Raw genomic sequence first — 72,089 nt, 5'->3', positions numbered from 1 at the left:
GATCAGAATGAAAATTATCATAACTATTAGTTCAACCTCCACAACATTTAGTCATTTGTGCACATCATAGTAGCAAATTCTCCTTCCTCTGAACAAATTGCAAATGCTTTTGGACATGTATCAGTTGCTTTCATACAATTCTCTGCTGTTTTTTAACATTATCATTTGCTTATGTCATGTCAGTCAAAATGAACTATACTTAATAGTCGTTCCCTATAAAACTAATAGTCTTCATTTCATTGCTTGAGTCATTACATACAAAATTGTTGAACTAGTTATCAAATTCTGTCACAATGCTGTAGAATTGCAAAGGGCATACAGTAAAAATGTACATATTCAGTGTCTTGTACTCACTTACTCCCCTAACTACAGCAATCTGTAACTTTACTGTAGTTTTCAAATGGCTGTACAAGTACTGTATAGTGCTGTCTTGAGCATGTTCAGCTAGTGTCACCGAGTTCTGCCCTTTTTTGCATTGGAAAACACTGAGAGAACTGTCATAATGAAAACATGACTGCTAGTGAATGCACTAACTGCTGTGCAAATGTTAATAGTGATGTGAAAATAGCACCAAAGCGACTGAGAAAAACTGTAACATTTGCACAGCAGTTAGTGCATTTCTCAAAACAATTAGTGCAAACTGCAAAACCTAGTGGATGACCTGCAAAAGCACGTCACTTGCTCAAAATGGATAGTCCATTCCTCAAAAGCACGTATTCATGTCAATGAAACTGTCAGTGTCATCAAAATGAGAAGTCTTGACACCATCGTTTATGAACAAGATAGTCAAATGGCTTTGTCATGTTTTCATTATGACAGTTCTCTCAGTGTTTTCCAATGCAAATGCAATGATAATGTTAAAAAACAGCAGAGAATTGTATGAAAGCAACTGATACATGTCCAAAAGCATTTGCAATTTGTTCAGAGGAAGGAGAAATTGCTACTATGATGTGCACAAATGACTAAATGTTGTGGAGGTTGAACTAATAGTTATGAGAATTTTAATTCTGATCTGAAAAAAGCACCAAAGCGACTGAGAAAAACTGTAACTCTGTTGTAAAACCACTTAAAGGAACCATATGTAAGATTGTGGCCAAAACTGGTACTGCAACCACTTTCAAATTACTGTAGAGCGGTGTATGCCCTCCCCCTCCCCCCTGACTCGAGGTTGCCAACCTGGATGCAGAAACACTACTGACTTTGTGATTACAGTTTTTCTCAGTCGCTTTGGTGCTATTCTCACATCACTATTAACATTTGCACAGCAGTTAGTGCATTTCTCAAAACAATAAGTGCAAACTGCAAAACCTAGTGGTTGAACTACAAAAGCACGTCACTTGCTCAAAATGGATAGTCCATTCCTCAAAAGCACGTATTCATGTCAATGAAACTGTCTGTGTCATCAAAATGAGAAGTCTTGACATCATTGTTTATGAACAAGATAGTCAAATGGCTTTGTCATGTTTTCATTATGACAGTTCTCTCAGTGTTTTCCAATACAAAAAAAGGTCAGAACTCAGTGACACTACCTGAACATGCTCAAGACAGCACTATACAGTACTTGTACAGCCATTTGAAAACTACAAAGTTACACATTGCTGTAGTTAGGGGAGTAAGTGAGTACAAGACACTGAATACGTACATTTTTACTGTATGCTCTTTGCAATTCTACAGCATTGTGACAGAATTTGTTAACTAGTTCAACAATTTTGTATGTAATGACTCAAGCAATGAAATGAAGACTATTAGTTTTATAGGGAACGACTATTCAGTATCCATAAGTATAGTTCATTTTGACTGACATGACATATGCAAATGATAATGTTAAAAAACAGCAGAGAATTGTATGAAAGAGACTGATACATGTCCAAAAGTATTTGCAATTTGTTCAGAGGAAGGAGAATTTGCTACTATGATGTGCACAAATGACTAAATGTTGTGGAGGTTGAACTAATAGTTATGAGAATTTTCATTCTGATCTGCAAAAAGCACCAAAGCGACTGAGAAAAACTGTAGTAGATAGGTGGAGGGTGGCGCATCAGGCCAAAACACAACATGACATGACAAAACACAACATCAACATCAGTTGAGGGCTGCAACTTCACTTTTTAAATGGCAATATCCTGGCTGGACTACTGTTGTCAGTGATATAAGTATTTGAAATGAACATGATTTCTTAATGTCTAGTGACATATCAGGGCCATTTTATGATTAATTGAAATACATTTCTTACATATGGTTCCTTTAAAATTCACACAGACTGAATATGAAGCATGGCGCCTACACAGAGAGATGTCAATTCCTCTGACAGGAAACTTTGAAAAGGCAGTGAGATATGTTAAGCTTCTTCTCTCATTAATTTTAACAAAATATTGAGGATACACCAACAGTAGATTAATTATTCGTCAACTCTGTTATTGCGGAGTGAAACTCTCGTTCAATTTTTAGAGTTTTTCTCAGTCGCTTTGGTACATTTCTCGAATCCTCCTCGACATTTGCAAAACAGTAAGTGCATTTCTGAAAACAATTTGTACAAATAGCAAAACACTTAGCAATTTTAACTGCAAAAGCCACTTTCTTGCTCAAAATCCTTAGTTCATCTCTCAAAAGTAAATATCTGTGTCAATGAACATGTCCGTGCCGTCAGAATGACAGGCCCTTGTGTCATTGTGTACGGATAAGACAGTCAAATTGCTTAGTCATGTTGTCAATATAACCGTGTACTCTGGGGGGATGTTCTGATGTAAACTATGGCTAAAGTTTTGATGACAATTATTGTAAATTGTAGGTTACACCTTAGTGTATATGGGAGTTTGATTGCAAGAGACTGGATTCACATTTAAGCTTTTACTGTTTGTACTGTCATTTGTTGACAGTTGTACTGTCATTTGTTGACAGTTATCACGATACAGAAAGGAAAAGACAACACTGCATAGCACAAAGAAAAAAAACAGAAAACAAAAAGTAGACATGGACAATCTCCTTAGAGAAAACTGCACATGCAGTGTTGTAGGAATTACAATGCAGTCTTCCTAGACCTCCTGATGTTCCTGTCTGTTGGGCCACAAAATCAAGTTCAAGTAGTTTTATTATCATGTACTCATAAGATTAATTATAAGTAATGAAATTCTTATGCTCAAGAGCCAGCTCAACTTAAAAGTAGTAATTAAAAAGGTGTATTGTGTGTATGTGTGTGTGTGTGTGTGTGGGGGGGGGGGTAATGGGGTGTGTATGTGTGTGTGGGTGGGGGTAATGGGTTGTGTGTGTGTGTGTGGGGGGGGGGGGTAATGGGTTGTGTGTGTGTGGGGGGGGAGGGTAATGGGGTGTGTGTGTGTGGGGGGGGGGGGGGTAATGGATCCAACTGCACAAGGAGGAACTGATGTTCAGGTCTCCCAATTTCATGATCAGCTGTGGATGCAGGATGCAAACTGACCCTGCTTCTCGCAATGTCTGAGACTTTGTGAGACTGAAGGTCGGCGGGTCGGCGGCACTTAAGTCAGTCTACTTCAGTATCTAAAAAGAGATACGACGAGGGTAAGGAATTTGAAAAAGATAATTGAGTTTCTCAGCCTAGTTTGCTGGAGAAGTCCACAACATGTCGTCAACTCAATATCTGATGCAACTATGCCAAACTTTTGTTCTTGCTTTTCAAATTCCTTCTCGTATCTCTTTTTACCACGTTGAACGTTCACACCTCATGAAGACGTTCTTTTGTCTGCTTCTGACAGAAGAAGCACTTTTATCTGTGCTGGCAGCATTTGTTGCTGAACGACTCTGACTAGATCAGTAGTTCTCAAAGTGTGGGGCGGGCCCCACTAGTGAGCAATTTTTTGCAATTTTTTGCCTTTCTTTTTTGACAAGGAAGATCATAGACAGAAGACGGTCAAAACAGAAGACGGTCACAAACGTGATCTGCAGTCCATGTTCAAGCCCCAAACACTGCTGCTTTAAAAATGCATGCATGTTTGTGAATGGTGAATAAATTGGTGCCCCATCCCCAATTTTGTCTCAATTTGTATCACATTTAAGTATTATTTTTTTGACAATTCTGAGCATTTTAAGCATAATTTCTTGCTGAAGAGATCACTCATCACCCTAAGAATTGTTTTATAGTGTTATAGTGTGTATGTGGACCACTTTGGCACACTACCTTGTAGAATATCTGCTTTTTACCTATGCTACAGTAACAGAAATGTAAGGTTTACCGGTATGGACAAAACACCACATTTTACCTTTTGTGAATTTGACCTTTGATTAGGGTCACTAAAACCTTCAAGAAAAAATGGAGACATGTTTTGTTTTACTCTTAAGAACCCCTAGAACAGTGGTCCCCAAACTTTTTCTTCCGAGGGCCAGCTCACTATGCCTGGCTCTAAGAGAGGGCCAGAGACTCGGAGTATATCAGTAACCATAAATAGCTTAGTGCTGTGAACAACAGCAGTCTACCTTGAATATTCCATTACATTTAATCATAGGCTACTGCAATTTAATACCATTGTTAGCTGTGTTTATATTGCAATCATGCCATATCAGTGTAAAATGTAGCTCAAATGAAATAATACTAATACAAAAATAACCATTCCCAAAAGTATTAGCAGGGAGTCCCAAAAGTGTACTTTATTCAAAATGTGTGAACTCTGAACTCTGTCTTTGCATACACAGCTCAAGTTGTGAACAAGCAATATCCTAAGTTCTCAAACTATGAGAGTTTTATGAAGTGCTGGCAAAAACATCTGAAATGACCACTTTCACTCACCTGATGAGAACTTTGTGAATTTGTATGAACATTTGAACGAGTGAATAAAAAATAGAAACAATTATCCCAGAAAGTCCCAGAAATATGACTTGAATAGAAGTTAGTTAGTTATTAACAAATAATTGATAAACTTGTAGAATACTTTGAGCAATGATGCAGTCAGCATAGGCCTCTTACATTGTTTGCAGGTAGGCCTACATTTCATTCCGTTTTCGATGGCAAACGCGAAACAGCGCCAAAACAACCACCAGGGGACAAAAAGAGTTACAAAAAAAAAAATTACATGTGTACTGTTAAGACTCGCCATAGAGAATGAATGGGGGAATTATGGAGGTTATAGTTTGACGATGTTGTAGGCTACTCCCATGCGGGCCAGATGCTATATACCACGGACATGTTTTTGGGGGGGTGGGGCACCCAAAATTAGGTGGCGGGCCGTAGTTTGGGGACCACTGCCCTAGAACCAAGATATATAATACTATACAAACATTAACATGCAAATCCCACAAGCCCCCAAATTAGACACATAGAAATAGAAAATGGAAAATGTCAAATGGTGTAACCAGTTAGGCTACACCATTTGACTCTTTTCTGTTTGAGACCAGTTTGGTCAGATTCAGGGCCAAGAGCATGTACTTTTAGGTGCCAATTATATTATTTTTATAATTTAAATGGTGACTAACCGTTTAGCATGAACAATAGCTTTAAAATGGTTTAATTAGATTGCAATTTAAGCGATTTTTAAAATGTCAAAGCTTTTCATTTTAAATTTAAACTTCCATAATTATTTTTTTATATTTAATTATGATGTATGTAAACAGTATGTTAATTATAAATAAATAATATAAATACATTTATTATTATATATAAAATGTACCTCTTGTCCCCCAATGGATGCCCCTTACAAGCAAGGAAAACTTGTCTCACCACAGAGTGCAAGTGAACGCAGATCCTGCTGTTGGTTGGTTGTTAAGAAATGATCATACCCACTCTTTCACTCACTCTTATTCTCTCTCACACACACTTTGGGCCCTATTTTAGTAATCTAACATGCATGGTCACTAGCGAATAGCGTAAATACATTTAGGGGTTTGTCCAGTCCACATTTGGGGTGGTTTTATTATCAAACGTCAGGTGCCTGGCGCAAAAAGGTGGCTCTTATATTTCTTAATCAGTTATGGGTGTGTTTTGGGCTTAACATCCTTTAAACTAATGAGGAGGACATCTGTCATTCCCTTTAACAGCAAGCAGGGCAACATCAAACATCGCATCAGTATTTTGATAGTCAGCAGTGTATTTGTACTTGTACGCAAGACCGTATGGAACAGGTATTCCACTAAGCCATTCTTTACTAAAACCTAGCAGAGTATAAGCTACAAACATCTGCACATTAACTGAACTATAGGCAAAGTGAAACTAACTTCACCGTGGTGTCATAGTCAACGACAAAACAGTTATACACAGTTAATTACTTTCACTATTGACTGACAATGGGTTACCAGCAAAAGAAAAAGCAACACTTCCCCCTATAATGTTCGAATGACTGAATAAATAACTTAAGGACATTTATTCTGCAGAGGAATTGCTGCTTACATCTCATGACAGTGCATCTTCAGTTGTGTTTCATATGCGCCTTTCGCTATAGACCAGACTTTTCTTGGTCAGTGGCGTAATGATTTTTAGATGTAAGATAGCGATTTTTAGATCATGTGCCAGACCACACCTTATGTCGGTAATTTCCACACCCCTGGGCGCATTATTTAGTAAAGGTGAAGTGTAAGATAGGAAAAAACTTTGCGTCAGAATAATAATACGCTTTGTGCCATGTTTTTCATCGCGGAAATAGGGCCCTTTATCTCACTCTCTTTGAAAATAATGGGTATAGACTGAAATTGTATTTGAACTGATCTGAAATCAAATATAACACAAGTTTCTTCATTGATGTTATGAAATGATATTTGATATGGAATATGATGAATGACATGAATACATATCAAAATATCCAACTCAGTTTACCTTGATGCCTATTTTCTGTATCAATTTCTTGTCCTATTGCTATAAACGTTTTATGGTCAATTGGTGTAACCGATTTATGTCAATTGGTGTAACCAGTATTTTGTCTAAAAGACTAATAATGTACAAAAAAGTTAATATGGATAATGATTTAATACTCTACTTCACTGTAATAATGGTTGTTTAAACCATTTTTACTCAAATGGTCAAAGAATAGACATAAAACAAAATGTTTATAGCATATGGTCTTGCTCAGTACAATGAAAAACCCATATAATTTAAATTTAGAAATAAATATAATAAAACATATTTTCATAGGATATTACAAAATAAACTAATAATTTCATGAGAGCAATTGCATGAACTCTAGGAGGTGTTACATATTAGATAGTTGTCATTTTTGTGGTTACACCATTTGACAATTTAACAGGCTGTTAGTTCTATCTTTTGTTAAAAAATAGTATACACCAAGGCCATAGTCATGATGTCAACATTGGGAGGGACCAAATCTGTGGTGGGGTCTGAGGGACCCCCAAACAGAATCTCAATACATTTCCTAACATGAAAAAATATTATTAAAAATCACAAACAAGTCGTTAGTTAGGTCAGTCAATTAGGTTATTCCAAACTTTTGACGGACATAGGCATGGCATGGATGGATTATGAACCCCTGGACACAGATGCCCCCCCCCCCCTCTGGTGAGTTTTGTGAAAAGAGAAGGGTGGAGAAGAAGCAACTTCACTGGTCCATCCCTGGACCTGTGACTCCAAGTGGTTCTTTGACTTATTACTTACACCTGAAGATTTTTTTAAACTAAGGCTTAGACTCATAGGTTTGGAGCCTAATAAGATTGTGTCTTTTAATTTAGATTTTATTATGCTGGCGGCTAATCACACAATTTTAACGTAGTTTGAAAGGGACAGGATTCAGGAATAGGCTACTAAGACAGGCCCCTCTTCTGTCTGACTCACCTCATGTTACCCCTGTATGCATTATAGACTGGCTTCTGACAGAAATTACGTTTTGTGCCAACATGTAGAAACACTAGGCCTACTACAGCCTTTAATTGGTGAATGGAGGTGCAAATTCCTTTCTTTGGTTATTGTTCGCGATTCACATTAACTGTAGGCTATCACGTATTGTAAACGTCGCCACATTTGATCACGTTTTGCCTGCATGGATGCGCGATTGAGTGCGCATCTAAATAATATGCAAGATGCAACAATAATTTCTAAGAGGCCTATAAACGGTAATTTCTGGCATTACTACTAGCATATGAATGCATTATTTATGTTGAAAGACGTGAAAGAAATGACACAGGCTTGCACAAATTCATAATTTAAAATAAAACGTTTCACTTTCTCTATCATTGCGAGAATCGGCTACAATATGGAAAATGTTCCCTTTCAGTCTGATCGGCTCCAGACATGTATGGGATTTCCTCAGCCTGTGCTACACCTTTCCAAGAAGTTTTGTGGAAATTGTACCGGTAGCTTTTGCGATATTGTTGACAGCCCTACCTCACCGCAGTAGGGTGCAGTAAATGGAAGCTTTTTTTGATAGCGCACACGCCACTAACGAAAAACGGAAAATCACCAGGACAAACCACTCAGGTGTGTAGGCTACTCTGTCACTAATTTGTGCGTTATTTACGTTTGATTACATTTCAGATACGTGTTGGTTTCCTGTAGGCCTAGTATAGCGCTTTATTCTTTCTTTATTTTTCTATGTCCGAATATTGGGGGGGACATTTTGGTCATATTTGAATATTGGGGGGGACACGTCCCCCTCAATGTCTATGGTGACTACGGCCCTGGTATACACGTCATATTAAATAATATAATTACAACAGAAATACAAAGTATACACTATAGCAAATCTCAGGCATGTTTTGTTTTAAAGGTTTAAACATATTTTTAATTTTCTCATCTTACCAACCCTTATATGTCACTGACCCATTTATGGCCTGCAGGCCTCACTGACCTGAGCTCATGCAAGTCAACAAGGGGAAGATTCTATTGGTAAAAGGTTCCAGTGGGGGCTGGCATAGGGCAGGGCGCCTTAAAGGAATACGCCACCCCTAGGTGAAATTGGGTCTCTCCCCGCAGTCCCTAGAGTTGGATGAGTGAGCCAAAGCGTTTTATAGCCGACCCAGCCATTGTCCTAATCTAGAAACGGCCCGGTTAGCTTTAGCTTAGCGTAGTCGCTGTAATCCGGCGCTGCCAGCTAGCATGTCGTTGCAAAAGTGAATCAAATAACTCAAGATTTTTTATAATTATTTCTCGTAACCTGTACATTCACATCGAGTACAAATATCAATGCAAATTAACACGAAGGGATTTACAAGACCAATTTAGATTTGGAACTATTTTCGGGCATAGCACCGGCAAAGCACCGCTGCCAGGCGCAAAGACATCACGCAGCATCTGTAAACCCTCAACTTCCGGCAATACACCAGCGTGACTACCAAGTTCTCTGCTACTAGGCTGACACTGACAGGTGGGCTTTCTCTAAGAGTTCTAATGGCGATGAATATGGAAGATTACACGATAGACGAAGATGATGACTTCGACTACCAAGATCCAAGACCCTACCTTTTCGAACCTGAGTTCACTGAAGAGGAGTTGCGAGCTTTGGATCTGGGAAGAGAGGACGTTGCGACTGGTCAAGGCGAGTTGGATGAGCGAACGAGAGCAAACAAGAACTGGTGGTGTGAGTGTGGAGTGTGCCAACCCATGCCGACTGATAGGTAACGGTAAAAGGTAAAGTCGTCATATTGTCAATAGGGTGAAACGGCAGCCTAATGAAGTTATACAATGAAACTGGAAGCGACAATGTGAGTCGGACTAACGTTTCAGTTATAACGTTAGCAACGTATAACCAAAGATCCTTAATATACAATGCTTTATCAACCGTCTCTGGTATAACCTAAGGAAGGATAGAAATTATACTTACAGGCATGGATGATGAACACTGTTCTGCCTCTGTACTGAAAATGGATGGGACGGCCGTATCCTTCAGATGTAACAGCATTTTTCGACAATATTGCAAAAGCTACTGGTACAATTCTCACAAAACTGGGTGGAAAGGTGTAGTATAGGAAGGAAACCCCATTAAATGTTGGAGCCGATTCGAGGGAGCCTCAGGGAACTTCGAAGTATTTTCCATATTGTAGCCTATTTTCTCGCAGTGATAGCGAAAGTGAAACTTAGTGCCCTTTAGCCTAGTTTAAATAGATAGATAGATAGATAGATAGATAGATACTTTATTGATCCTCAAGGGGATATTCAAGGGTCTCAGTAGCATACAGACATAACACACAACATGCACTTACAACAGAAATGGTAAACATTAGTATAAGTATAAACATATAACTAAACTCCACTGTACAATAAAGACAGTAGAAGATAAGATAAGAAACTAACAAAACTAAATACTAAATACACTATATAAGTTAAATTAAGAAAGTCCAATGTGCTTGAGGGTGATCAAGCATAAGTGATAATAAATGATTCATTTGTGCCATTCATTTATTTCACGCTTAACATAAATAATGCATAGCCTACGGTATTCTAGTAGTAGGACTAATTTCAGAAATGAACCTGGGGCGCGTTTCTAGAAAAGTTAGCAACGACGTTGCTCAACAGCCGTGGTACGACGCAACTTGCGACCAAACAACGGCGTTGCAACACCTGTGTCCAGAAAGCATCGTATCTGTGTCGCAATTCGCTACCTCCGACATTCGAACACAGTAGTTCCAACAATGGTGTTGATATAGCGATACATATCACTGGTGGAAACAGTGGCAACGTGTAACACCCCAACCCCTAGAAATTCTCTGCCATGGCCTATGTCGACATTTTTCTAATTTAAACCAAGTGATTAATGCTGGCATTGTCATTGCCTTCAGCAACCGACCAATATGTGTCATTATTTGTGTTATCTAAGTTGGAAAAAATATATAGCCTAGACGAATTTCAGGGTATCGCAAGATTTCTTGTCTGTCTCGTGGCTTAACGGCAGCGCTGATGTCAATAACAATGCCAGCATTAATCACTTTTGGTTTAAATTACTGCAAACAAATCCAAGTCATTACTGAATAGCAGCGGCCCTAAAATTGACCCTTGTGGTACTCCCAGTGTGCATGCTTTAAATGGTGACATTCAGGGGTGTAGTGGTAAAATAAGAGGTGGGTAAACTATGAATCCTGTGATCACAATAAGGTAGACTGTGCCATGCGGTATCAGATTTTTAAAAAAAAGGCATTCAGAACATGATGATGATGGAGGTTACTGTCCAATGTTTATAGCAGTGGTATTTAATGGTTCCCAGACTGCTGATGAGTGTACATATTGTATTGAATGTTAAAAGCTGTGATTGGTGAATAAACTCTTTTGAGAAGTGGATAAACTCTAATAAGAGGCGGATAAACTATTTATACATTTTCAGAGGTGTATTATTGTCCGTCACACACTGTCGGCCACTCAGGTAAGATTTAGATCCAGTTTTGAGTGTATGGAGAGATAACTGGACTGTTTGCTAGTAGTATCTCATGACTGCTCCCACTACTCTTGATCTAAGTTTGTTTTAATTACTTCAATTTCGAGGTGTGAGTTTCGATTGCTATAAGGGGATTTCACCCAGTGACCAATCAACAACCAAGCCTATTTAGCGTCAAAACCAAAACTAGGTGGTCAGTGTGTAGAAGCCCTTAGTGTAAAGGTGGACTCATCCAGCGTTGTCTGGCAAAAACGCAGTGTAAGCAGTAACACAGTGGACAGTCAGTACAATCCAAGGTCACGGAAGTATAAGTGTAGAGGGAGGTGTGGAGGCAGATCGACTATGCAGATAAGTCTAACTCTCCTCTTCCTTTAAGTGAAGCATTGAAAAGTTGTATGGCCCTGGGTACAGATTACTTCCTCAGTCTGTCAGTTGCGCATGGCAGTGAGCATAGTCTCCAACTGGTCAGGCTCTTCTGCTTTATGATAGTGCTGTGGATTAGATGACAGTCATTGTCCAAGATGTTGATTAGTTTGTTCAGGGTTCTTTTGTCTGATATTGAAGTGACGCCAGTTCAGCTCCCACGACAGAGCCAGCCTTCCTTACCAGACTGTCTAGTCGTCCAGCATCCCTCTTCTTAGTGCTTCCGCACAGCATAGAAGAGGACGCTGGCAACAACAGACTGGTAAAACATCCAGAGGAGCTTGCAGCCTCCTCAGGAAGTACAGCCTGCTCTGCCCTTTCTTGTTGAGTGCTTCAGTATTGGCTGACCAGTCCCGTTTATTGTCCAGATGTATCCCCAGATAGGCTACTTGTAAGTGATTACCACCTCCACATTGACCCCCTCAATGGTGACTGGCAGCAGAGCAGCTTAGACCTCCGGAAATCCAGCACCATCTCCTTGGTATTCGCAGTGTTGAGTTGTAGGTGGTTGAGTTTGCACCATTGCACCAAAGTCCTCCACCAGGCTCCTGTATTCCTCCTCATGCCCATCCCTGATACACCCCACAATTGCAGTATTGTCTAGAAAAAACTTCTGCATGTGGACTCTGTTGTAGCAGAAGTCAGACGTGTACAGGGTGAACAGGACGGGAGAGAGCACTGTTCCCTGTGGAGCTCCGGTGCTGCTGATCACAGTGTCAGAGAGACAGTTCTTCAGTCTGACGAACTGTGGCCGCTCTGTCAGGTAGTCTGCAATCCAGGATACCAGGTGAGCATCCCCACCCATCTGCAGGAGCTTGTCACCCAGTCTGAGGGGTTGGATGGTGTTAAAAGCACTTGAGAAGTCAAAGAACATGATTCTCACAACACCTTTCCCCTTGTCTAGGTGAGAATGGGTCCTGTGTAGGAGATATGTGATGGCATCGTCCATGCCCACTATGCAAACTGTAGCGGGTCTAGTGCATGGCGTACCTGTGCTCTGAGTATCCCCAAAACCAGGCGCTCCATGGTCTTCATCACGTGTGATGTTAGAGCAACTGGCTTGAAGTCATTGAGCTCATTTGGGTGTGGCCTCTTGGGGAAGGGGATGAGACACAGGGACGAGCACAGACAGTTTGAGGGGTCATCACCCATTTTCCATTTTCAGAAATGAAACTGTCCGGCCACGCCTGAGCCCTGTAACATTACTCATGTTCTGTGTAGTGATAGTCACAATAGCCTACTCAGATAATGGTTTTCATATGATTATGCACTAGTAATAGTAGCCCAATGAACACGTTTATCCCAGCCAGGACCCTTTTAAAGCCATGTTACAGTTTTTCTCCATTGGTTTGGAAACAGAAATTACATTATCAAAACTATAAGATCTTTTGGCAAAACAGTCTTTCCGTTTATCACAACGCCATAGCTCATGTCTCTCCCAAAACTCTTCACTCATGAAACTAAATTCCCACATAAAGAGTCAGTTTACTTGTTTACTGTTCACTCATGCTTCAAAACTAAATTCCCACATAAAGAGTCAGTTTACTTGTTTACTGTTCACTCATGCTTCAAAACTAAATTCCCACATAAAGAGTCAGTTTACTTGTTTACTGTTCACTCATGCTTCAAAACTAAACTCCCACATAAAGAGTCAGTTTACTTGTTTACTGTTCACTCATGCTTCAAAACTAAATTCCCACATAAAGAGTCAGTTTACTTGTTTACTGTTCACTCATGCTTCAAAACTAAATTCCCACATAAAGAGTCAGTTTACTTGTTTACTGTTCACTCATGCTTCAAAACTAAACTCCCACATAAAGAGTCAGTTTACTTGTTTACTGTTCACTCATGCTTCAAAACTAAACTCCCACATAAAGAGTCAGTACCAGGCAAGTGCAAAGATCCTTCTCAATTGCTTTGCCTCATTTCATGAAACAGACCGGATGTCTCTTGGTGCTTTGGCGTAAATAACCTGGATGGTTCAGCACAACACATGGTTCATCTGCAAAATCTCAAATCTCTCCCAAAACAGTTCACTCATGTGTCAAAACTAAACTTCTTTCTCATATAAATAGCCAGTGCCCCAAAATGCATCATCTCTGTGTCATTGTGTAAGCACTGCAAGTCAAAATGTTTAGATGTTTTGTCACTGTGGCTGAAATATTCCTCATGTCCACTTCAGTCTTAGCCCAGTCCTTCACTGACAATGGTTACTGTACTACTTTGTCTAGCTAACGGAATACAATTGTGTTTAAAACTGAAAAAAAGGATTCTATGGTAAGAGTAGCCTCCAAGGTTTGACATCACACATTGCACAGAACATTTTTAACTATTATTACACACATAAAATAACTTCCATACATCAGAGTAAAAAGAAAATGTATACTGCATAATATACTGCTATATAAACACATAAACCAGTGTTTCCCACAGAATTGAATTCCATTTGTGGTGGGTAGGTTTGCAGAATTAATTTGAATACAACAGTTTTTAACAAATTAGCACAGCGTGGTTATGATGTGATGGTAATTTTGATACCATAGATTTAATAGAGACCCAGTCAGACCAATAGTATGAAAAATCAGGAACAGAGTTTATTTACAATGATGCGCATCAAGGGAGAGACAGCATGACTTTACCTAAAGATCCATCAGATGCTCTAACTAGACAAGAAAATAGTTATGGTTTAAGTATCCTTCCAGGCTGACGGGAGATGGCGTTGGTCATCCCATCTTACGTGGACTACACTGAATCAGACTCTGATTAGTGGCAACCTGGCAATCCGGAGCAGATAGCTACTGACGTAGCCATGCAGAACAGTGAAACACTGCAAAGTCATAATCAGGGCTGCCAACTTTTCAAAAACCCTTGTAGTGAGATTTGGTGCGTAGGCTACATAGGACATTTTTTTTGGCTCATTCAGCATTATTACCGTACAGCAAAAAAAAAAACATCAGTGGTTCTCAGGTGTAGGGACCAGGGTCCCAGAGTTGAATTAACATTGGTATCAAAGGGATCTATAGGACCTCGGCCTGAACCTGCGTTCATCTGATGCTGTGTCGTCCTAAGGGTGTTTTGTAAGAATTTAAGAAATGTTGGTATATTTTAACTTTTAAATCCATCAATCGGGAGCACTTTCAAAATAAATTCAGAGGTCAGACTTGCTTATTTGTATGGAAATATTTGTGCTGTAGCCTAAACTATTTTGCACTTCAGAATTATAACCATGCACACACAGGTGAAATAGTTATGGTGATATTGCAATAAGTTCACAACCACAAAACATATATGCTACATTTCACAGTTCAGAAATGGTCAAAAATGTGTGTACAGCACTCCATGAAATTATGCAGAAGTGGTCACCTGTGTTATTCAGCTAGTTCATTTAAGTAAGATATTGGTCATTGTAATGGCCATCTAGCCTATAGCCTACATGCTCTTCCTTTTACAGGATGTACCCATATCTGGGAACATATGATGTGTAAACATAACAAACAGTTCTTCACTGGTCGCTGTCCTCACCCTCCTGGCTGTCCTGTTCTTGACTAATTTTGACAATTGAATAGACTGCATGTGCATGTGATGACTTATACAATGAAATGATGCTGACATGTTTTGGAGAGAACAACCATTAGACTGAGAATCGACAATCAGTTTAGATCAACAAGATCTATTGTCACGATCTGGCTCAAGACCATGGCAAATAGGGAGACAACTCGAGGGGTTAGCGTAAATAAGACAATAATTTATTTACAAAAAAGATATTTACAAAAAAGAAAGTAACAAAACAAAAGCAGAAGACGCCTCAGCCATCAATTGGGCCTGCTGCAGTCAAGCCACCCAGACAGCCCTCACTGGCGAAGTGAGCGGGGAAGAGACAAGACACTCCCACAGGCTAGCCTATAAAGCATACATGGGCAACATACGGCCCGCGGGCCACATCCGGCCCGTGGGCTTTCCCTGACCGGCCCGCGTAAGGTCCGTGAAAGAACAAATAGAGCCTAGCATAGAGATAATGCACGCAAATCAATATCGTTGCTTTTATTTTGAAAGCGACTGCTATCTGTACGCCCATACATTTGTGCGTGGATGCATACGCTGTAAACACCCTCACTGAATTGTGCTGGTGAATAGAATTTATGCTTCTGCGTCGACACAATGCAGCACACAGGTCGAGTTGACCAATCACAGTTTTGTTTAGTTAAAGCAAAAACATAGCCTACATTTTTAAAATAGTTTTCTTTGTGCATGTTGATTAACTAATGACCGCCTACTATTGTCTGCTCCACATTTTCATAGTCTAATTCTGCATAGAGTTAATTTAATGATCGTAATGATTTAATGATGAAATATTGCTGAGTGTTGATGAAATGGTGGTACAACAGGGTTGTACTGACTCCTTCACATTTTCATGGCCTAGCCTAATTATATAGATATTGTAGTACTTTTTTTATATCAGTCTTTGAAAACTGAAAAAAAAAATGTAAATGTCAAAAAATCATTTTCGAGAATGAGGATTAAATACTGGACATAGATTAAATAGCCTATTGCTGTTTTTCCTTTGTCTCCCTCACATTTTCATCTGTTCTTACAAGTAGAAAACAAAACCATATGATTTACTTAATGTTATACAAGAACAGAATAGAATTGGACAGAATTGAGTTCAGACTTGAATTCGGTATTTTGGGTCCGGCCCTCCTCAACAGTCCCAGTTTGTCATGTGGCCCCTTGGGGAAATTAGTTGCCCACCCCTGCTATAAAGGTACACCCGGGCCCAGGTGTAACAATCAGGAAGCCTGTAAGACACAAGACGAGAGGGACACCTAGTGCCCCGGTGGACCCCTGCAGTAAAGCAGGGCAATGGCCATGGCACAGGCACCCATGGTAGAGGGGCCGTGACACTATTCACTTGGAAATTGTGCTAAATGTAGGCTACCTGTAGCCTACTTAATCATTTGCAAAGATGTATTGAGACTTTGAGACATGTATTAAAACATTTGCAATTTGATTAAATGAATGAAAAATTCAATTCTGTTGTCAACTGATTGTCAAGTGGTTTGGAGGTTTGTCCGTGTTATTTTGAGAATGCAATTTCTGTTTCAAGAAATTAACCAAACCAAAAAATGGAGTGAATGTCAGAAGCAGGAGAACCTCGAAGACAAGTTTCAAAATAAAAGTGATAGTTTGTTTTTTGTCATCAGAAGAACTACAATGATACGGAAATAAGTTGATGGATATCTGTCGTAGCAACGGATAACTTCAACAGAGTGTCTATTTACACCCCTAGTACGAATAGCCTTGGCCACACAGCTGAGCTATTCACACCCTGTGAGATAACAACAAAAAGACGTTGCTCACGTGTACAAAAAACATGACATTTGTTTTTTCGTCAGCAGAAAGTGAAAAATTCTGAAAGGTTCTGGCACTAATATCTGTTCAAGTTTTAGATTAAAAAGTTTGTTTTCATAATCTTGGTTCAGTGAACACATACAACCGTCAGTTTGTTAAGTACAGTTTTTCTCAGTCGCTTTGGTGCTTTTCTCACATCAACATTTGCATAGCAGTTAGTGCATTTCTCAAGACAATTAGTGCAAACTGTAACCTGCAAAAAAAACTGTAACCTGCGTCACTTGCTCAAAATGGATAGTCCATTCCTCAAAAGCAAGTATTTATGTCAATGAAACTGCCAGTGTCATCCAAATGAGAAGTCTTGACACCATTGTTTATGAACAAGATAGTCAAATGGCTTTATCATGTTTTCATTATGACAGTTTATGCTCTCAGTGTTTTCCCATGCAAAAAAAAGGTCAGAACTCGGTGACACTACCTGAAGATGCTCAAGACAGCACTATACAGTACTTGTACAGCCATTTGAAAACTACAGTAAAGTTACAAATTGCTGTAGTTAGGGGAGTAAGTGAGCACAAGACACTGAATATGTATGTTTCACAGTTTTACTGCATATGCTCTTTGCAATTCTACAGTATTGTAACAGAATTTGATAACTAGTTCACCAATTTTGTATGTAATGACTCAAGCAATGAAATGAAGACTATTAGTTTTATTGGGAACGACTATTCAGCATCCATAAGTATAGTTCATTTTGACTGACATGACAAAGTAACTGATACATGTTCAAAAGCATTTGCAATTTGTTCAGAGGAGGGAGAAATTGCTACAAATGATTAAATATTGTGGAGGTTGAACTAATAGCACCAAAGCGACTGAGAAAGACTAACAGAAATTTCGTGAATATGACGCTCAGACTTATAAACTATAAGTTTACCTGCAAACACCCTGTTGTTGTGGAAGTAGATAGTACAATGGTCACAGATGCAGTTAAGCATGAGGGAGACTGGGGTTCAATTCCTGCATGATGCATTTTGGCAGAGTGAGTGCGTATGTGTACCAACGACTCTGGAGAGAAGGCGCGCAATTTGAACAAGCAATCGGTTCTCAAACGGAAGTTTTGATTGCAACAATTAGCTAGTTCATGCACCAGGGTGTAAATAGCATACATTAGGCCTACTATACACACCAGGGTACAAATAGCATCCACTTCTAACTATACATTGATGCAAACAGCATACCTTATTCAGTGTCAATTACACAGCTGAGCTATTCACACCCTGTTACATAACAACAAAAACATGTTACTTGTTTTTTTAATTTTTTTATTATATCATTGTGTGATCAATATGCCAGAATAAATGCACAGGGGTGCAAATAGCATACACTGATATTTGTACCAGACGGGGTATTAATAGAACACATTGCTGTGTGCACCGGGGTACGAATAGAATTCACTTCTAATTGCACCAGGGTATGAATAGCATACACTACTAATTGTACCAGGGGTGCAAATAGCCTTACCCTAACTTTAATCACTAAAATTAAATCACTCAATCAAAGAGGGCAGACGGGCTGTTGCCAAGGCAACTTTAGGCCTGCCCTGTGCACGTCCCTGATGAGACATGATGTCTTCAACAGTGTTGGGACTCTTCCGAGAAGGAGACCCAGGTTGAAGATGTGCTTCAGTGGCTCCCCCCTGTTCAGCAGCACAGACCCTAAGCAGCCTTGGACACATTCTGTCAGGCCCGGCTGCCTTCCTAGGACAGAGTTTCTTCAGCTGTCCTCTAACTTGATCTGCCATGATGATGGGGGGGGGGGGGGGGGGTGAAGGGTGTCTGGTGGCTGTAGACTGGTGGTGTGAACCGGGCAGGCAAGCAAGCAAGAGCAGTGTCTGACGGCCTGTCTACACAACACTGGGTTTTTTTAAACCGTTGAATTTATGTTATTGGTTAGGCCTTGCGTGTACACAACGCCGGCATTTTAGGAGGCTGTAACCAGAAGTTTTTGTAAACGGGTTTCGAAGTGGGATTTTTTGAAACCACCGGCTAACTTTTGCTATGTAGACGGCAGAGCCGGCGATTTTACGACGACATAGCCCCACCCCTCAACTCAGCCACTGCACTCGACGTGACATGCTGCTTGTCAGAACAAACCAAACCATTTGTTTATCATATTAAAATGTTTTTTTTCTTTCCCCTGTCATGATTTATGTGCACAATGTATCAGCCTTTTGTGGCTAAGTTAGTACACTGTTAGCTTATCTTAGTTAAACATTAGCTTACTACAATCTATGACTAACACATGTTAATGTTTTCTCCAGTGGTGCTCAGACCTTATGCAATACGTAAGCATTTGACATTCCACATAGCTGTCACATACCTTGAAAATGAACTTTATTAGTTTAACAGTTGAATTGAAACCCGAATTGTCTGTAGTCTCCTTATTCCATGTTTCAACAATGTTTTGTCTTCTACGCAAATTAAATGTGAAGCCTGATTCTGGTCGACTGGTCTGGCATATGCACTACAGCACTTTTAGCCGCTTTCACCTCTGTGTGTACATGCAAGTTTTTTTATTTACCGGTATTGTTAAAGGTGTGAAAGAGGCTTTGTGTAGACGTGGAGTCAGCGGTGGGGGGGGGGGGGGGACTGCTGTTGGAGCTGGAGCAGGGCAGTCAAACCTGTCAGTGAAGGTTCATCCATTCTTGCATCCATTGAACTTGTGAGTTTCTGCTTTAATGTCTTTGCAGAATAGCCTCCCAGGAGCAGGGCAGTCAAACCTGTTGTAGAAGTGGTTCAACTGGTTTGCCCTGTCCAGATCTCCCTCCTCAGTGCTGCTGTACGCGCCTCAGCTCTGCCATGTCCCCCTCTCTGAACGCCATCTTTTTCCTGTTGAGAAGGGACTTGACATTGCTGGTTATCCAAGGCTTGTTGTTTGGAAAGCAGTGTACAGTTCTCATGGGAACAACAATGTCCATACAGAAGTTCAGGTAGTCAGTTGTGCAATGTGTGACCTCCAGTCTGTGGACTCAAAACAGTCTCTCAAAGCCTCATCTGCTTCTGGTGTCCACTTTCTCAAAGTGTGTGTGGCAACCGTAGCCTCTGTACTTTTGGCTTGCACAATGGCTGAAGATGAATGAGGTTGTGGTCTGACTTTCCTAGTGGGGTTATGATAAGTTATGATAAAATGTCCAGATAAAATGTCCAGATTGTGCGTTTTCATGAGTTTTCGATCCTCATCTATTTCAGTTCTATTCATCAAAGAGTTCCCAAAATCGCACATAAGGTGTGTTAGAGTGTCTATTTTCGTAATTTAAAAACAAATTTTTTGGCACTCAAAGTGTTAATACAGCCCTCAGAAACACTTGAGTGAAAAGTGCTTAAGTCAACAGCAGAATGCGTGCAACAGTTGTATACATAAGGAACACCCGGATTTTGGAGTAGGTCCTCCCTACGCACCCTTACGCACATGGGAATATTTGCCCCTTATTGCTCCATAATGAACCGTACTGGAACGTTCTTCATTATTAGCACCAGAGGGCAGCAAGGAGACAGCATGAGCTGTAGTTGTAAGAGTGGCATTACCTTCTATGACTTCTGTCTCCACGAGTTATGTCTAATCTTATCTCCTGGGTGCAATAACCATTGACCTACCGAACAGGATTCGGCTGGGTGACACAATGACCGTTGACATATGTCAAGATTGCAGGGAGTGTCTTCAGTGGAGTCAGTCCTCCGTAATGAACCTACCACACCTGTGAGACCTGTGTTCCCACGCAGGCGTACACCAGTGTGCATTACACCTGTGAGACCTGTGTTCCCACGCAGGCGTACACCAGTTTGCATTCCACTACAGAGCTTTAAACCAGTGATACACATACCAAGCCAAAGGGATAATGACAAATGACAAACCGGCTTGAAAGTGGGTTGGAATACTATTGAGAGGAACTGGTTTTCCTGCTTTTGCATATAGTCCATTACTCATCCATAAGTCTTTTGCACTTATATTTTCGGAAGAGTTGTATTATATCAGGGGTGGGCAATTATTTTGGCTGAAGGGCCACATTGGATTTAAGATATGGACTGACGGGATGGGTGGCACGGGCAACTTGTAGATGGGGGTTGCAATAACTAACAATCTTCTAATCTCAAACCAGTAGCCCCACATTCTTGAGTTTTTCATGTTAGCATGTAGGGTGAAGGAGGTGGGGGGTTATATTTCATGAATACGACTACATTTTAGGACAAATCAGACCTACAACTTAACACTTTGGCTTAAAGGTGCTCAAAGCGATGTCACTGAGGGGTAGATTTACTAACACTAGCGCAGTGTGCGCTGCGTCTGTTTATGAGAGTTCGGTATTAGCGCACATTGTGCTTCCTCGATGTGCGCAGTATTCAGACATCCCTAGTCTCCCGGAAGTTCCGGGAGTCCTCCGCATATTGATAGCGGCTCCCTGACGCCCGTAAATCTAGAGTGAGCAATCAAGAGTGCGCATGCGAGACCGCATGTGCATCTGAGTGTAGCGCGCACACAACGGGAGAGAGAGTGAAGGGTGGTGCGTGTGTGCCTGAGCGCATCCAAGACAAGTCAAGTCAAGTCAAGTCAGATTTATTTATAAAGCGCATTTAACATGCACATAGTGCAACCCAAAGCGCTCCAACAAACAAGACACATAACAAGACAAACGATGCCGGATGGAGCGGCGTAGTCGCCAGCGTGCCCATGACATCAAGACATACATTTAAAAAATAACAAATACAAAATAAATGTGACACCCGTGACACCAAGACATACAAGACAGACAACAAAACAAATAAACAAATAAAAAAAAAGAAAATATATTTTAAAAGGGGAAAAAGTGATGTTAAAATTAGTCCAATTTCCAAACCACCTGAAAATGTCCAAGGGCAATGATGATCCGTGAAAACTGCGCACAGAGCTGTGTCTTTACAACCGATGCAATGCCAACAAAGTTCTTTAGCAACTGACCAACCCGGTGAATTCACTGGCAGTCTGGAGATAACGTTAACGTTAGAAGCTAGGCCTGCTAGACTGCAGTCTGGAGATGATGGTAGCACAGTCCAAAGTACTGAGCGATCGTGTAGATCCGCAATTCGGTGGACTTAACAGCGACTTTGTTGCTCCGTGAGAATGCAGCTCTTCACCGTTAACGTTAGTTTGCAGTTGGCAAGGCAGCTCGCAGGTCAGCAACAGCTCGGCGGGCCCGGTAGATCTTGCGCAGAGTAGAGCCTAGGTCCGGCTGTCCCGAGAGATCCACTCGACCAGACAGTGAAGTGCACTGTTCACGGATGGATGGAAGGATGTCAGAGGCCCAGTTAGTCTGCAGTTGGCATGGCAGCTCGCAGGTCAGCAACAGCTCGGCGGGCACGGTAGATCTTGCGCAGAGTAGAGCCTTGGTCCGGCTGTCCCGAGAGATCCCCTCGACCAGACAGTGAAGTGCTGCACCGCTCACGGATAGATGGAAGGATGTCCGATGCCCAGCTAGGGCAAAAGCTAGCCATAGCAAGCTCCCAATGGACAAATGTCAACGACATCAGCTGACTTAGGAGTAAAAAGGACTAAGAATAACACGAAAACTATCATAAATAGGGAAAACATTTAACTAGACAAACCAATACAAAAAATAAACATGACATTACATAAAATTACGAACATTAGGCTACATAAAAACAAACAAAAACATGATGCCAGACGGAGCGGCGTGTCTCGCCAGCGTCCCCGTAACCTAGCAATAACCTCTGCAACAAGACAGAGAGCATCCTGATTGGCCTGTTTCGCTAAATCAACCAATCAGTTCAGTGTAGACGAGCTTTTATCTTTTTTCTCCCGAACTTAATCAGGTCAGTGTATAGGAACATGAGCGTCATAGCAGAGTCAGTGCCTCAAAAAAAAGAAAATGTAAGACCCATTTCAAAGAATAGGCTACCCTAGTCTCATAAGAGTAAAAAATAATGATAGGCCTAGTCTTGCACGCTGCACTGTTTGTAACAGTGACTTTAGCATTGCCCATGGCGGGTTAAATGATTGCAAAAGACATGTTGAGGTGAGTTTAAGAAGTGTCAATTCATGTGCATATTATTCAGGCCTATAGCCTAGGCCTACTAGTTGGCTAGTTGCCAAAGCTATGAAAAGACCTACCAAAATCTACATATTTTCACAATTTCTATCTATAGGCGTTCCTTATTTGGTGTAGGCCTACTGACTATACTAGCTGATCTAATTTAGGTCATTTTAATTCCTCTACCTCAACTATTACTTGTGGTGTTCCCCAAGGTTCAATTTTAGGACCAATATGGTTTTCCCTGTATATGTTACCTTTAGGCCACATAATTCGCCACCATAACATATAATTTCACTGCTATGCTGATGACACACAGCTGTACCTCTCAGTCAAACCAAAAATACTTAACAAGCTAACTGTACTGCAGGATTGCATAGTTGATATAAAAGACTGGATGTCACAGAATTTCCTACAGCTTAACTCTGAGAGACAAAGTCTATAATCAAGCTAAAACTTTTCTTGGAAATTTAGCCTCAAATAATAAGACTACTTTAGAAGCTTAGGGGTTTTATTTGATACAGATTTAAAAATTGACCAACATGTAAAACTCCTTGTGCAGTCCTGTTATTATCAACTGAGAAACATTTCATATTATTATTACTATTATTATTATTATTATTATTATTATTATTATTATTATTATTATCATCATTACTATTGTTTTGTTTTTTGCTTTGTTTTGTTTGTTTGTCTGTAGAGCACTTTTGTGCTTAAAAAGTGCTATATAAATAAATTGTATTATTGGGGGCCAAGCAGCGAAGCTGCGAAGGCACCCATTGAGTTACTAGCTTTTCCTATTATTACACTTCTGCCATTGGAGTCTATGGCAGCCCATAGAACGCCTGGCTAAAAAGTTCAGATTTTTTGGCAGAAAGTTTCGGGACACTCCACTGACCACTCACACTCATTTACGGACCTCTAAACCCAGCCATCTAGCGCCACCAACAGGTCAAAATCTGGCCGAAAATTGAACCGCTGGGTCTAAAGTTATGACATTTGGCACACTGATTCAGCACTGTCCCATGATGACTCTCACCAATTTACAGAACTCTATGCCCAACACTCTAGCGCCACCAATGGGTCGAACCTGGATTGCATTCACGCATGTGACCATTGAACGGTGCGTCCGATTTTCACATATCAGGCACCGTTGGAATCCCTGGACCGACCTAATTTCAATGAACCCTATTACGTCACTTTCCGCCATATTGGACCTCCGTCATATTGGATTTAGTCCAAACTCTACAAAAAGTTTCAGCGGTCAGAAATTTCATCCGATTTTCATGGAACTTGGCGGAGATGATCTTCTTCCCGAGCCGCACAAAAGATACTTGTCAGATTTTTCAATTTCATTTTTGTTTGCCCGTGACAGCCAATCAAATATGGCGATGAAGCTGCCAAACAGGAAGTGGACTAACATCTCTGTGGCATTTTGAGCTAACATAACAAAACTCGGTACCATTAGTCAGGACACTGTCCCAATCTCTCACAGCAATTTTTATGCATACATTGAATACTCTAGCGCCACCACCAGTTTAATGCTGGACATGCGTTCATGCGCGTATTCCTTGACTCTTTTGTCTGATTTTCACAATTGAGGTAGCGTCTGAATCCCTGGACCATCCCGAGTTCATCGACTCCTATCCCGTCACTTTCTGCAATATTGGACCTCCGACATATTGGATTTAGTCCAAACTCTACGAAAAGTTTCAGCGGTTACAAATTTCATCCGATTTTCACAGAACTTGGCGGAGATGATCTTCTGCCCGAGCCGCAAAAACGATACTTGTCAGATTTTTCAATTTCATTTTTGTTTGCCTGTAACAGCCAATCAAATATGGTGATGAAGCCGCCAAACAGGAAGTGGACTAACATCTCCGTGACGCTTTGAGTTAACATAACAAAACTCGATACCATTAGTCAGGACACTGTCCCAATCACTCACAGCAATTTTTATGCATATACATTGAACACTCTAGCGCCACCACCAGTTCAATGCTGGACATGCGTTCATGCGCGTGATCCTTGACTCTTTTGTCTGATTTTCACAATTGAGGTAGCGTCTTAATCCTTGGAACATCCCAAGTTCATCGACCCCTATCCCGTCACTTTCCGCCATATTGGACCTCCGCCATGTTGGATTTAGTCCAAACTCTACGAAAAGTTTCAGCGGTTACAAATTTCTTCCGATTTTCTCAGAACTTGGCGGAGATGATCTTCAGACCGAGCCGCACAAACGATACTTGTCAGATTTTTTAATTTTAAGTTTATTTGCCCGTGACAGCAAATCACACATGGCGACGATGCCGCCTAACAGGAAGTGGGCTAACATCTCGGCTACGCTTTAATGTATGAAGTCCAAACTTGGTACAGGGACTTGGTATCTGATTGTGAGGACGCACTAGGAAATTGGCATCATTTGGCCTCTATAGGGGGCGCTGCAATACAGGAAGTGAGCTTGTATCTCAGCAATGCTTTGATGTACGAAGTCCAAACTTGGTATAGAGACTTGGTACCTGATTGTGGGGATGCACTAGGAAATTGGCGTCATTTGGCCTCTACAGGGGGCGCTGCAATACAGGAAGTGAGCTTGTATCTCAGCAACGCTTTGATGTATGAAGTCCAAACTTGGTACAGGGACTTGGTATCTGATTGTGAGGACACAGTAGGAAATTGGCATCATTTGGCCTCTATAGGGGGCGCTGTAATACAGGAAGTGGGCTCATATCTCAGCAACGCTTCGTTGTATGAAGTCCAAACTTGATACATGGACATATTAGCTGATTGTGAGGATATGCAAGGAAAGTGGTCTCATTTGGCCTCTAGGGGTGTTGCAATAAAGAAAGTGAGCTCACATCTCAGCAACACTTTGGTGTATGAAGTCCAAACTTGGTAGACGGATATGGGAGCTGATTGTAAGAACGCACAAGGACATTGGTGTAATTTGGCCTCTAGTTGTGCTTTAACAAAGTAAATTAGCTTATTTCTCAGCCGTTCTTTATCCAATTGCCATCAAACTTGCTGTGAGTGCTTGCTCATCCCATGGCAACGCCATTCCTGCTATAGCGCACTGCTTGGCCCCCGCATTGCTGCTTGCAGCTATATTTATTATTATTATTATTATTATTATTATCATCTGGTAACCAACCTTTCTCCGCCCTCTACCGCAATTTTCGAGCATCCACAACTGAACGGCATACTTCAACCACAAGCGCAGTTGAATGCAGTTCGCTGATGGCAACATTAAAACGAATCAAACATTCATGAAATATTAAAGGCACACTATGCAAGATTTTCACCTTTATGAAGCCAATTTGATGGTAAACGAACTTGTAATAGGCGAATAGTTTACCTAGCGAAGCTATACAGCATAGACGTAGCGAGTCCCTACCAAGAAAACCAGCCATGCAACTTCCAAGAGTGGCGCCCCGCCAAAACTCACGAGAATCGTGAAACATTACCTTGTCAGTAGATATAGCTCTTTAGAGATAGTTTTTGCCTGTTGTTAATACTTCACCTCTGCATTGCGTACAGGGGGGATAAGTCGCAAAAAGTTTGCTATTTACAATAGCAGAATAACCTGTTTACACTGAGGGTGTCCCGCAGGCGGGACAATTGCAGTGCCCCCACCTCCCCCCAACAAATAAAATGCAAAAATAGAGACTTTTGTGTAATCATTCCATATTTTGTGTAGTCTTTCTATATCAGAAACCCTGACATACATTCCAAATAGTCTACAAGAAACCTCAAAGTGTTACCTTTCATTTGAGACCAGGATTTTGCTTCTACACCAAGAGGTTGACACATAGGGCATTATACAAAACACATGAGCATATCTTGGCAAATAATGGTCTAAAGTACTCATATTTCATTCTATATTGATCTACTTTGAGATACAAATTCACAATACCTGGTAGTGGGCCTCAGTTGTGTTTCCAAGACAAAATAAATGACCAAGAGGGCAGAATGTGGTCATTTCCAGAGATGTACAAAACCGCCTAAAAAGAAAATCATTTTACCCTTTGTCACACTCTGACAGTTCATCACACAGTCAATCTATTGGTAAAATAATCTACTAGGCCCCCTGCTTTCAAAAGAGGTCAAGCACTTGAGTATAAGTCAAAGTATGTGGAAACAGGACCATTTTTAGTAGGCGGTGTGCAATTTCAAGCAAAAACTCAAAATAGGGGGTGTAAGTGTATATAAATACATCCCGACTCTAGAGGGAGCTCTACACTCCCCACAAATACCTAAACCTGCATAGTATACCTTTAATACAATACATGATAAAATGTCAACAAGCTGGGAGATAATGAAGAGCAGTTGTTCTACTCAAACTACTTGTGTAGGCTATGGAAGATTGCTCAAATCTAGCAAGTAGCAAGTAGACGAGCCAGACCCACATTAAAATGTAGGGTCTGGGCACTCATCGTTCGCAGTGCTCAGTCCAAGGGGCGGGATAATCGGTTGTCTTTCAAATTCCCTCTGCACGTAATAGGACAGAGCTATGAGTCCCATGCGTTCCAAGCGGAGCTAGTTGGCTAGTTCAAACTTTTGCCAACTTAATAAAAGCTTAGTAATAAAAACTAGTGTCACACTGTTCGCCAACAGCAACATTATCTTATTTGTTTTCAAGTATCAGGGAATTCAAGCCAAACCGTTGCAACTCTGCCATCAATCATTATGTTAAGCCCGCCTAACGACTCTATACATGATTTGATTGGCCTGATAGCTCACAAGCCAACGGAGAGTTGCTAGACTAGCCCTGGAAGCCAATGTAATTTGCTGCCGCTAGGGTGCGTCTAGGATAACTTGAAAGTGAAAGTACTGTAAGACGAAAGTTAAGGTTGCTTTTAGATAAAGTACAACGCAAAACTGGTGCTTTGAATATAGCGATTCTGTTGTCTTTGAAATTTCCTCTTATTGACGCATTTAAGCGTAATTTGGAGTAACACCTGAGGGGGATTCCATCAACCTCGCTAAAGGCCAAACCTGGCTTATTTCGATAAGTCTCACTAATTTTAGTGAGAATTCTGTTCCATTAATGAGGTTAACGTGAATCCCAGTTTGGTAACCATGGGAATTTATGCCACAGAACTAACCTGCTCCGTAGCAGGTTAACTTTCAAGCTAAATTAAGCTGTGTTGCAAAATAAAACAATCTGTCGGAAAACGAGTCCAAAAAGATGGTTCCTTCAACCTGTGCTCTGGTCACCTGTAGCCAACTTCAAAAATAGAAGTAGGCCTATAGACATGTTTTTTTCCGACAGTGCATCAAGCATGGACATTCACTAGCTCCAAAGAATGTATGAAGATTATACGATTAAAAATGTTTTAACTTCACATGCGTGTGGTTCTAGGAATCGTGCTAGGCTACTCTACGTCATTTACGTTCGGTGGTGGTGTAACGTGCAGCGAGACGGCATAGGAAAGGTATTACAATATTGCGTGTTCGCAGGTTCGCTTCCCATACAAAGTATTAAGGCTACATTGTTGATCACCTTGATAATAGCATTTTTAGTTATAATCTGAAAGACATATGTCTACTGCTGATAAAGGGTCATGCACATTTGGTAGGCTGTCCAGTGACAGCTTTGCCAGTGGGCAATATTATATCTGATGTAAGTCAAAGGATAATTATTCTGTAGCTTAGGCAGCTAATAATTAAAACTGCTTCATGTGTCGACGATTGTTCATGAATGTCAAATCAACTGTGTGCTACACAGATTAAATACTAGGCATAAATTGAATTGAAAGCCATTGCATTTCAGATAATTTTATTTCAAACACTTTGGGACTTATGGGAGACAATAGGCTATTATGTTGATAATTTATTTTATGACCACCTACACCTAGACAATACTTTGGAGTGAACTCTTTTAATATAACAACGTAGGCTATAGATAGTTTTGAATATATCCCAAAGTTGTTTTTGACTTTATACTATGTATTCATTCACTCGTTTTGGTTCAAGCATAGACTGTAGTCTATGTGTTCAAGAGTGAAGCCAATCAAACTCGCAACTGATTTCAAACCATTAGCATTGCTGTTTTAAATGTATGCTTTCATTATTCTCCGATTTCTGTAGGCAATCTATTTTTTTCTCTCGATGTTAAATTTGATGACTTTCGATGAAAATCCTGTAGATGGCGCTTGCCTATCGAACATAATTCGTCTAGTATTGTCTTAATTTTACGACATATCGTCTTTTCGTCACCTTGGGCACGAGCAGAGATGAAGCTGAACTAAACCTCGCTTGAATAAACGAGGCCAAGACGCCGCTAACTTGAGTTAATGGAACGGCTTCAGCCCCAAGTGAAAGTCTACGCTAGTTCAAGCCAGGCTATTTCTGTTAAGCGCTGCCTTCATTAGCGAGGTTGATGGAATACCCCCCTGCTTCTACCAGGCGGAAATATTCCACCGCAAAACAGACGTGCGCTTTTATGGGCAGTTTTCGTAAATACAGGGAAATACCAAATTAGGCACATTTTACGGTTCTCCTCCTACATTTTAACACGAAACTCCCACTTTCCCCTGACCCTCCTCTGAATGCATATGCATGACACAGGAAAATGCAATTTGCCCTTTTCAGCTCCTGCAACAGGCAGTAGGCCTATGCGGTTTTACCCAACTGCGGCCTGTTTGTAAATAGCTCGCATCAGTTACGTCAGTCTTTGCGAACAATTAACGCCTGGAAACAGGCGCAAACGGCTTGATAAAACTCTAGCCCACAGTTTCTAAGCTGAAAAATGTTTGTCACATACAGCAAACATCTCCTCAGAATCCACTACCTGCCCGTCTCCTGAATACACAGTCAAAAAATGTGGCCTCTGTAGACAGCCCAGGCTCCAAAAACAGCAACAAGAACAACCTGGGGGTATTCCATCAACCTTGCTAATGAAGGCGGCGCTGAAGTTAGCGGCATCTTGGCCTCGTTTATTCAAGCGAGGTTTAATTAAGCTTCATCTCTGCTCGTGCACGAGGTAGAACAGTAGACCAAAACAGTAGATTGACGAAAAGAGGATGTATGTCGTAAAATTAAGACAATACTAGACGATTTCTGTTCGATTTGGCAAGCGCCATCTACAGGATTTTCATCGAAAGTCATCAAATTTAACATCGAGAGAAAAAAAAGATAGTTGCCTACAGAAATGGGAGAATAATGAAATCATAGGCCTACATTTAAAACAACAATGCTAATGTTTTGAAATAAATTGCGAGTTTGATTAGCTTCACTCTATACAGTCATACAGTCTATGCTTGAACAAAACGAGTGAATGAATAAATAGTAGGCCTAAACTAAAAACAACTTTGGCATATGGACATTCAAAACTATCTATAGCCTACGTTCTTAGATTACTGTAAAAGAGTTCACTCCAAATTATTATCTAGGTGTAGGTGGTCATAAAATAAATTAGTATCAACATAATAGTATTGTCTCTCATAAGTCCCAAAGTGTTTGAAATATAATTATCTGAAATGCAATATGGCTTTCAACTTGTCATTTATGCCTAGTATTTAATCTGTGTAGCACACAGTTGATTTGACATTCATGAACAATCGTCGACACATGAAGCAGTTTTAATTATTAGCTGCCTATAGGCCTACAGGCTACAGAATTATCCTTTGGCTTGCATCAGATATAATAGCCCACTGGCAAAAGGATACAAGTTTGTCACGTGCATATAGTTACTGGATGTAAGAAATTCAGTGAAATTATGTCTGGTGTCAGCCTATTTGTGCATTTATGGGGGGGGGGGGGGTTAAGTGGCAAGGGCTGCATAAGAAAGGTGGGGGAGGATTGGGATTGGGTGGGGGGCACCAACAAGGAGCACCCAAGAGCAACGGGGGCAAGGAAAAACTCCCTTACTAAGGAAGAAACCTTGGGCAGATCAACAGCTCAAGGGGCTAACAACTGCCAGGGGTCTTGGTGTGTGTGTTGGGGGGATGACAAGGGAGATGGGATAGTGTGCTGTGTATGTGGGGAGAGGGCAGTGTGCAATATGTCATGAGACAATGTGCTGTGTAGCTGTGGGGGGTGGGGGGGCAGTGTGCTGTAAGTATGTTGGAGATGTGTGTTGGAGAAGCTTCCTGATGAAATAATGTGCTGTGTATGTAGGGAAGAGGGGGGGGGCAGTGTACTGCAAGTATGGTGAAGGGACTTACTATTGCAAGCAGAGTACTGTATGTATGATGTATGTGAGTGATGACAGTGAAGATGTGTGTGTGGGCGGGAGGGGAGTGGAGCAGTGACTGTGTGTGTGTGTGTATGTAGTGTGTGTGTGGGTAGGTGAGGGCAGTGTGCTGTAAGTATGTAGAGGATGTGTGTTGGAGAAGATCCTGAAGACAATATGCTGTGTATGTAGGGGGGGGGCAGTGTGCAGCAAGTATGTAGAGGAGGCGTACTGTAGCAAGCAGTGTGCTGTATGTATGTGAGGTGATGACAGTGATGATGTAAGTGTGTGTGTTTTTTGTGTGTGTGATGGGGGTGGGGGGGGGGGTGCTAGGCAATCAAGGACATGGGTAGATAGATGGAGGAGAAATCAAAAATAATAAATAAAAAGTTCTATGGAGATGTGCAAAAGTTGGAGAAAGTCAGATGTGTGTGTGTGTGTGTGTGTTTTGATGTGTGATGAAATAAGAAAATAAACTAGAAATGCAATTCCAAGGAATTACCAGTGCATGAAAATGCTAAAGTTGTGATGTAAAATATCATGTATAGTTAAAACAGATAATACAGAGATGGTTACTACGGTGATGCTAGGATAGACATGGTGGTTGCATAGCTTAATAAAAGTTGATAGTTTAAAAGTAGACTGTTTAAAAGCTGAATGTAGATAGTTTAAAAGTTGTTGATAGACAGTAGATAGTTTAAAAGTTGTTGATAGACAGCTAGTTTAAAAGATAGTTTAAAAGTAGACCGTTTAAAAGTTGAAGGTAAATAGTTTAAAAGTTGTTGACAGACTGGAAGTTGAATGAATGTTGATATTCAAATAGTTTAATGGCTGTGTATAGGTAGATATTTGACGATAACTGAAAGTTGGAATGGCTCTAATGTTTGCTAGCAGTTATGCTAAGATTTTTAACTATGCTAACCATGCTACTTAGCTAATGTTTTATAGTAGTGCTAGCAATGCTAACATGTTACTTAGCTAACTTAACTAACATTTTCTAGCAGTTTTGCTAAACATGCTAACTATGCTAACATCTTAACCATGTTAACCATGTTACTTAGCTAACTTAGCTAATCATTTTTAGCAGTTATGCTAACTAACATGTTAACATGCTAACTATGCTAACCATGTTACTTAGCTAACCTAGCTAATCATTTTTAACAGTTTTGCTAAAAATGCTAACTAACATGTTAACTATGCTAACCATGTTGCTTAATTAACCTAGCTAATCATTGTTAACAGTTTTGCTAAAAATGCTAACTAGCATGTTAACTATGCTAACCATGTTACTTAGCTAATCATTTTGAACAGTTATGCTAACTATGCTAACTAGCATGTTAGCATGCTAACTATGCTAACCATGTTACTTAGCTAACCTAGCTAATCATTTTTAATAGTTTTGTTAAAAATGCTAACTAGCATGTTAACATGCTAGCATGCTAACTATGTGACTTAGCTAACCTAGCTAATAATTTTTAGCAGTTTTGTTAAAAATGCTAACAATAGAACATGCTAACTTTGCTAACCATGCTAACTAGCTACAGTGGGTAGGAGTCATAGTTGATGAAAAGTGTTGACATAGTTGATGACAAGTTAAAAGTTGTTGATAGACAGCTAGTGAATGTATATAGTTTAAAAGTTTAAAAGTTGAATGTAGATAGTTTAAAAGTTGTTGATAGACAGCTAGTTTAATAGATAGATAGTTTAAAAGTAGACCGTTTAAAAGTTAAATGTAAAAAGTTCAGTAGTTTAATGGGTTACATTGTTTAACAGTGGATTATTGTAGTGAGGACTTTTATTTTGAAACAGTTTTGGGAAGAGGACACAGTTGAATAGAATGTGTAGTCTTAATTGACCCAGATTGTATGCCTAAAGCCTGAGGCTGCAGGTGGCCTGAACACCTGCCATAGGATTCTAATTGCTTAAGGCGAGACACGGCAGGTGAAAACATCGTTTTTTCATGCACTGGTCAATTTCGAGATTTTGAGCTAGTCGGTTACCTTAGCATGTATTCTTTTATACTACTACAACAAAAAAGTCCGATTTACACATTTAGGTGTTTATTTCATTATATTGTGTCTACTCGCGCCTGTATATTTATCCTAAATTCAGCAAAAGTTAGCATTCTAACCTTGCATGCACTCCCGCGACTGTGACCCAAAACATATTGTGTGTAGTACCTTTGGAAAGCACTGTTTTTCCTGTATCACGCTATGTGATCCATATATGGACACTTCCTTTGTATCAGCAACCAATCGCGAAAGTTCAAAGACGAGTCTAGGCTGAGAACGGAATCTCATTGGCTGTCTTTCAAGGCTGTTTTCTCAAAACGAGTTTCCTCTCCCACTCTGAGCAAGGAAACTCCACTTCAGAAGCACTTACATACACCAAACTTTCTAGACTTATGCCTAACTATATTTCGAAGATATTTACAGAGGGGTTTGTTGATATATTATTCCTAGCCTGAATTACATGACATTTTATGCCTAAAAACATGGCAAAAATCGATTTTTTAGGGCTATTGACCTTATATTCTGATTTTCAGGATAACTAAAGTAGATATTCAATAATCCCTCTAAATTTTTCAACATCTATTATCTTAACACAATGAAAACATAATTTTGAACCTGGCTGTATCCAATGCTCAGGTTTCTTGTTTTAAAATGTATGCAAATTAGCGCATATTTAATGAAATAATGCCTAATTTGCATATGTAAACATTAAATTACAGAAAACTTGTAATACATTTTTTTCTCATATTAATGTAAGTAATCAACTGGGTAAGTTTCATAGTGATATCTGCTTGTTAAAATTTTTACCCTATTCACCTGTAGTGTCTCGCCTTAATGGCCGTATTATGATGTCATAATCGGCAATGTTAAGTCTATGGGGATTTTTAAAAAGTTTTTCTTTAATAGTTTAAAAAGTATAAAAGTTTCAAAGTTGAAAAGTCATACCAACCCGATCTGTTTGAAGACCTACGTTACAAAGTTTGAATGACGTTTCTAAGTTAAACTGTTCAAGAGAAATTGCGTACGGAAAAAGTGGTAAGCGGAATAATAATAAGAAGTAGAAGTTGCCTAGGAAGAACAGTACAGTGCATTTTCATGCACTGTAATAAAAGGTCTGAAGCATAGGGAGAGGGATGTAAAAGTGCTTAAGGTCATGTAGGTGTGTGTGTGTGTGTGTGTGGGGGGGGGGGGGTCATGAGTGCTGAGGAGTGAATGAGTGCAAAGTGCATATTACTGTCAATGAACAGCCTACCAAATGTGCATGACCCTTTATCAACAGTATATGTCTTTCATTAAAGAGTATAACTAAAAATGTTATTATCAAGGTAAAAAGCTATGTAGCCTTAATACTCGTATGGGAAGCGAAACCTGTGAACACGCAAGAATATAACTCCTTTGCTGTGTCGTCTCGCTGCACGTTACGCCACCACAGAACGTAAATGACACAGAGTAGCATGATCCCTAGAACAACACGCACGTGAAGTTAAGTTAAGCGAAGTCGCATAATCTTCATAAATTCTTTGGAGCAAGTGGATGTGTAAATCCATGCTTGGTGACACTGTCGGAAAAAACATTTCTATAATGTACATTTTCAAACCATATCTTTTTGGACTCGTTTTCAGACTGATTGTTTTTTTGCAACACAGCTTAATTTAGCTTGAAAGTTAACCTGCTACGGAGCAGGTTAGTTCTGTGGCATAAATTCCCATGGTTACCAAGCTGGGATTCACGTTAACCTCATTAATGGAACAGAATTCTCACTAAAATTAGCGAGGTTTATCTAAATAAGCAGGGTGCGTTTTGTAGGGGGGGGTGGTGAGGATTTCCCCCCCTCTGGTTTTCCTATCCCTACCTCTGCTAAATAATTTTTATCCCCGGTGGGGACAACATTTATCCCCCTCTGCCCCTCATATTGATTAATGCTACTTCATATAAGTAAAGCGCTGCAACGTGAGAAGAGTCTAGTAGGCTAGCCTAGGCCTACATAATAATCTGACATCAGAAACGCACCGTCACCGTCAGCACTCATAAATGGCTAGGTTCAATGGAAAAGTTAGCTGGACAAATGAAAGAAAACGAGAAGGATTCAGTGAAGCATATAGTCATATTTTAGAACCTTCAAAATGTAGAAAACTGATGCAACTGAGATGGAGGACAACTGCACGTAGAGTAGAACATAGGCCTATTGTCCGAAGGAACTTACATTAAATGAGGAGATATTTGCTGAATGTCACAAAAAGTGTTACAGAAATTGCTTGGCATCGCTTATTCAATGGCTCTCTACCGAAACACCTGTAGTTTGCGGAGGACGAACAAGAAAGCACTAGTTTGATAAATCAGCCAGTAGGCTAGGCCTAGTAGACAAATAACTTTCAGAAATAGTCTGTAGGCTAGGCCTACTGCAAAAACGAATGTTGCAAGAGTGGATCTTCGTTACGCTTGCTCAGCGGTGGACATTCGTGTATTGCATAACCGTGGGAACGATGGGTGTCAGGGTTCAGCAGAGCTGCTGCCGCAAGGGTCTCAGGGTTCAGCCGAGACGTTGCTGCATGGTCTTGGGGCTCAGCGGAGCAGTCATTAGATGGGTCCTGAACCTTGGCGGAGCTGTTCCTAAAGGTCCTATGGGCTCACGGAGCTGCTTCTGCATGGGTCCTGGGGCTCGGTGGAGCTGTTGCTGCCTGGGTCCTGGGGCTCGGTGGAGCTGTTGCTGCATGGGGCTTTGGGCTCGGCAGAGCAGTCATTGCACAGATCTTGGGCCTCGGTGTAGCTGCTGCTGTATGGGTCGTGGAGCTCTGTGTATTTGCTGCATGGTTCTGGGGCTCAGCGAAGCCATCGTTTCATGGGTCTTGGGGCTCGGCGTAGCTGCTGTTGCATGGTTCTCGGGGCTTGGTGGAGCCGACGTTGCATGGGTCCTGGATCTCGGCTTAGTTGTTGCTGCATGGTTCTTGGGGCTGAGCAAAGCAGTCGTTGCATGGGTCTTGGGGCTCGGCGTAGTTGTTGCTGCATGGTTCTTGGGACTGAGCGAAGCCTATGTTGCTTGGGTCTGGGGCTCAGTGAAGCCATCGTTGCATGGGTCCTGGAGCTCGACGTAGTGGTTGCTGCGTGGTTCTTGGGGCTTCAGCAAAGCCGTCGTTGCATGAGTCTTGGGGCTCAGAGTAGTTGTTGCTGCATGGTTCTTGGGGCTCAGCGAAGCAGTCGTTGCATGGGTCCTGGAGCTCGGTGTAGCTTTTGCTGCATGGGTCTTGGGGCTCAGCGGAGCCGTTGTAGCAGGGTTGCAGGAGCTCAGCGGAGCAGTTGCTGCATGGGTCTCCCTGAAGCTGTTGTTACATTGGGTCCAAGCTCATTCCGTACCATCTGTGGCAGCCTTAAATAATCCAACCTGGGCTGAAAGAATACTTTTAGAATACCATTACCTGATAAAAACATGACATATTCAGCATGATACGACATACAACACATAATACATGATAGGCAGATAAGGCATGATAAGGCATGAATGGTGAGTATCCAGATGGAATGAAATGGCTGTGGCTAATGAATAGCTGGGTAGATGGAACGGGATGTTAAAGCTGGAACGTGCAGCGTGAGGAGGTGGTCGAAGGGCCTTTGCTGTGGCTAGTGAATAGCTGGGGAGCCAGAATCGGACGTCATGATCCGAAGCACTCGCGGAGTGCTGGCCTAGCGCGGAGCCGGGGAAGGGATGGGTGGGGGGGGGGGGGGGGGAGTGACGCGGTCCCTACCGGAGCCGGCTGAGACCAGGTGCTTGGTAACTCTTAAAGAAAATAGGTAGCTAGCGAGGTGAGTTTGAACGGACGCCTCCATGAGTCGTGGCGTGCTGTACAGACGTGACTCCGGGAATGGAATGGGGAGGGGGAAAAAAGGGGGAAGGGAGGGAGCAGTCGTCGAAACGACTGGAAGAGGGGCAGCCCTGGACCGGGTCCTGGCTGGGGGAAGTGGGTGGGGAAGGGGAAGAGGGGGCGGAGGGAGTAGCGACGCGGTCGCTACCGGGGCCGTCTGAAGAAGTGGAGTCGGATCCGGAAGTACGGCGGAGATGCTGCGGGAAGGAAGTCGGTGGTTAAGAACCTGGGCCGCTGGCGTGGCTGTGGCTGAAGCAGCGGAGTGGGGGGGGGCGATCACTCCCTCCTGTCGGTGTTGGCATGGAATGAAACAATAAACCGGTGTTCAAGGAGTGTCATTAATATATTTTGGCTGTAGACTGGGGTTTGAGGGCCTGCTGAGAGCGAACTTAGCGCAACTGCCCACAAAGCACTGCTTGCTGGCAAAGTGCTAATTTGATAGACTATACTACTTAAACGGCACCGGAAATCAAAAAATCCAGTGGAAACTAGATGGCAGAAGTGTGTAGGCCAATCTGCCCAGCAGCTTTTTCTACTTTGTCACCTACAGAGTTTGACAGGTACGATCTTTCAAAACGCCATGTTATTTCCCATAGACATTTGACGACCGAAGGTTGGATGGATACGGAAGTTAGGAGGCGGGACTTATTCTGGAGAGGTCTATGAAACGTCGGCCATCGACACAGGACGAGTTGACCAATCACGGTCCTTGCTGTCTGCGTCGCCTGACGCAAATTACAAATGTGTACTATCACTTTAATAATTGCTGACGTCTGCGACACAGCGCCATTGTTTAAACAAGCCAGCGGAAATAGCCTACTGGGCACTTAAGGTTGAGGCTTATCAGTTTGTTATAAGTAGCTTAAATATCCAACAACGCTAGTATCAGTTTATGAGAAGTCACTGGACAACTATAGGAAGTGAATGAACAAGACCTGTTCCATTTCCGATGCCAACACGGATTACGGATTGAGTGATCTTTGGAAGATAGGCCTCCGCTGGATAGTGGATAGCCTACAAACTTCAGACGCTTGGCTTGGCGAGCCATGTTAGAATTTAGAGCATTTCGAGTTACCTGGATAATCTTGCGACGTGAAAAACGCGAACTTGGAGCAGCCTGTTAGAGCCTTGAAGTAGGCTAGGGTGAGTAGGCTATAGCATAATCGATAGTTGTAGCTTACCCTTGCTCTGTGCAGTGACCTGAAAACGCTGGTGAACCAGGTGGCTGTAGCCCATGGACTGGATGTAGCTTTTGGATGGTTAGTAGTGAAAAGACCCAGCTCCATTACTTCTGCCTACCAAGGCTTTGCGACTCCAATAATTTTGCGAGCACCGCAGCGTGTGACGTATGGATAAAGAGGCCGGCTTAAATACCCCGGCAGCGGAAGACAGATGAGTTAATTGCTGTCAATCATCCCTAAGGGCTCCTCCCGAACTTTGTTTAGAAAAAATCATTTAATGTGTGTTTAACTATTCATACTATCCCTATTTATGTACCAGCATGCACAATTTTAACTTCCTACATGATTTAGGTCTTGCGCTGTGGGCTTGTGAACTTTGACAAAAAAAAGAGGCCGAACAAAATCGACACCCCCCTCCCCCTGTAAAACTGGCTGTATCTTGGAAAGTATTGATCTTACATAAGAGTATATTTACAGTGTGTCTCCTGGGTAACATAGGTACACCTGGTAATGTTTTAAAAAATTTTTGAGACCTGCGTGGGCCCTGGTTGAACTGACGTGGAATGACCCAAGAGTATACAGTATATACTTATACTTAAAGGTATTCCGCAAGATACAACATAGAAAAAGGAAGAGGTCACTCAATGAATTCTGATACAAAGACTTCAAATGGTTGGAGTATTCCATCTTAAGTGTTTTGCTACCCCTTCCGTAATTTTTTCGCTTCCAAATGCCCCATTGTCTGTCTTCAAATCAGAATCAGGCTTTTCTAACTGGAAGCAAGACAGTGGCTTCAAAGACCATTCCAAATCAGACCATTGTAAAAATATTTGTTGAAAAAAACAACATTTGTGTAAATATGATGTAGTTGTTGCTCACATGCTATGTGTGTGTGTGTGTTTGTTTGTTTACATGTATGCAAACTGGCAATGAAAGTGGTTTCTCTTATCAACAAAAGGGGAAACTTCAAATATGATGTATGATTTCTGTTTAAAATATCAATGCATTTCCACTGAAGTGTCTTATTATATTTTGGTTTTATATATTGTGTTTTCAATGCACATTATAAATAAATAGGACATTTGTTAAGATTTATATCGGCTTTTTAGTTTTTTAGCAAAAGTATTTGAACAAGGTGAGACTGGTGAAATGCACCTTACTGCTGTGGTGTAGTCTAGTTAGCTGTAGTGGGTATACTGTGATCAACCCCAAATGTTAATACCTATCCTTGCCTATTTTAAGTGGGTATAGTGAGATGGTGATGCTTTTTAAGTGGGTATACTGCATAGTCCTGCATATCACGTAGACTAAACCACTGCCATACTGAACAAGGGATTTTCTGTGCATGGATGTTGACCGGTTCTTGGCCCCTCAGTGTATGATGTGGCCCCTTTGTGGCCCCTATCTCAGAAAAATCCGCCACTGCGTGCTGTACACTACGCACATCTCTATAAAAAAATAATGTAGCCTAGGCTATCAAGGCTAATCCATATTTTAAATAAGCAATCATGGAGACAATAAGTTAATAGGCTATAGACAGATATTGTGAGCAGGCCTAATGCAGGAATGGACGTTATTCAGTAACTGTAACGAATTACTGAAATTTAAATGTACCTAGACTACTTCGTTTCCAAATAAAGTAACGAAATTACAGTAACGCTATATCCCCAACATAGGCCTATTGAACTTAGTTTTGGTGGATGATGGACAGATGTCAGCCAGTGTCTGTGACGACACCTGAGCTTATTAAAATGGCGCCCATAGAGTCATAGAACGTACTTCAACATATCCAGCGTATTTTCCAGCCAGTAATCCATCTTGCGCATAGCGCTCTAGAATCTTTTGATTGCACGGGAGGGAGGGGGAGGGAGTAGCGAGCTAGCTCTCTGTTTTGTTTGAACATCAACAGAAGTGACGTATCCCTGCTATCGCTAATACAACCTTTAAGTGAAAGTATAGATACACCTTGTCAAATATTACTCCAATACAAGTGAAAGTTGCTAAGTCAGAAGTCGAAGTATTTAAGTACAATTTAAGTATTCAGAAGTACAAGTATTTTTTCTGTTTTAATGTATTGTAATGTAATGTTTATTTGGTCATTAATAGGGTATATATCCTTTGGTCGGTCATAGGACTTGAAGAGACCTTTAGTTCCTTACATCCAACAAAAAAATATTTTACCTATTTTCATAACTTTGCAACTGTTCAAATGCAATAATATAATTTAAATCATTATTCATTCCATTTTTTGGATTCATTTCCATATTTATTGTTGAATAATGTAGGCTAAAGATCTAGCTTCTGTATGTGGTGAATGTCAGGTGATTAATTTCATTCCAATTTTGCAATGATCATGGGATAGCCTGGTTAACACCAGACCACTTCTCAAATCTCAATTGCTAACAGGTTCATCTGGGTTCTCCCAGGTTCTCCCAGGCTACATGGAGGTTCTGATGAAGAATCTGTTGTCACCATCATTACCACAGCCAATTCAGCCAAGTTCAAATTTAACTATTGAAAAAATGAACTTCAAGATGGTCTATTGAATTAAAAGAATCAAATGGGGTTAAAAGTAACGATCATGCTCATATTTAAAATGTAGTGGAGTCAAAAGGACAGTATTTGTCTTTCAAATGTAGTGGAGTAAAAGTCACATGTTTCCAAAAATATTAATACTCAAGTAAAGTACAGATACTCAAAAGTCATACTTAAGTACAGTGATCAAGTAAATGTACTTAGTTACTCTCCACCCTGCACACATACAGTACGTGTGAGCCCTTACTTTATTCTCTACTTGATATGAATCCAGATTCTTTGAGTTGTTCACTGCTCAAGCAAAGACAAAAACATTTCATGGACATAGACTTTTCTTAGGCTAGGAAGAGCCACAATGTTTGCTGAACATTGATACTTTTATGGTGTTTTATTGTATGATCAATAAAATGTGTATCCGTCTGTAATATTTGTTAACTGACAACAAGTCCACTCCCTCCCCCGAGGAGTGGTGCATATGCAAAATGACTGCAGGAGGGAATGTAAGATGTCCTTGATTCCTGCTTGATAAAAATGCAAGACACTATGGTCTGTGATCATGGATGAATGGATATGTGATCACTTCTCCTCCACACCTAACACATAGCTCCATACACATAGCTTCTCCTCTACACCCAACACATAGCGCCATACACATAGCTTCATACACATAGCTCCATACACATAGCTTAATACACATAGCTTCTCCTCTACACCCAACACATAGCGCCATACACATAGCTCCATACACATAGCTTCAAACACATAGCTTCTCCTCCACACCCAACACATAGCGCCATACACATAGCTCCATACATATAGCCAGGGTGCGATTTGTGTAAAAACCAGAGGGGGGGATGATTTTGAATAAGTTTGTTAACCCCCCCCCCCCCCCCCCCCCCGCCCAAAAAAAAAAAATGAACAAACGATTCATAGCCTAGTAATGTCATGGCTAATAATACCCTATATTATTTTTGCCACCTTTGTAACATTTTAGTTTTAGTTTACCGTGGTGTATGACTTTAAACAGCGAGTGTGCTTGGTATGATGATCAGCTCCTCTAATGCAGGGTAGGACTACGTTTTGACAAGCATACAAATTCACCTTGTTCTTGCCCCATCTGAAATGACTTCTCTACTTTTGCTGCCTCCATCCTTTCTGTATTTGTTGTGTAAAAAAACGTTGTATATGATGGCACTGAAGTCTTAAGTTAGTGAATTGGCTAACAGTGTTAGTTGGTAACCAAATAGCCTACACATTGCGCTACACGCTGCGTAGGCTACGTGCATTCTCTCTCCTGCTGATTTGCGTTCAGTAGCCAAGTGCGTAATATTGCAAAAGTTGAAAAAATAAATGTGTTTATTGTAGCCTACAGAAAATAAATAGCCTATCATACTGTCAGTTAATTGCCTACAGTGCAGTGAAGAGTTTGGAGAGTAAACTTATAGGGCAACTTGAAGTTTTATGAAAATAATTTACGAACCAGAACATAAAGACCATGAAGCTTCTATTTCTTGCAGCTGTTAAAACACCCGTTTAAATACCCACCAACATTCGTTTTTGCAGTACAGATTATTTCTAAAAGTTATTTGTCTACTACTGGCTGATTTATCAAACGAGTGCTTTCTCGTTCGTCCTCCGCAAACTACAGGTGTTTCGGTAGAGAGCCATTAAATAAGCGATGCCAAGCAATTTCTGTAACACTTTTTGTGACATTCAGCAAATATCTCCTCATTTAATGTAAGTTCCTTCGGACAATAGGCCTACGTTCTACTCTGTGCAGTTGTCCTCCATCTCAGTTGCATCAGTTTTCTAATTTCGAAGGTTCTAAAACATTATTATGCTTCACTGAATTCTTCTCGTTTTCTTTCATTTGTCCAGCTAACTTTTCCATTGAACCTAGCCATTTATGATGGATTACACACTCGACATTCTGAAATGTCCTGCACGATCAAGGCCAAATTAAGTTATCACGCAGCCTCTGTGTCAGCAGCATCAGTGCTGACGGTGACGGTGCGTTTCTGATGTCAGATTATTATGTAGGCTAGCCTACTAGACTATTCTCACGTTGCAGCGCTTTACTTATATGAAGTAGCATTAATCAATATGAGGGGCAGAGGGGGATAAATGTTGTCCCCCCCCCCCCCCCCGACGATAAAAATAATTTAGCAGAGGTAGGGATAGGAAAACCAGAGGGGGGGGGGGGGGGGGGGGAATCCTCACCATCCCCCCCTACAAATCGCACCCTGCATATAGCTTCTCCTCCACACCCAACACATAGCTCCACACACATAGCTTCTCCTCCACACCCAACACATAGCTCCATACACATAGCTTCTCCTCTACACCCAACACATAGCTCCACACACATAGCTTCTCCTCTACACCCAACACATAGCTCCACACACATAGCTTCTCCTCTACACCCAACACATAGCTCCACACACATAGCTTCTCCTCTACACCCAACACATAGCTCCATACACATAGCTTCTCCTCTACACCCAACACATAGCTCCACACACATAGCTTCTCCTCTACACCCAACACATAGCTCCACACACATAGCTCCACACACATAGCTTCTCCTCTACACCCAACACATAGCTCCACACACATAGCTTCTCCTCTACACCCAACACATAGCTCCACACACATAGCTCCACACACATAGCTTCTCCTCTACACCCAACACATAGCTCCACACACATAGCTTCTCCTCTACACCCAACACATAGCTCCACACACATAGCTTCTCCTCTACACCCAACACATAGCTCCACACACATAGCTTCTCCTCTACACCCAACACATAGCTCCACACACATAGCTTCTCCTCTACACCCAACACATAGCTCCACACACATAGCTTCTCCTCTACACCCAACACATAGCTCCACACACATAGCTTCTCCTCTACACCCAACACATAGCTCCACACACATAGCTTCTCCTCTACACCCAACACATAGCTCCATACACATAGCTTCTCCTCTACACCCAACACATAGCTCCACACACATAGCTTCTCCTCTTCACCCAACACATAGCTCCACACACATAGCTTCTCCTCTACACCCAACACATAGCTCCACACACATAGCTTCTCCTCCACACCCAACACATAGCTCCACACACATAGCTTCTCCTCTACACCCAACACATAGCTCCACACACATAGCTTCTCCTCTACACCCAACACATAGCTCCACACACATAGCTTCTCCTCTACACCCAACACATAGCTCCACACACATAGCTTCTCCTCTACACCCAACACATAGCTCCACACACATAGCTCCACACACATAGCTCCACACACATAGCTTGTCTTGTTGTTATTGTTATTGTTTTGTTATTGTTTGTCTGTTGTTATGGTTTCCTTCTACTATGTTAAGGGACCTTGGGTTTGAGAAAGGCGCTATATAAAATAAACGTATTATTATTATTTTATTATTATGTAGTCCTATTGAGTAGTTAAATAAAGTCAATAAAAACCCTATTGAACAGGATATTTTGTTGCATTCATATTTCATTTCTACCTGCATATTATCTTATCCTATGGATTTCTCAGAGTCAGTGATACCTAAAGGCTATTCTGCCAAGTTAAAGTTGACTGATGTTTAGCAGACACTTTTTTCAAAGTGGCACATATTTATAATGGCAGATTACACAGAGAAGTGTATTGATTTTTCCAAAATGCTTGCAAATTCCCAAACTTGACATGCAAACCTTCATACAGTATATGCTCTTATTGCCTTCGTAAACTGGTAATGATCCTCCACAAGCTAGATCTTCCATGTGGATAAACACATGGATATCTCAGATCACACATGTGTAGTCTCACTTTGAACTTGTTTTGGAACATATTGTCCTCACTTTTGACATTGGATTAGAGTGACCTAAAACAATGGTCAGGGTATGACGTCTAATAGCTGTCCACACAGGAAGTCAGGCGCTGACCATTTTTCTCAGTTGTCAGTTGTCACATTTTCTAACTTGTGTCTGTCTTTAATCTTGAGCGAGAATGTATCATACTTTCTTCCTGCTCCTGAGACACTCCGGCTAAGCTCGTCTTCTTACTCATGTCACTGTGGCTGACCTCAGTAGAGATGCTATGATACATGACATGACATAATTACCCTGGAAAATCCAGAGTTCTCGCAAGAGCACAATTATAATAGTCTCTGCGAGACACTCTGGCAATGAGTGATGCACGTTATTTTTGCCACTTGTATCGCGGGGAGCCAATCACATCGGTGTATCTGATATAGGTGGGCCAAAGGCGAGCTAAACAGATGACAGTGTTATCCAATTATGTCAAAGTCCGGAATCAGTCAGTAAACGTTGGTCGTATAGTCTTATCCAAATTGTGTGTAGTGAGATTTTCGAATGCGTGCTAGGTGCCGCCCCTCGAGTTGGGCCATTACATTATTCGTGGCCAGACCCTTAATCTTTCTAGATTGCCAGGGTCTAGAATCTCCAGGCTATCACATAATAACAATCTAATGAAAAGATCCAGTTAATCATTTATCATTGATGTGCTGTCATATTCATCAAGTGTGAAACATGATATTATCTTACAAAGCATTAAAGCACTTAATGTTTTATATTTTGCCACAGTAAGCATCAGAGCTTCAGAAGAGTAAGTCTCTAATAAAAAGCAATTATGAACTCTAGACTCTGGCTTATGAAAAAAAATGACGCAGAGATGATGAATTCCAGGTATTTTTTTATTCTCCTGAATAAAAATACTAGACTATATAATTGTGTGTGTGTTTGTGTGGTTATGATGTGTGTGTTTGTGTGGTTATGGTGTGTGTGTGTGTGTTTGTGTGGTTATGGTGTGTGTGTGTGTTTGTGGTTATGGTGTGTGTGTGTGGTTATGGTGTGTGTGTGTGTGTGTTTGTGTGGTTATGGTGTGTGCGTGTGGGTGATTCTCGCGAAACCCCAAAATCTTATGGTACTAAGGATTTGATGGTCAAATATGCCATAAAACCCACTGATTACACTATTTAACAATATAGGTACATGTGCTTAAACTTGCACACAAGGTAATTTCTCCATATTTTATTGTTATTTTGTATTTTTTATGCATTTTATGAGTAAATTATCATTACCGCAATGTGTCCCGGCTCAAATCCCAAGTGTTTGATCATTAAGAAAATCTTTATCTTTTACTTTAAAATCAAATAAAGTTATACATATATTGTTTTAAGTCCATTGCTTCATCAAAATGTGTGTTTCAATAATATTAACATTATAATGGTTATAATATTTAAAAAAAATGTTTTGTCGTCAGTCATAGTTTTCATTACCGCAATACTTTTGAGCACTGCAATGAAAACCTATAGGAATTTCAACATGAAATGGAATTTCCCATCATGCATCAGTAATAACAGAAGATCAAAAATGGCGTCAAGGTAAGCATGTCTCCTTTTGTCTTTGTGTTGAAATTCCATGATTTGTCTCAAAACGGTCTAAACACAACACTAATGATTCTCATTACCGAAATTAGTAATAGTTTTGTGATAAAAAACTATTTTCTTAATTCAAATTTGATTAGTAATAAGGTAATAAAACACACAATGTCATGGAGGTCATTTTTTAGCTAGGTCATGCTAGCTAAATCTAAAATTAGCATTTTTGTGTTAGGTCATCTCATTACCGCAATGCACTTTATCATTACCGCAATAGTTAAAGCCAATTTCGGTAATGATAATTTCAATTTCGGTAATGAAAATATTAAAGGAATTTGCATTTTTCAATGTCGTTCATGACATTAATTACTTTTTAATAAGAGACAACCTCAATGTTTTGGAGGGATATTAATAAGATCAATATCATAAAAGTTTTTTAGGTTGTTGTACACTGTACTTAATGAAGTAGATACATTGTCAGATATATAATCAGATTTATGTCATATCATAGTAATGAGTGGCCTACATCACGTGTAGATTACTGCCATAGACTTAAAATGTCACATTATTGAGTCATGGAAAGTGCATGTTTACAATTTAAAGATTGATTACTAAGATGTTCCTTATCTGTGTTTTTCTTTCCATGATTGCATTCACATTGACCAGGTTGGCAAAAAGTGCACAAAAGAAAGCTGCAGCAAAGGAAAGTTTGAGGAAGCACAGGGAAAAGATATACACCAACCCAGAACATTTAGAGGAATACAGAAGGAAGGAAAGAGAGAGGTGATGGATAAGGATTAAATGGTTTAGGTGGTGTTCACAGTCAACGAGTAGTTTTAGAAAATCAGTGTGCAATTTACTCGAGTGTCTCAAAATGCCAAAACCTAAGGCCTTAAAGGAACCATATGTAAGATTGTGGCCAAAACTGGTACTGCAATCACTTTCAAATTACTGTAGAGCAGTGTATCCCCTCCCCCTCCCCCCATACTCGAGGTTGCCAACCCGGATGCCGAAACACTACTGACTTTGTGATTAGTAGATAGGTGGAGGGTGGCGCATCAGGCCAAAACACAACATAACATGACAAAACACAACATAAACATTAGTTGAGGGCTGCAACTTCACTTTTTAAATGACAATATACTGGCCGGACTACAGTTGTCAGTGATTTGAGTATTTGAAATGAACATTGTCTAGTGGCATATCAGGGTCATTTAATGATTAATTGAAATACATTTCTTACATATGGTTCCTTTAACTATGGATAGTCGAACGGCATGTTGTCCATTATCCCTTACATATCAATAAGTTGGCACATGTGTTTACAGAATAATATGAAATAATTATGTTTTGTTTCAATCATTAGGTATCAAAGACGGAAACAAAATGGACAGTTTAAATCTGCCGCAATGATGAATGCAATAGAGCATTCAAGACAGAAGAGGAAATGGAGGGATAACTCTTACAAGTACTACACAGTAAAGAAGCGTTTGAAAGCAGTACTCAATCTAACCCCCCCTTCTTTTGAAGAACCAGAGCCATCCAGGCCTGTATCTGAAAGTCCCGGGCCTTCTTTTGAAGAACCAGGATCCTCCAGGCCTGTATCTGAAACTCCACCTTCTTTAGAAGAACAAGAACCGTCCAGGCCTATAATTGACTTAACTCCTAGACCATCAAGAAGCCTGGACCTCCCACCTCCTCGTTTGGCATCTACCCCCAAATCAGTGAGACGAAGCACAATAGCTACATTGCGTGCAAAATTGAAAGAGACAGAGATTAAGATGAAGAAAAAGGATCGGGATTTCAGCAATTTACGTAGGAAAATGCAAAGAATGAAGAACGGAAACAAAAGGAGGGAGCAGCAAACGGTGACAGTGGTAAAGCAGAAAGTTCAAAAAAGAGTGCCCTTACAAAACAATGCAAGAAAGCAAACTGAAACCATGGTCAAGAGGTTTCTTCACTGTGATGATAACACCACTTTGATCAATGGAAAATCGGGTGAGATTCGCAAAAAGGGACAGATATATAGGAAAAGGGCCCTTACAAACACAATGGCCCATCTCCATCAAAAATTTCTTCTTGAAAATCCAAACCAGAAGATCTCATTCTCACAGTTTTGTAAACTGCGTCCTTTTTGGATCACAACACCAAAGGCTTCCCAAAGAGAAACCTGTGCCTGCAAAGTGCATGAAAATTTCAGCTTTAAAATCAAGAGGCTTCACCAGCTTGGCATCATTACCACATCATCTCCTACAGATGTAGTTGCTAGTACAGTCTGTGATCAAAGCAACAAACTGTGTATGTATGGGCAGTGCATGACCTGCAAGGAAAAAACATTTGATACAAATCTTGATCCCTCCACAAAGCAGAATATAGTGAATTGGGAGGAATGGATGACTAGGACCACTCCAATTAAAAGAAAAAACAAAGATGGCTCTGTATCCCAGGTTGAGATGAGGACCACAGTCCTTGACAAAAGGTGTGGTAGCAATGAGAAGTTGGTTGAGCTCGTCTGTCAAGACCTACCCAGCTTTAAAATCCATATCTACAATATAGGACACCAATTTGAAAAAATGAACACACTAAAGAAAAACCTGTCAAATAATGAAACAGTCATTCATATTGACTACAGTGAGAACTACAGTTGTAAATACAGTAGAGAAGTGAAGGATACACACTATTCTGGGGGCCACCAACAAATCTCCATGCACACGGGTGTGAGGTATTTGAGTCGTGGAAGAGTAGAATGCTTTTGCACCATATCATCTTGTCTCAGACATGATGCTACTGCAACATGGGCTCACTTAGAGCCAATCCTAAAAAAGATGAGGAGGGAGTGTCCTGAGGTGACAGTCGTCCACTTCTTGTCAGATGGCCCAACATCCCAATATCGAAATAAAACAAACTTCTATCTTGCGTCGACAATCCCATTCATGATGGGATTCCAACATGTGACTTGGAATTTCAGTGAGGCATCACATGGGAAAGGTGCTCCCGACGGAGTGGGAGGAGCTCTGAAAAACCTTGCCGACCGCATTGTTGCCTATATGGCACCAATATTCCAGATGTAGATACATTACACCAACAGCTGGATGCCCAGTCCTCGGTGCATATCCTCAAAATAACAGAGGATGACATAAACAGAAGCAGCGAGATGGTTCCACCAACCCTGAAGGCATTACCTGGAACCATGAAAATCCATCAGGTAAAGTGAAGGAAAGAAAGAAAATGAAATATTATGCAGTTCAAACAGTATTTTAAAGGTGCTCTAAGCGATGCCACACATTTTTAGCCTAAAACATTTTATGTCACTTACTCCACATCACCTAACCAACTGCTAGCTGGCCAGCCCAGACTCCAAAAACGGCAACAAAAACAACCTATGCAAACCTAGCCCATAAAAACATAACAAACTGTTCCAGCAAATCACAGAAGAGAGGTGCGTTTAAGAGAGTTTCAATTGCGAGCTAGCTCTCTGTTTTGTTTGAAAGTCAACAGAAGTGACGTTACCCAGCATCGCTTAGAGCACCTTTAAGTAAACTGACAATATCTTCTGTCTTCAGCTGATGTCATCCAGTCCAGGGGAGGTGAAGACCAGGGAGCTTTCCTGTTTTTGTGATGGAGCTTGTGAATGTTACGGTCTAAGGGAATTTCGCTTCAGGGGAAAGGAAAACGTGCCAGAAAAGAAAGTTGTTGGAGACACCATTGAAGTTGCACAAAATGAAATAAGTGAAGACACCATTGAAGTGGGGACATGGGTCTTGGTGCAGTACGATGGGGATTTATTCCCAGGCACTGTCACTCAGGTGTGTAAAATCTGAACCCAGCAAAGAAAGGTATTGTTATATTAGTCCAGCACAATGTAATTTATTAAAATGCACTCTTTTATGCTTTCTCCAGATTTCAAATGGCCAATATGAAGTTGACACGATGTCTGCTATTGGAGAGAACAAGTTTTACATTCCAACTGTGAAGTTTCCAGGTGATAAAGTGTGGTACTTCCAAGATGATATCAAGGCCATCATCCCCGAGCCGCTACCAATCACATCTTCTGCTAGGCATTTCTGTGTCTTGCCAGAAATTTGGAATAAACACAGCAAGAAAAGTCCTTCTAAAATATGAAGAAACTGTCAGTTTACTTGCCATAGTCTGTTACACAGTTATGGGATAGGCCTTTCCCTATTTCCCAAGCTCGGTGGTACCGGTGTCACACTGTTTTGATGTTGGTTTGTTTGTTTGTTCTATGAAATTAGTGTGACCTAATGTTTGTTTACGTTAATGGGCACATTTTGGTTATGAATTGATGGAAGATGGGATACCAATGTACTTTAAATTTGTAAAAAGTAAGTGGCTTTAAGCACTGTTTAAAATGTAAAAAAAAATATCTGATTTTAAAGGAATAAACTATACATTTGGGCAAGATTCAGCAGGGTTTTTGTTCTTATTCTCATTTCCGAAATATCAGTCTCATCTCTGAAATATCTGTCTCATTACCGAAATGAATGTTTATTTTTTTTAAAATCAACTCTTAGAAAACAGCATTCATTTCCATTTTCAAAATTAGATTATTCCAAGTATTCTTCCTTCACCTCTGCCACATTTTTCTGTTTAAAGTTGTGAGTTTTTACTTAGATATTGTAAAATACAAGTTGCAAATCACTCATCATATTGCGGTAATGAGACAAATGAGAGAAATTCTAAAAATATGTTATATTTAACAATAACTTTTAAAAATGTTTTATGTTGACCTTGGTATTAATGTTAATGATCCATTTAAAAAAATGCATAAAGAATTATATTTCTATGTTATATTTCATGTAATGATCTATTGCGGTAATGAGAAGTTCTGATGGACTTAGTCTTGAAAACATAAATAAATATATATTAAAAAGCCTAATATTGTGAGAAAAGTAATATTTACAACACCTTTACACTTTAATTCAGATGTCTCAAAAGGAAATTTATTCATACATATCTTTTGAAAAATTCTAAGTCAGAAATCTTTCAGTTGACGGTTTCGTGAGAATCACCCGTGTGTGTGGGTGTGTGTGTGTGTTTATGTGGTTATGTTGTGTGTGTGAATGTGTGTGTGTGGTTATGGTGTGTGTGTTTGTGTGGTTATGGTGTGTGTGTGTGTGTGTGTGGTTATGGTGGGTGAATTGAACAGCCTTGTAGAGTGGCTGCTACACTCCACATAATTTCCTGAAAAAAGAAACAAAAGTAAACATCTTAGTAAACATTATTGTGTGCCAACACACACACACACACACAAGAGTGCTATATCTTTGCTGATTCATCTGCTCCCTTTTTGACCACAACTGTTACTGATTTAAAGGGACACCAGGCAACGTTTTCGTGTTAATTAATCATCTTCGTAAGTCGGTATATGGTTAAATGACTCATTACAGGGTGAATGAAGACTCTCTCGCCCGCCCCTACTGCCCGTAGGAAGAATATCCCGCTTGCAAGTTCGGTGTATCGTACCCGCCGACTTTCAGTCTCACAAAGTGTCATACATCGCGAGAAGCAGGATCAGTTTACATCCTGCATCCCCAGCACAGAGACAGGCTAACGAAACCCGGCTAGCGATTGTTGCAAACGTGTGTTTGGCAGAGCCGGCGAAGAAGCAGCGAAAACCCTTGACAGAAGATACAAAGAAAAGGAAAAGAGCTTCAGACCGAGCGAGGCTCGCACACGTATCGACACGTACAGACGCTAGGGGGAGCTTCGTAGAGGAAAAGCACTCAGGCTTGCCTGGTGTCCCTTTAATAGAAGTTATACTGTCTCAGGTTTACCTGGTGTCCCCCTTTAAGTTATACTGTCTGAGGAGGCCACAGCTATTACCCAGTGAAGGGATTGAGGCTTTTACAACTAGGTCCTGTCTATGACATTTACAGGAAAACTCTGCAAACTTTGGACTCTGGATCTAATAGGGCGTTATAAACTCTCTCTCTCTCTCTCTCACACACACACACACCAGTCTGAGTTACACAAAATTGCAATGCTGCATCCTTACTTTCCCTCTTCAAGCGTTGTGTCCAGAAAGGCGCAGACGGCCTTGTCTCTGTCCAGGATCTGCTGTTTCAGCTTCTGCACCTCCTCCTGGGCTTTAGCTTTCTCTGCCTCCTGCGTCGCTACAGAGAGGGTAACAAAAAAGGATTTGTGCTGGTGTAAAATGCAGAGAGAGAGAAACAGAGAGACAGAGAGAGACAAACAGACGGAGGGGGGGGGGGAGATGATAAGTGAAACTCTAAAACCTCACAGTAAATTGAGAGGTATTACATGAATGGAAAAGATCCTGGTTACCTTTCATTTTATCCAAGAGGTCAGTCATGTCTTTTTTCTTGTTAAGTTTATCATCCTATAACACAAACAGAGAATTTTATTTACATTAATATGACTTAAAGGTTGTATCAGCGATGGCAGGGTAACGTCACTTCTGTTGACGTTCAAACAACACAGAGAGCTAGCTCGCTACTCCCTCCCCCTCCCTCCCATGCAATTCAAACTCTCCTGAATGCACATCTCGTCGGTTATTGGTTGGAACACTTTATTTTGCCTTTGAGTGGTTGGCCACACTCGTTGGTAGCAATTGTTTTTGTGTGCAGATCTGATCTCAGAGCCTAGGCTGCCTACAGAGACACGGTTTTTTTTGACGGCCTGCTTACTAGGCTCGTTAGGAAAGATTAGATGAATGTGATCATTCATGTTTGGGGCTTTTTTGGGCCTGAAATCGCTGATACAACCTTTAAGAGTGGAGATAAGAGTTACAGTTTACATAGAGATGCATGTCACAAAGGAGAGATTCACAAAGAGGTAAAATGATAGACCAGAGGGGGGAGGAAGGGCAATGTTGACCAAGTTGCATTGATTAATAACTGCTGATAAGCTTGACTGCATGTGCTATTGATTAATAACTGCTGATAAGCTTGACTGCATGTGCTATTGATTAATAGCTGCTGATAAGTAGTGCCATTGTAACCGGAGGACCTGCAAAGTCTGTCTCTCAACCTGACATTCTAGAACATATTTGGTTCTGCCTCTGGGCAGGCCTCCCTTCCCATGTCCAGGTGAAATTTCATCCATACTCTCAAAAATAGGGAACACCATTGTATACAAATCTCCAATTAAAACCCAATTTTCAAAAACTGCTTAAATAACTAACTCATTTAAATCATGGAAATGGATTTGCCAGAATTAATTTATCACATTATGTTACAAAATTATTGGACAATGTGCTACGTATAAAACACTATGTGTTTTGCATTAATTTCCAGACTTTTTGGATTTTTACATCGAATGCAAGCCTGATAGCTAAATGCAGAGATGATCTAAATAAATGTGTATGGTAAATGTGATCAGAACCATGATGGGGAAAACCATGATAGGAGGTGATAGGGTATCTCATGATAGGAGGTGATAGGGTATCTCAGTGTCTAGAAAAGTCAGTCCAAGTGTCTGTTATGTCTTGGGAACATCACAGGGTCAAGTTGACACCAAATGATAATCATAATCACAATATCACTCTCTGACTTGTGACTGCTGGTAGATCCTCTGGTAGAACTCTAATTATGACCTGAGGAAATCTAATGCCACATTAATGACAACTTAATGCACCAGTAAGAGTTCAGAATAATGTACAGTATAAAGTACATTTAGGCTATGAATGAAGGGTGTTTTATCTCTAAATAATTGTACTTTATTATTGCTAATTATTACAATAATTAAACAGGTATGGTTGGTAGGTTATATTATGTGTGTGGACATGCATGCATGCATCTGTGGATTGTTTATCTAGGTACCTTCACTTGCATGCAGGTCTGCAGATTTTTTTCGCCGTCCTCCTTGCTCTTCTGTGCCTGCATCATTTGTGTCTCCATGTCTGCTCCGTTCGTCTTCAGTGATTCGATCCTGTTGTTGAGGGCATCAAGCTTCATCTTGGTGGCCACGATCTCCTTTTCGTTGAACTGCACGATCTTCTTGGCCCTGTTCAGGCGGGTCATGAGGGTGCGGATTCCCAGCTCCTGCCTGGCTGCCTGGTAGGCCATGACGAGCAGCAGAGCCACAGCAAGAAAAAGCAGAGCTGAAATAGCCCTCATGGTCAAACCACGTAGGGAGAGAGAGAGTGAGTGGAGCCCTCAGAGAGGCCGGAGATATTGAGTCTAGAAGGAATAAAAAAGTTTGGCTGTAAGATTTGATTGTCAGCGCTCTCTCTCTCTCTCTCTCTCTCTCTGTCTTTTTCACCGCTGGTTCATAGTAAGACCTCCACTCTCTCTGCTTCTGCTGTCTCTGCTTTGGCTGGCCTCCTCTCCCTCTACCTCTCCCTCTACCTCTCCCTCCCCAAACCCATCTAATGAGCCTGTTCCACCTGTTGAACAGGTGAGCAAAGTTTAGCCTACTTCCTCATTTCTGTGCCAACACTAACACCCAACCCACAGTGTACACACTCACACACACACACACACACACTCACACACACACACACACACGTCTTTGTAATAAGTTGCCATACACATGCTGCTCCTTTAAAGCTTTAATGGTTAAACTAGCATATAAAAAGCATTCAGGTCCTTCAAATTCTTCTGACATAGGTAAAGTACATTAACAAAATTGTTTTTCTAAAGTAGGCTACTAATTTTGTCATATATCATTCATACATCAGATCATTAATACTGCTTCATCAGTGTGTAAGCATCATGTTACTCTGTTGTATCTACTGAAAATGTTTATGCATTTTTAGACGAGGACACCAGATAAAGCTGAGGAGCCATGATATCAGATGTCTGAAGAAAAGAAGAAAACACTCAATGTTCTGATACACAGACCTGTTTTCAGTTGTTCTCTTTGGTGAGGTTTTGTGAACCCCTATGAGTAGGCCTATTTTTGTGCTGGAGCTGTTACCAGCTCATCAACTTCTGAAATGTGGAAATGTGGGGAAAATGGGGGAAATGTTTGGTATATTATCCATATTGTAAAATGTTCAATCTATGCCAAGTCTGTTGGTTATAACAAATGGGAATTTGCCCTTGGCTATTTATTCCACTGATGCTGTTCAACAGGACAGACCTGTAGGTCTACGTGGTATTCAAATACAGTTTTCATTCGGTTTGCCTTGCACCCTCGTTATAATTTAACCTGACTCTCGCAGATGAATTTCGTTCCGTCTAGCTCCACTCATCCATCTGGGACCAATCCATTGGAGTGTTGCTTCAGAAGGCTGGGCCTAATCAAAAAAATGCTTGCATATGATTGAATAAGCCACTTGTCCGTCATCTATTGACGTCCTACTTCAACCACTCACATCGAAGCCAACCCGTGACGCTGATAACAGTCTCACAGTCGCTTCTACGCTATGTCACATCTATGAAACTCCCGCCCTGCGTCCTGATTGGCTCTACCATACAAGGATACAAGGATACAAGGAAGTTTATTGTCACATGCATATAGTTACTGGAAGTAAGAAATGCAGTGAAATTATGTCTGGTGTCAGCCTATTTGTGCATTTATGGGGGGGTAAAAAGTGCAGTAGAAGAGGGGTTTAGTAGATTAAGTGGCAAGGGCTGCATAAGAAAGGTGGGGGAGGATTGGGATTGGCACCAACAAAGAGCACCCAAGAGCAACAGTGCCATACAATCTCGTGCTGAAATCACTCTCAATGGAAGAGGTCCCAGATGGATGTGAGTGAAGCTAGGCGGAGCTAAGCGGAACGAAATTCATCTGGCGAGAGTCAGGTTAGTTATAATAACCCTGAAACCAGCTAGAAGAAAATGCAAACAGGCCTAGGCCTAATCCAAATGACTGAATTTGAATGTGATGAATGAATAGCCTAAAACACAAATACTTCATCAACACAAACATGGAAAAATAAAAGAAAGCCCACAGAATCCAACTGAACTCACCAGGAAGTCTTTCATATCTAATTCTATTTAAAAATGGTTGGTCCTTCCAGTTGAATGTTATTTGGCTATAGGCCATCATGGAACACAGTAAGGAACATTATTAGCCTATATAAAGGGGAAGTGGAACAGTTTTGTTCCTATGCTAATATTAGGCTACTGCTATCCTACTGTTATTGTTGGGGTGCCTGCATGGTAGGCCTACTCTCAATACTCAATACCTAAATGGAACAATATTGGTGTGTTATTAGCCTACCCAAGTCTCATCTAAGAACTGCTAAATAGGCAGAGGTGGACGAAGTAGCCTACACAATTCCTTTACTTAATTAATAATGTATTTCAAATGTTGTGGAGTGAAACGTATAGTAGGCTATTTGTATTTCAAATGTAGTGGAGTAAAAGTCACAAGTTTCTAAAAATATTAATACTCAAGTAAAGTACAGATACTCAAAAATCACACTTAGCCTAAGTAGGCTAGTAATCAAGTAGCCTAGGCTAAATGTAGGCCTAGGCTACTCCTACCTGTGTAAACAGGCGACTGCAATGCCACTGTGAAAGTAGCGAGAATTATTAGACTATTGGTCTATTAAAAAGTGTTGTCTTGAAAAAGAGATGCAGGTTCTTCGTGTGCAGAGTGCCACTATTGGCACTAAAGGCTCAGGTAGGTAGGCCCACATGAAGGTCACACCTCCGATAGCTCTCTCGGAACGCCTGTCAGTTGCTGGGTGCGTCACTTCGACACACACACACACACACACACATTAGGCCTACAGCACGACAAGGCGACATAATTTTCAGGACAGAGAATAGGCAATACGCGGATACTGGTAGCATTCAGATGGCAGCGTGGTGATTTACTTCGGCGAAGACAGGACGACACACCTGTCACACGGTTTCATAGCGTAAGCGATTCAGCTTTCAACTTGAATGACGCAAATTGTAGCCTATAATTTAAAATTAGCCGCGGTCGCCCGAGTCCCACACGAGTGAAAGAGTAGCCTGTAAGGGTTTACAGCCTTTTGTTTCAGTGCAATGAATTACCCAGGTATTTGCACTACTCTGCTGCTGACACTAAGTGTGTCCTTGACTGTCATGATACACAACAAAAGAAAGCAGGAGACAAATCTGGCCAAAGAGACCAACTTTGAGGAAATCAAGACAACAGTGACCAGAGATGTCTTAGCTGAAAACCTGGAGGCGGTGACCAAAGCAGAAAGCCAGCTTGGTGAAATGAAGAAAGAACTAGAGGAGCAGAGAGAAAAACTTATGACCCTGCAGACCGGGGCAAAGAATCTAGATGTGGACAAAGAACAGTGCAATGGAGAGGCGGTAAGAGACGGGGAAAGAGGGGTTGGGTTGTATTTGGGGTGCAGAGCGGGTGAATAGTAGGGAAGCAGGTGGCGAGATATCGGGGAACAGTTATCAGAGCTACAGACCGAAAAAATGAGTTGGTTATGGGTGCATGATGGGTGAGTAGGCTACAGGGAAGTATTTAACTGGTGGTGGGAAAATATGAGAAATTGGTTTTAATTAATAATTAATTATTTTAACTGGGAAATAAAATACATTATGTCAGGGAAAATACATTATGTATTGGAACAAGTTCAACTTTTCTGGTCTGAAGGTAACATGGGCAACATGAGAAACTTTCTGGTGAGCATGAGCATTTTCTCAAAGCATTTATGGGGCTTTGATTTTCTGGTGTGCGGGACAAAGTAGTTGTTGATTGAACTCTTATAACCACATGCACTCTTCTCTCTTCTTGCTTAATGGGGCCTATTTTGAAATTGAGATAGAGTAGTGTAACAGTAACATGATCAGTATAAAATATCAAGTCTTGTGCTAGATTTTCTGCTCCTAACTCCCAAACATAGCAGTAGGCCTACCTTTCAGAGGCTGTATACATATTTGCCAACCTCTACTTCCTATTGATTTTGAATACAGTTTGTATTCAAACAGTTTGGTTGTGTTTCTTCAGTGATACCGATTCCTTCTTTCATCCTTTTGTTTCAACAGAAGCAAGCAGCTGATACACTCGGTACACTAGAGGCTGAAAAAGGCATCGCAAGCAGTAAGTCTGAAATCACAAGCTAGCTAAATTAGTATAATTTCTTTTGATGTGATGTAGAAAAAACAGTAGTAGCCTATTAGTTTCAACAGGAGTGGATCGCAGTGTCCTCTCTCCCAGAGAATTACTGTTAGTTATAGGTGACTTGAGAGTGACATCTTGTGGCAGAGAACTGTCATTGTAGATGTGAACGTATAGTGTTTATTTAAGAGAAGGGGATGAATGTCATCTAAAATAGCCTACATTAAATTAAATGATTTTTGCTGTGTCTACTTATGTAAACCATGCATGTGCTTTTTTCATATACACACTTTTTTACACATTGTTAAATCATTTATTAACCTCATGTATTTTTTTCATTCAATCTCAGAGCAGTTTGAGAAAGAGAAAGAGGAATGGTCCAAAAACATAGCCTCTTTAAAAGAAGAGGCTAGCCAGAGGAGTAAAGTCTGCGATTACATTATGAAGACCTCTGAAGATGGAAGGTAAGTGGGCCTATACATGCTCATAACACTGTATGACTTGTGTTTTTCAGTTTGGATCTGGATTTTCTCCTCATATAATCTTTTTGGGAAATCTTTTACAGATTGTATTGAAGTGTGGTAATTTAAGTTACCCAATGAGGTAACAGTTTTAATAGACTATAGACGAGTCACTTCTGTTAACAGTGTCTCTAACTGTATTAGCTTCAAGCTCTGTAAAAGTAGCTTTACGTTTAGGACCATTAGCCTACCCCAGTGTTCCAAACTCACTTGTTCAAATCAAATCAAATCAAAATAAAGGGAAGGCAGGGAGACTTGCCAAGGCATGGCTAATGGCCTTAGAGGCATGACATGATGACATTTGTTGGGGTCTTGCAGCTCAACTAGTAACAAGGTGCAAATTGGTTAAACAAGACACTGGATAAAACCTGCTAAACAACTTTAAATGTCAAGTAATGCAATATAGTTAAAAAAAGTTTTGTGGTTTTTTTTGGAGGGGGGGGGGGGGGTGAAATTCTATGTTGAATACATATAATTTAAACGCATGCATGCATGTAATACCTCCCCAGATACTATAGTCACCAGAGAGCCTGAGAGAGTTTTTCTCTGAAAGTCTATTTTTATTGAGGACAGCTAGCTTATTTCAAGAGATTTTTGCACACATTAGCAGTTAAGAGTTTAGGGACATCATCAGTAAGAAATGTTCTTCCATAAACGTAGATGATCCTTTGGGATTAGCTTGTTAATCTGTGACCCCGTAACACTGTGACACCCCTATAGGAAACTCTGTGGGATACCAGCTGAGGCAGCAGCTGAACCAAAGCAAGAGGAACCAAAAGCTGGTGACACAGAGAAGGCAGCCCCAGAAGCACCCAAGTGAAGATGAGTAAGTGTATTGCCCCTGAAGTGACAAAGAGAGTCTCAGCCCAGGTGTATCCTAGGTGTGTGGAGGTCTCTGCTTGAATAGTTGTCAAGGGATAGGCTAACTTGAATGTCCGGCTTGTCCACCTCTCACAGTATAACCATGGGCAAGTGTCTACACACACACACGCGCGCGCACTTGCTCAACGACAAATTAAATTCTGATTCTGATTTTAAACATTACTATTCTGTAAAATCTGCTCTCTACATCTAAGGATTCATGAAGTGGCATCAAGCATGTTTATGTGCTTGTTTCATATGTAAAGCAGGAGCTACCTCAGTGGTGCATGCACAGAGAGTATGAGACATATACTGTATGTTATAAATTGCCATAACTATTGCCATACCAATTTATACCATCAGCCAAAAAATGACTATTCCAGTCCTGTACCTCTGTGATTTTGTGTGTGCGCCATAGACTGTATAGAACTATATAATAAAATATAATATATATATAGACTGTATATATAGAACTATATTATAATATAATATATATATATATAAAGACTGTATATCTGGAACTATATATATATAATACTCTCTATGGTGTGCGCAGTCAGCCAATTGTAAACTGCTGTTAGCAATGGGAGGTTGGAATGGAGTATTAGGACATCCTAAGAGTTAGAAGAGGGTCATTCCACGTCAATTCAACCAGGGCCCACGCACTTAGGTCTCAAAAAATTCTGAAAAAATACCAGGTGTAAGGAAAATAAATTAAGAGCCTATGTTAAGTACAAACTTCTGTCTTCATGTCTTCTGAAGGCCTAAACAGAGCCCAACCAAAAACTCCAATACAATTTTTATCAACTTTGAGTGACAGCTATAACCATGCAGGATCATCCAGACCAAACGTGACAATTTTGCTACATACTTTTCCTATTTATGTACCAGCATGCAAAGCATGCCTCCTACATGGTTTAGTTCTTGCGCTATGGGCTTGTGAACTTTGACAAAAAAAAGAGGGCGAACAAAATCGACACCCCCCTCCCCCCGTAAAACTGGCTGTATCTTGGAAAGTATTGATCTTACATAAAAGTAATTTTACAGTGTGTCTTCTGGGTAACATAGGTACATCTGGTAATTTTTTTGAGACCTGCGTGCGTAGGCCCTGGTTGAATTGACGTGGAATGACCCAACATGAAGTATTATCATCTTGTACTACAGTAAAAAGTTAAGAGTAGATTTGTAGTAAAAACTGTAAAGCACCACGTTACATTCATAGGCGGATATAGCAGCATACTATGTGTTACTAGCACTCATGTGATAAGTTATGGCAGCTAGGCTACTATGTGTTACTAGCACTCATGTGATAAGTTATGGCCATAGATATATACACTAGATGTCGCCTTGACTACTGCTGTTCATTGGAACGAATGCGTCAATCGAGACGCCATCTTGATTCAGTGATCCACTCTATAATACATTAGCGTCAATCTGGGCAATGATCTAGCGAAAATAAAATCACCATAAACGTCAAAATCTCAAGCAATTATCTAGTTTTTTGGGTTGTTCCAACTGAGAGGCATGTATTTATGGTTGAGTCTAGAGAAAACTAAGCTTAAGACGATAATAAAGATACATTTTACCCGTCTAGCCCCATAGACTCCCATTCATTCTGCACTAGCTAGCGGCGGCCTCTAGAGGAACAATGAGTAAACTGCAACCAGGTTCGATACAATGAAAGTAAACAGGCTCTTCATAGACAGGCTCTGGTTGAGGCCACATACCCCTCGTCTCGTTTACTCATGTAAGTTGTAATCTCACCAGAAGTTGCTGTAGATCTGTAGAACATTTACCTCTGCTACTACATAGGCTACGCCAGTCGTTACTTTTATAATCATGGGTCAGTGCCATGGGCAAACGAGATGTAGCTGAATTCATAAATGACAAAGCCATAAGAAAGGTGATTGTTTTACGTTTCAACAACAAAGAAGCCGATCTGCCATCATTGTGAGAAGTTCCCAAATTTGTCGCTAATCGCTAAAAAGGTTTTCTATCGCTGGGGGTGGCCAAACGTCGCTAAATAGGTAACACTGACAATACAGGAGAACTAGTTTAGCGCTTCAGATCCCTGTACAAAGATGGCGGCGGTGTTGACGCATGCTGAGAAGCAGAAGGCGACATCTAGTGTATATATCTATGAGTTATGGCAGCTAGGCTACTATGTGTAACTAGTACTCATGTGATTAGTGTTACTATGGTGCTCATTTTCCTCCATCTCTCTTTGTAGGTGAAGAGCAGAGACAGAAACATGGGACAAGCTGATTCTGGAGCTGATGATAATGGATTTAACAATGTACAGACTTGAATGTAATAGACTTGAAGAGGACTTCGAATATGAAAGAGGATGTTTTTTTGTGTGTTGTTTTTTTTGGCTGCTGTCAAGATTGAGGGAAATTAACAAAAGGACAGAACTTGATACATCAGGGGTGTGATTCTTCCGTTTTTAAACGGAATTCCAGAATTTTTTTCGACTTGAAAATGAGACCCACGCAATTCGTATAGATCCGCTGAGTTTTTTTTAGGGGGGGGTCTGTCAGTGAGAGGTAGGCTATATTTCTGTATTATAACACAGGCCATTGTTATGTAGCCTAGGCTACAGAATAACAGGCCGCTGACACTGACGACGGGTTTTGTGCTTCACATCTTTCCGGATATCACGCCACAAGTAGAGTGTATTACGTTTACTAGGCCTAGTGGATTTCATTGAAAGTGAAAGTAGTCGGGTTGATCAGCTGCGTTTTGAAGAATGCTTGATTCAAGTTCAGTGTGTGTGGCGAACTAGTTTCTCAGCAGAGGCCATGAAACGGTAACGGTCAACACATTGATTTAAAAAGACATCATGTATGAAGTTGTTTTTTTCTCGTTTTAGCTTTGCATCGGGTTCGCTGTCAGGATTTTCCAATAATGAATCTCGATGCTGATATTGAATTTAAATTTCTGCGCGTGTAGCTGTGCTTGAAGTTAGCTGTGACAGACTAGCCTAACCTTACAAGTTTTTTAATCAAAAAGCCTGTCTACCTTAGGCCTACTACATTGTTTAGTTAACACCTTGTCATTTCGTGTTTGTCCAGCCTCACGCGTGAACATTGCGCCCCAAACTTGTCTAAAACATATTTCGGGATGGCATCTCACCATGAGAAAACGTAACGTTATGGTAAATAGACCACTGTAAATGTTAGTTTAAACACTCAAACTGTTCAGGTAGCCGACAGGCTAACCTTTAGCATTTCCGACATTGTATGTCATTACATAATGCAGCTAACATTAGCCTACATGCTGCAACACAGGTATGAAATATATTGTTTTAGTGAGTGTCAAGGGGTGAAAGCCACTATAAATCGGGTCACATTATTGACTGTTATGTGTCCGATAGTCAGTTTGTGGGTTTGGTAAGCATGAGGGACAAGACCTACAAAGTAGCAGGGCCGTTTCAAGGAATTTGGGGGCCCCAAGCAAAATGGACATGGAGGCCCCAACCCCCCGCCACCGCACGCAAAGCCTACAGGAACCACCGCATAGCCATACAGTTTAAGTTCACCCACAGTTTATATAAATACAAAATTTTGACAGTGCAATACTGCAGTTGCATATACTGTGCATAAACTTAAGCAAAGCACCTTGAGGGAGAAAGAAAAGATATGTTAGCATTTCCATATTTTGATATTTAGAAGGGATGCAGCTGCTTTCACAACTACCAATGCTTACTGTAAAAACATCCCAAGCTAATGTTACATTGACCTAGGCCTACTTTTAGCTTAACATAGCATTAAAGCATTCTGCTGTTTGAGAATTAGACAGACGCACCTGATGCTTTAAAGACAGTAAACAGCTGGTGTGCATGAATACTACTAGACATGAATGTTCCAGTCTACTTTGATGCACGGAATTTATCGTGTGGTTTTCCTAACCCCCATTTGGTAAATAGATTATCACGGTCGAATAGTTAGTATAGCAGAGAAGCTATGCCACTTTCATCAAAACCTATTACAAAGCTATAGCAATGTTATGTCATTAAATACGATAAACAGTGATTCTGGAGCAGATCTGCATCTTCCTTATCCCGTTAATAAACATATTACAGTATGTAACCATATTCCGTCCGTTCGAGAAAAAAAAGTTGCAGTAACTGTTCTGGTTTGTTACAAGCAGCATGGGCCGTCAGGCAGGTAGTTAACATAAAATTGTTTTGCTAGGCTAGCCTTCCTGCTGCGACATTAGGCCATTTGTACAAGACAAGTAGAGCTATTTTATCCAGTGTAATTTATCACTTACCCCTATCTTGTTTTTTCTTGTCATCTTCTTCCTTTCTCTTCTGGCTTCCGGACGCATAACTCCGCTTCATTATGACTGCCGAGGTTTTATATTTTCGCGGCAGCAGCAGTGACCACAAACCTGGCTGGCTGGCTGCTGTCAGAGACTACTGAGAGGGGCCCCCTTGAGTGGGATCCCGGTATTGCCGGTAACAGTGTCGTTGCACTTTACTGTATTGACTATCAAAGGGGCGCTCACAGTTTGTCGTTGCATTTTATTTTTAACCAGTCGTTGTCTTCATGGGGCCCCTGGCCAGCTCGGGGCCCCAAGCAATTGCTTGGTTTGCTTGCCTTCTAGCGACGGGCCTGCAAAGTAGTGGTGGCAGTCTGACACTGAAGCTTCGATACGTGCTTCAAACCAGTAACTACAATTCCATTTGAACCACTGCTCCGAAGGTTGCTTTACTACGGAAAAAATCACGTGACATATGACGTCCGAAGCAGAAACTGCTTCATTCTCTGAAAGAATCACCTGAATGGTTCGCAGCGCCACCGCCTCGTGAACCAATCATGCTGCCACTGCAACTGGCACGGCCTCATTTCTAGTCTGAATTGTAGCACGTTCAAAGCATAAACACTTTAGGCTAATGCAAAACATTGAGTTTGGTTCATAGCCTCTACTGTGACAAGCATAGTTTGTTCATATCGATTTATTTTTATTACAATGTAAGAGATACGTGGGAAAACTTTATTCTGATGGTTCCTGATCAATCTTTATTTGTATAAAGAATGATATCCCATTCTTATTCATGTGCACTACGTATGTGTGGGGGTGGGGTGGTTAGGTGCGTGCACTAGATTTATTTCACTAGTAAAGCTTCCTGTCCACTATCTAGCCGGGATAATTTAGATGCAGTCTTGGCTTTTCATCAGGAGAGGTCGCTGTTACTGAAGCTTCGAGTAATGAACCCATTTTTGAATCAATTCAGAGCCCGTCTACGGAGAGCCTCCCCACTCTCTATTAATCCCATACAAACCGAACTTGGCTGCAGTTCACCAGAGTTCACCTAGATGGCGATCGCGGGCGAGTCAAAAATATATGGGGTCCTATGGAGCTACATGGCTACATTTATTGTTTTCACCTATTTAACAACTGAAACCCTCAGATTTTATTTTATTTTTCGCAAAATGGATATGGATTATCAATCAAAAGTGAAATAATCCGGGAGTCATGTCCTTTCGTTTTCTTACAGGTTGGGTCGTTGTTGCCCATAACACGCTAGCACTGATGCTATGCTATGCTATGATCATGCTAATGAATGACGTCATTGACACGTTTGAAAGGCTTTTTAGAACAATTAAGTGACTTTAAAAAATATAATACTCAACCAAGTGTATTGTCTTTGCCTCCCCTTTCGAATACAATATTCAAATTACTTGAAAAAAAATTATATCCCGAGAAAAGTGGATTTTGAGGGGTACAGCTCCATAGACCTCCATTCATTCTGGACTCGCCCGCGAGCGCCCCTAGATGCAGTACCATACCGGAAGCGTTCCGAGAGTGAAGGTTCTCCCCTTATTAGACATTCTCTGATCAATTGTTCAAAGTGGTTCAGTGCTTCACCAAAGCTTCATTTGCCCATCACTACTACAAAGTTGTGGTGAGTTAAGCAGGGAGGTTGGTAACGTTAATGCTGCTTGCAGTGCTAGTTAACATTAGCTAGGCTACTGTAGCCTTCATACTGTATGATTCATATCAATCATTAACCTAGGAATACTTCTTCGTGCATTTAATGAACATTTCGTGTAATAATTTACGGCAAATTAATAAACTGAATATGGTGGTCCAAGAGCAGACCATGCACCATTCCATGCATCAGCCCGACTGAGCAGTGATGACAGCATAGGATGAGTCAGGTAGCTAACGTTACGAAGCACTGCACCATGTTGCTAACGTTAACCGCTTTCACACACACACGATATAAAATACACGATGATAAATATAAAATTCAATATCAAAACACTATTATTTACACGATTACTCCTGAAATAACTGCTATTAACTGCACATTCACTATATAAAAATCACTGTTTGGAGGAAAGGGTTCGCGTGCTGTCACCGGTTGGAAATGGTTTAAATAGCAAAATAAATTGCGCCGATTTTGCCTATATTATTCAGTGAGGCGCGGTGGTTTATGGGACGAGTAGTTCCTTCGCTCGGAAATGAAAATATGTACACAGTCTTGTACCTTTCACTTTTTTTGGATTTTCTCTTCGTTTTTTCACTCAAAATGATATGTTGTATGCTTATGAGTTATGCCGTAACTGGTTAGCCTAAGACATGCTGTAAAACTCTTCAGATACGGATTTTTCCAAACGTCAATGGGACAAATGAATGGGAATCTTACATCCGGCACCTAACCGCATTTTGGCTGTGGCCGGGACTCATAGATATATACAAGGGCGCGGGAAGGGGGGTGCTGAGGGTGCTGCAGCACCCCCTGCTGGCAGGAGATAGATTTTTAAAATGTGTTATATATATTTTTAAATAATTACTAATTCGCTGTCTGTCATTATTTATATTTGTGTATGTGAAATGATGAGTCAAATAGCAAAAAAGGGTTATGGATTGGTTGGAATATAACTAAAAATTAACAGTTATAGAGATCAACGTGAACGTGAGTCAGTTACTGTAAGAACCGTAGCGTGGTTTCAGCTATGTGATAGCCAGAGAATGTCTAATCTGTAAACGGGCTCTGGTGATAGCGATCAAGTGTGTAGGCCTACGATTGATATAGGCCTACATATTCTATGCGATTTACACATTCAAAAAAGCATGGATAAGCTGAAAGAAACTTTAATTGTGTTGTACAGTTTTGGAAAATTAATAAATTATAGCTAGTGAAATCATTTCACTAGTCGCAGATAGAAATTATTAGGACACATTCTTGCTGTGGAGACGACACACTTTAGGCTATTCAGGAATTATTTGCGAGATCATTGCAGCCTGATTAGCCTATATTTAAAGCCAAACATCTCTGGTGTGGTTTTGACGATCAGAAAAGTAATTTTCCTTAGCTATACTGAAATAGGCTAATGATGTCAAGTGCGCTTCTGTGGGGTTAGGGTGGGTGCAGTGGAGTCGGAGTGCTGTCGCGGAACATTGGAATTTGTGGCTGCCCAGGACGTAGATATACTTTATTGATCCCTAAAACTTCTCTCTATCACCCGCACACCGCACTAAAATTATGTATTTAGCAGTCAAAATCCGAAACATGTCCAGGGTGGGGGGGGAATCGTCGGACATCCATTTTTGTTATTCAGCACCCCTGGTCAAAAATAGGTTCCCGCGCGCCTGGATATATATACTGACTAGATGTCGCCTTGACTACTGCTTCTCATTGGAACGAATGCATCAATAGAGACGCCATCTTGCCGCGGGGTTCCAACCCCCTTTAATGCATTGGCGTCAATCTAGGAAAGATCTTAAGAAAAACTAAATCACCATAAATCGTCCAAATCTCAAACATTTTCTTCGTCTTTTGGTTTGTTCCAACTGACAGACATGTATTTAAGATCGAGTCCAGAGAAAATTGAAGATTTTGATATTAATAGGCCTATAATCTACTTCAAAATGTAATGCCTACTCGTAGGTTATTCTTCCACTTAAGTAAACTTAACATGAACTATCGTTACTTACCTTGGCCTAGCCTACTGCATTCAAAATGGCTACAATGGTGTAAATATCCATACTTGGAAATACATGTTAATTTAAACATTTTAATTGTACTGGTTTGTTTTGTACATCAGCTAGCCTGCAATACTATGTGACCCAGTGTAAAATTGTTATATTGGGCTAAACAAAACAAACGTGAGCATATCCAAAAGTAGGTGCTGGATAAAAAGATGCAAGAACCATTGAGTATTGAGACACATTTTAGTATAAAGACACATTACAGTATGAAATCATTCAGTGTGAAAACATCCAGTGTAAAACATTCCATATTACTACAGCTTCTTAAATGATTACAGTATATAAGACAGTTTAACAATTCTCTGAAAGCATCCAGTGTGAAAATTAACATTCCATATTACTACAGCTTCTTAGATTACAGTATATAGGACAGGATAGCCATTGTCTGAAAGCATCCAGTGTGAAAGTATCCAGTGTGAAAGCATCTTCCGGTGTGAAAACAAACATTCCACATTACTACAGCTCCTTAACTGATTACAGTATATAAGACAGTTTAACATTCTCTGAAAGCATCGAGTGTGAAAGCATCTTCCTGTGTCAAATTGAACATTCCATATTACTACAGCTTCTTAAATGATTACAGTATAGAGTGGTGAAGTCCCGCCCCTTCTACTTCCGGTCCATGGGACCTATCTTTCAAAAAATTATGAACGGGAGTTAATGGAGAGATAACTATTATTTTTTGGTCCAGTTTGAATTGTGCCACGAATTTCACATATGATGTGTGTGAATTTAAAAGATAATTTTTCACGTTAAGAAAGTACTGTTGTTCGATAGACTTCAAAAGTTATGTTGGTTTTGTGCGAATCCACTCAGTGGACTACATCTCTCGTCTCGAACGATGTACGTCACCAACGTAATGAAACGATAAGAGCTGTTATGCTAGTTAACGGTTGCATCTTGCTGCCTGCTATGTCACTTAACAGTATGTAATGTACAGTCTATGGACGAATACAACTTACCTGATGTGTTTAATCCTCTGACTCATGGTATTTTCTTCGGCAAGGAAAGCCCAATTAAGACCTGTTGCTGGTATGCTTGTACAATCTAGTGTGGCTGTGAATGAGCTAACGTCACTAGCGCGACTGATGGGTTTGTAGTCGTTGGAATTACGATCTTTCACAATGTTGTAATTCAATAGTTACGAAACAAACTGCAAATTTCTTTACATGAAAAATTGTCTTTAAAATTGACAAACATCATATGGGTAATTCAAGGCACAAGTCAACCGGGACCAGAAAATAATTTATTTTTCGCCATAGACTGCCGTTCAAATTTATTTGAAAGATAGGTCCCATGGAGGCAAACGGAAGGGGCGGGACTTCACCACTCTATATAAGACAGTTTAACCATTGTCTAAAATGGTTAAACCAGTGTGAAAATTAACATTCCATATTACTACAGCTTCTTAGATTACAGTATATAGGACAGGATAGCCATTGTCTGAAAGCATCCAGTGTGAAAGTATCTTCCGGTGTGAAAACAAACATTCCATATTACTACAGTTCCTTAACTGATTACAGTATAAGACCGTTTTAAGAATCGTTAACCTAAGTGTTTAGTATCCCTGCAACAACACTACCTTACTCATCTATCCCACTGCCGAGATCCACAAAACCAACCATTGTCTGTTTGTGTGAGTCGTACTGCACTTGTCTCCTTATGGACATGCCATCCAAAACCAGACACACTTGACCATACCGAACAGGGTCTTCGTTTTTCCGTCTCTGTAACATATCTAGAAGCGATGTGTTTAACCCAGGCTTGGCATCCACAGTCTGCAACCATCTGTTACAGGTAAAGCAATAAACAACAGAATACATATTGACATATCAGTTTCATCTATTTCTGACATGTGAAATTGTAGAAAATATTATATTTACTTTAGAAGAGTGTGAGGATGTGGAAGAGGTATCTTCATGGTTTCCCTCAGATAAGTGTAGGCTTTAGGTCCGTGTAAATGCAAGGTTAAAGCAAATTCTCGTTGAGCAGGAGTGAAGGCACGGTCATGCCTGAACAGTTCAACTGGAAGGTCTGGAGGGTTCAGTGAAATATTTATAGTTTCACAGAGACATTTTTCAGATTGATTTAGAGACAACTTGTTCAGATGCATTTTTTTCTACAACCAATTGAAAAACATCTCTCAGGTAGGTAATCAAGAAAAATAATGAAACAGCAATCAAAATGGCTGAGATGAGACATACTACTACAAAATTATACATGCAACATGCAAAGAGAGAGTCAACCAACTAGAGTAGAAATCCAGCTTTTGCTCCAGTTCCTCTGTTAACATCTTGTTCTTTTTTAAATCCTCCAACAAGGAGCTCACTGTCTTCTTTTGTCTCCTTTCCCTGTCCTTCGCATTTCTCAAGTCCCGTCGTAACTTCTCCACGTTCTCTTGATACACAATCAACTTCTCTTTTGCTTTCACTGGGTCAAGGGCATACTGATGATCCTGAAAAATATTTCGCAACTAAGTAACTTCAATCCTGTCTCCTAACTTTTAAAAATGTCACTGTTACATCCACCAAGCATCCAATGGGGATAAATCACTTCACTTACAGAGATTAACTGATGAATGAGGTCTGGTCCTACAAATCCCCTGACGGGCGTGTTGGACCATGGCTGTGGAGACTCAGTTGCCTTGTTTGACGTTCTGGTTAACCTTGATGAACTAGGCTGCTACAGAAAAGGGAAATTGTTTGAACTTACAGGAACATGTAATCAATTACAGAATGTTGTGATAAAAAAAATGCTGTAACAAACTTTTGAAAGATGATCAGGAAACTTAAAAATGGATGGGATCGCTCCTTGTCGTAACCGGACAGTCTGTCCACTCTTGTCAAAATCTTCAGGCCGAAAATGACAGCTGCACAGTACAGTGCGGTCTTTTGGCTCAAACCCCTCTCTCCTGAGTGCTATTGCCCATGACTGACGTCTCTGTTTATCCCTTGGGAATCTACAAACAAAACAAATTCAACAGTCCATAGCATTTTTGTACTTCAAGGGACATAACCACGTGAGAGCAGAGTGAAGGGCTGTTCACCAGGGAGGACGATAACAATAACTATATCGATAACAACATCAATATTGTTCACCCCCAACGATATCGTTCATCATATGGTTAGCACTATAGTTTATGTGTGAACGTCGTCACTCACGACAACGATTTTTAAAAAAAAAATAGTTATCGTTCTTGGTGTGAACGACCCTAACATTACTTCACAAACTAACACTGACACAAACTTTAGGCAATTCTTCACCATCTTGCAATCATATTATATTCATCGTTGGTTTTCTTCAACTTACATTAAAATAACTTAGCTCCATTTCTTTCATAGGTCAACGTTAACTTCGTGGTCTTCACCATGAACAGCAGCAAACACGAAATGCTTGTCGAGCAAAATTACTTCACAAACTACAATGGCACAAGTGTGTGGACAAATTTCCAACATCTCACTATCATATTACATTAATATAAATACATTCTGTTCATTGTTGGTTTCGTAACTGGCAAAAACAACTTGCACTAGCGTGGGTAACTAACTAGCATGGATGAACTCACATGCGGTCGTCGACAAAGGACTGAAACATGACATATAATTTTGTAAACAGAAATATACTTTCGTAACATTCAATATCATAAAACACATCCTCACCTGTGAAATGTTATCCCTTGCTGTTTGGTTTTTTTATTTCTTTCGTTCGAACATCCATATGAAGCACAAAAGTCCGGCATCTTCAGAGCTGATTCCAATGCGGGAAAACTAATTTGGCGCTTCAGATCCCCGCTCCAAGATGGCGGCGGTGTTGACGTATGCTTCGAAGCCCAAGGCGACATCTAGTCAGTATATATATCTATGGGCGGGACTGTGCAGCTCTATTGCCACCAGTGTTGGGCAAGTTACTTCAAAATCGTAATGTACTATGCATTACTTATTACTGTCATTTCAAAGTAATTTGTTACATTATAATATTACTGTCTCTGAATTGTAAGGCATTACACTACTATTGCATTACTTTTAAGTTACTTTCACCAAAATATCTAGAAATATGGATTTGCCATTCTAAATGCAGTTTATTACGCTCAATGCAGCTTGCTCTTCCAATGGAGGGAGATGTGGTATAGCATAATGACTGAGCTAGGCTTAAGGCAACAGTAGAATGCAATAGGCGCAGTGCTCATAATGCAATACAAGGAACAATCATAGTCAGAATTTTGTTAAAAACCGACAAAAGGTCAAAGTCTGGTAAATTGTGATAGAAATACTGTAACTTTAAGGCCTAGGCCTACTCATTAAAATCAATAGCCTACTATATTGTAAATCAAAACTTAAAGGAACCGTATGTAAGATTGTGGCCAAAACGGTGCCCTAAGTGAGTGGCTTTGAGTGAGTGACATTTAAATGA

The 72,089-nt window shown here is 40.6% G+C and overlaps 3 protein-coding genes and 1 long non-coding RNA gene across 4 annotated transcripts in view; 1 reads left to right on the top strand and 3 right to left on the bottom strand.

Annotated features, from left to right (window-relative positions):
* LOC143118679 (uncharacterized) overlaps positions 1-19,638 on the bottom strand; it is a 21,763-nt gene extending 2,125 nt beyond the window's left edge. The window contains exon 1 of the long non-coding RNA XR_012986198.1: positions 19,425-19,638. This is a non-coding gene — a long non-coding RNA (uncharacterized LOC143118679). The remainder of the gene's footprint in view (positions 1-19,424) is intronic.
* Positions 19,639-51,216: 31,578 nt separating this feature from the next.
* On the bottom strand, positions 51,217-54,592 carry LOC143118675 (uncharacterized). Its single transcript, XM_076279728.1, has 4 exons — positions 54,108-54,592; positions 52,612-52,666; positions 52,322-52,439; positions 51,217-51,507 (listed from the first exon to the last, which is right to left on the bottom strand). Exons 1-4 carry the CDS (start codon positions 54,402-54,404, stop codon positions 51,489-51,491), a joined length of 489 nt encoding a protein of 162 aa, XP_076135843.1. The 5' UTR covers positions 54,405-54,592; the 3' UTR covers positions 51,217-51,488.
* Positions 54,593-56,905: 2,313 nt separating this feature from the next.
* Positions 56,906-62,091, top strand: LOC143118674 (uncharacterized). Its single transcript, XM_076279727.1, has 5 exons — positions 56,906-57,530; positions 58,218-58,272; positions 58,640-58,754; positions 59,532-59,637; positions 61,903-62,091. The coding sequence occupies exons 1-4, from the start codon at positions 57,234-57,236 to the stop codon at positions 59,629-59,631; spliced, it is 567 nt and encodes a 188-aa protein (XP_076135842.1). The 5' UTR covers positions 56,906-57,233; the 3' UTR covers positions 59,632-59,637; positions 61,903-62,091.
* Positions 62,092-67,812: 5,721 nt separating this feature from the next.
* LOC143118566 (THAP domain-containing protein 2-like) lies at positions 67,813-71,627 on the bottom strand. Its single transcript, XM_076279597.1, has 5 exons — positions 71,339-71,627; positions 70,446-70,638; positions 70,202-70,361; positions 69,563-70,151; positions 67,813-69,467 (listed from the first exon to the last, which is right to left on the bottom strand). Exons 1-4 carry the CDS (start codon positions 71,518-71,520, stop codon positions 69,886-69,888), a joined length of 801 nt encoding a protein of 266 aa, XP_076135712.1. The 5' UTR covers positions 71,521-71,627; the 3' UTR covers positions 67,813-69,467; positions 69,563-69,885.
* Between the last annotated feature and the right edge of the window lie 462 nt (positions 71,628-72,089).

The sequence above is a fragment of the Alosa pseudoharengus genome, unplaced genomic scaffold (genome assembly GCF_046254945.1).
Source record: "Alosa pseudoharengus isolate Yale_2024_CS ecotype anadromous, Long Island Sound unplaced genomic scaffold, YU_APseudo_1.1 YU_APseudo_1.1_scf_12, whole genome shotgun sequence".
NCBI classification, from domain to species: domain Eukaryota; kingdom Metazoa; phylum Chordata; class Actinopteri; order Clupeiformes; family Clupeidae; genus Alosa; species Alosa pseudoharengus.
The sequence above is the reverse complement of the archived record's forward strand: the minus strand, read 5'-3'. Positions and strand labels throughout refer to the sequence as shown.

Coding starts and splice junctions, on each gene's coding strand:
- LOC143118566 (XM_076279597.1), bottom strand. CDS start 71,520: ATGTCGCCTTGGGCTTCGAAGCATACGTCAACACCGCCGCCATCTTGG. Junction 70,362..70,445: donor TTCCTGATCATCTTTCAAAA/GTTTGTTACAGC, acceptor CCTTTTCTGTAG/CAGCCTAGTTCATCAAGGTT. Junction 70,152..70,201: donor CCATTGGATGCTTGGTGGAT/GTAACAGTGACA, acceptor AAGTTACTTAGT/TGCGAAATATTTTTCAGGAT.
- LOC143118675 (XM_076279728.1), bottom strand. CDS start 54,404: ATGAGGGCTATTTCAGCTCTGCTTTTTCTTGCTGTGGCTCTGCTGCTC. Junction 52,667..54,107: donor AGACCTGCATGCAAGTGAAG/GTACCTAGATAA, acceptor TTTGTGTTATAG/GATGATAAACTTAACAAGAA. Junction 52,440..52,611: donor CCTCTTGGATAAAATGAAAG/GTAACCAGGATC, acceptor CCCTCTCTGTAG/CGACGCAGGAGGCAGAGAAA.
- LOC143118674 (XM_076279727.1), top strand. CDS start 57,234: ATGAATTACCCAGGTATTTGCACTACTCTGCTGCTGACACTAAGTGTG. Junction 57,531..58,217: donor AACAGTGCAATGGAGAGGCG/GTAAGAGACGGG, acceptor TTGTTTCAACAG/AAGCAAGCAGCTGATACACT. Junction 58,755..59,531: donor AAGACCTCTGAAGATGGAAG/GTAAGTGGGCCT, acceptor ACACCCCTATAG/GAAACTCTGTGGGATACCAG.